The sequence below is a fragment of the Thunnus albacares genome, chromosome 7, assembly GCF_914725855.1.
Source record: "Thunnus albacares chromosome 7, fThuAlb1.1, whole genome shotgun sequence".
NCBI lineage: Eukaryota > Metazoa > Chordata > Actinopteri > Scombriformes > Scombridae > Thunnus > Thunnus albacares.
This window is the reverse complement of record NC_058112.1, coordinates 34,141,807-34,196,081: the sequence shown is the minus strand read 5'-3', so window position 1 is coordinate 34,196,081 and position 54,275 is coordinate 34,141,807. Positions and strand designations below refer to the sequence as shown.

The window sequence follows — 54,275 nt, the reverse complement described above, 5'->3', positions numbered from 1 at the left end:
TGTAGAGTCAAGTTACAACATCTTCTTCTTTCATGGTGAAATTTTCTGCATCTCCATGGCAACAGCGTTCCACAAAAACCCAAAAGCTTTGCAGTTCTGCATCGTGAAGGTCTTGAGATTTCGCTGACCAAATTTGAGGTGGACCTGTTAAATCCTCTGGGAGAAGTTTCGAAAAAGTTCCATAACTAACCTGTAAAGTGCCTAAAAATGGTGTGTTGTCACATGACCTATGACGTAATCATTCAAGATATTGACTATTACTTCACAGTTTAGCGTCACATCAGTCTGAGGGTTACATCAATCAAATTTTAAATGAATCAGATAAACCCTCTAGAAGGAGTCCAAAAAAATGTGCAAAAAATACAAGAAAAAAGCACAAAATTCAAAATGGCTGACTTCCAGTTTGGCGGAGCTAATGGAAGCCAATGTGAAATACGTCTGAAATGATGAGAACAACTTTCGTACCAAATTTTGTGAATATCAGAGCAACTTTATGCTGACTACGACCTGCCAACCATCAGGGGACGCTACGGGCTGTTCGTTGGTTTTCAAGCATCCTGAGCTCCTCAAAAACGTGATGTTGTAGGAGAATAATAATCTCTACAAAAACAAAAGGTTCCTCCTGTTGGCACTTTCATACTCGGGCCCTAAAAATACTGTAAAGCATCTCCTTCCCTCAACAGATGGAAAGAAAATGGACTCAAATAAAAAGGCTGTTTGAAGGAGGCAGAACTGGATATTTTGTCTTTTTTTTCTCTGTTAGCGTGCTGTGTTTTGTCCTGTTACTGAAGATATCGACGTCTTTAGAGGCAGAAACTGATGGAGTCATGAATAAAACATGTGTTTGGTTTTGTGAGGACAACACATCATCACATTCACATCAGCAGCTCAGAGAAACACAAAGAAACCAGCCACACTTATTATATCTTTAAAGGAAATATGTGTTTTTATTCCAGCAGTGATGAGTTTTAAAGTATTTCCAGAAACCTCAAAGACTCTTTGAACCATCTTCATCAAAAATATTTTTTGTGTATGTAACCATAAAATAATATGTTGGCTTCTTCCCAAGAACAGAAGGAACATACAGTGGCAAGAAAAAGTGAGCGAACCCTTTGGAATCACCTGTTTATGTCTGAATTTGACATAAAACATGGTCAGAACATCTAAGTTACAATTATGAACAAACACAATGTATTTTAACCAGTAACACTCAAATCATCAACAAAAGCTAATTGGAGTCAGGAATTAGCAAACCTGGAGCTACTTCGACCTGTAAAAAACACTCAAACATTTAGAGTTTGAGTTTACTTTTTTGAAGCGTCTGCTGATGTCAACCATGTCTCGCAACAAAGAGATCTCAGAAGACCTACCATCAAGAATTGTTGATTTGCATAAAGCTGGAGATTCAAAGAGTTTAGATATTCGTCAGTCCACAGTTAGACAAACTGTCTAGAAATGGAGACGATTTAGTGCTGTGACTATTCTCCCTAGAAGTGAGCACAATGTGTTCAATAAAGACACAAAATATTATAATTGTTTGTGTGTTATTAGCTTTAACACGTTGTGTTTGTCTATACTTGTGACTTATATTAAGATCAGATCATATTTTATGACCATTTAATCCAGTTAAAACCAGTTAATTCCAAAGGGTTCACATACTTTTTCGTGCCACTGTGCAGTATGTTGTACAGAAGTTTACTGAGCCACAGTGTTTTAATCTTTACACGACCGACTCTGTCATCATTAACGCGGGAATGTTTCCATCACCACCATCCATCACATATGATGGAATCAGCTGATAACTGATGATGTCGTTTCAGTTTTTTTCCTGTTCTGTTCCAGTTATAATTCTGTCAGAGTTCTGTAATAAAACAGCTGCAACATTTGTGAAGGAAAACATTTAATGTTAAAAATGTAACATCTGAAATTTAAACATTTTATGATTTCTATGATAAATGACTGATTATTCTAACTGTGCTGTTGATCGATACTTGTAAAAATTGGGCTACTTTACTTGTCAGTCCTGTAAGTGTTGATGCCGTCTGTAAAGCATCGGATCACAAAATAAACTCTGCTGAACTTTGAGAAAACACTCGTATCTGTGGAGCCTTTAACTGAAGGCTGACGGCAGCTTAACAAAGGAGATGTAATATCTAACCTCTGCATGTCGCCTCTGTCTGCTCTCTCTCTCCCGCCGTCAGATGGCGTCCACCTAAGAGTCCGGTTCTGCTTGAGGTTTTTCCTTGCTGCTGCTCATGGAGGAATGTTGGGTCTCTGTAAAATAAAGAGACCTGCTCTATGTGGAAAGTGTCCTGAGATAACTTCTGTTATGATTTGGTGCTATATAAATAAAATTGACTTGACTCTTCTTCTTGTAGTCCATCTAACACAGACAGACAAGGTCAAAGTTCACCGCGGCTGCAGTGCTTTTAAAAGGATTACATACATGTATCCAGTACCAGGATGTCACTTCTGACCTCCAACAGAGATGAACACGCAGCTCTTTCTTTTTTTTCTCTCTGACCTAAAAACTGTCTCGGAGCTCTTCACCACCACCTGACCTTGAAGACAAAAAGCCTCCACCGCCGCCTGGAGAAAAGGCCGCCGCTCACCCACAGAGAGCTCTCAGCGCTGGTGGTAATTGGATCCTGGTCTTCCTCTGCCCTCCTCTCGCTCCTCTCTGTTTTCCCTGCTGGAGGTGTCATCATCGACGCTCTAATAAGGCGAAGGCCACGAGCGCCTTGAGCAAGTCATTATTCACAGTAATGACTTCTCGCTCTGAACACACTCGGCTCCTCGCTCACAGGACGGCGTGTATCTGCAACACACACACACACACACACACAGCTGGACTGGACTCTGCTTTAAAGACCGTCAGATACTGAAAACAGTCTAGTCCTGCTACACAGGCACAGTTTAACATTTCACAAGTCTTTAAAAGTGTGTTTCAGCTGCACTATATGTAGCAGCTTCAGTGTCTCTCAGTCCATCACTTTGGTCCAGACTAAAATATCTTGGCAACTTTTGGATGGATTGAAATTAAATTTAGTAATAATTTTGCACCAATTGAAGGAGAGTTGGTCTCTGTGTGTTCAGTGGACGGACTGGTCCGCTGCATGCTAGCTTGGTGCAGGGACACGGTTAGCTGCTGCCGGAGGAGGAGAAATGTATTGTGGAAATTGTCTGAAAACACTAAACACACATATGAAATAATACTCAAAACACTGCTGGGTTGAAGATTAAAAGATATTATTGAACAATAAGGAGACAGAACACACAAAGATTTGCATCGGCTTGTGTAAACGAACAAAGAGCAAACCTAATCTGTTACAGCTTGTCAGGTAGGAGCAGGTGGACCCAAATGCAGAGACGGTAGGGAGGGAAAATCTGATGCAGATTTATTTAATGAAAATGCAAAAAGTCACAGGAACAAACCAGAACACAGGAGACACAGGAACACTAACCAGGAACATCGAACAAAAGCAGACGACTCGACAAAGACCGAACTGAAAACTGGACTATAAATACACAGGGAGTGATTGCAAATGAAACACAGGTGAGACACGTGAGATAATCAAACACAGGAAGTAGAGTGACCAGACAAATGGAGGAAATATTTCAAAATACAACATGAACTAAAGTAAACAAACAGGTGACACAAAAAACACAGGAGGAACACACAAGGGAAACAGAGAAAACCAAAACCAGGAAACAAATGCAACACAAATGAAAGAGTCCCTCAAAAAGTCCAACTAAAAACAGAAAAAGTCTGAGAGCATCAGAAGCATAACAACAAAACCCAAGGAAGTCAAAAGAACAAAAACACAAAGAGTCCAAAAAACAGAAAAAGTCCCGGTAGGATGTGACACAGTTTCAGAAGGGAACAGAGAAATGATCTGTGATTGGTCAATGTATCCGCTTATAAGATCACAGCCACGAGATATACATGCACATGTATGTTAGACAAGAGTCACATCTCCCCAAGACTCAGGAAACCAAGAGCCCCAAGCCAAATGCGACCCCTTAACATGTTCTGCTTACACCAAGACCCAGAACATCAGCTTATGTGGTCCTAAACCAGGATGGAAGGACCGCAGTGGAGTACTCCTCCTGGAGCACAAAGCAAAGGAGCGATGATCTTACTTCCACAATTCTGTACATTAAAATGATAAGTCAATCCGTTGGTCTTTCATTACTTTTACATGACTCCAGGTAACACTGATGTTGTCTAATTTATAACGAGGATCATAAATCTTTCAGTTGTACTTTCTAAACTCCTTCACACTTCTCTCCCTGAGATGTGATACACTCATCCGAGAGCTTCTCCCAACTGCAAACATATCGCCGTGTTCAGCTCCTGAGTTTCTTCCTGGATTTCTTCCACGGATGTGAATCTTTTTACTTTCATTCCCAAAAGGTTTGTTCAAGCTCAGTCACTGCTTCAGCAGCAGTTTCACTGAGCAAAAAACTCTTTAAAGTCTGCCATGGGGGGGAACTGAAGAGAAGTTTTGTTCATAATGGTAGAAAAAAAAAGGTCTGAGCATGACGCTCGGCTGACTGACTCACCGAGCTGAAGGCTTCTGATCCGATAACTACTCCTGTACTATCGATCGCTGCTGGGAATTTTTGGGTCCCCCCCTGAGCTAGCTGTTGATGGCCAGTAAAAAACCTCCGAACGTCTCCTTTTCTTCTTCTACACACGTTAAACATACGAGATGGAACATGTGGCTCCAGAGGCTTTCAAGTTTAAAAGGCGTCTTTGATAGAGGACAGAGCTGAGTAACGAAAGTAAAGTAACTTTTGCTGTTGAGTAATATGTAAAATAATGTGATTACTTTAGGTCATTCACAGTGCAGGTTTGCAGGACGTTTGAGTACATAAATCTCATTTACATAAATACATAATACTATAGAAATAACTAAAAAAAAACCCAAAACAAACATGAACAAACTGCATTAACCTTATCTAAATAAAACTTGTCTTCCTTCTGCTGCAGATGATTATAATTGTACAAATAATGTCACACATTCATAAATCCCAGCAGTAGTCCATTAGAGATGGCAGTTTCCATTAAAGCAGGTCAGGTCTCCGTGAGCTGATGTACTTAATCCATTTTGACCACATTTCCCCTAAATTTTTTCCATTTGCATTTTTATAGAAAATGTTATTCTTTCCATTGTGTAGATTTCATAAATAATTTTTAACCAATCCTCTAATGATGGAGCATCTGGTTGCAACCGTCCGAGTCCAGGCTTTTTCCAATAAGTAATATTCTAATTAGGTATCAGAGCATCACATGGTATTTCCAAGCATTTATGAGTTTCCCGCCAGTAGGATGTAATTTTTGGGATATTCCCAAAATAGGTGATAAAGGTTTCCTGCATTTTGCTCCACAAAGCTTCCAGCAGTTGATCCCAACACTTTAATATCTCTTCTGAGCTGGATGATGAAAAATCTCATGACATTTTTCCAACCAAATTCCCTCCAACAGTGTGAGGATGTATTCATCCGCTGTGATTTGCATATATTTCCCTACTCATCTTCAGATATTACCATCCCTCCCTCTCTTTCCCATTTATTTTCAACATGTTGGGCGTTTGCCTTTAAAGAGTCCTGAAGACTTTTGTATAATCTGGATATTATTTTACATCCACTCAGTGCTCAGTTTGTAAATTGACACAAAGATATTTAGTGTACCGTCGTCTGCAGGATCATCCAGCGGCTGCAGCGCTCCACTTCTCAACACAAACTCTTTGATTATTTCAAGGAAAAACTGAGAATGAAAACCTCAGATGGGATCAGAGGAGGGACGTTCAGCTCCTTTAAAGGGACAGTTCACCCAACAAAAGGTTAGTTTAGTTTAATTTACTTGTCTGCACAACCAACAAATGAAAAAAAAAAGAGACATAATTCATTAAAACAGTAAGAAAGGATTGTGCTGATGAGGTTAAAAAAAAAACTTTAAAAGCCTTGTAAACAATAACATCTAAAATAAAGTTTGTCACAGCATATCATCCTATACAACTGCTGCAAGATTTAAAGGGGAAAGAAAAAGGTAAATATTATGTAAAACATTAAACTAGCAGCTTAAAAGTATATTGAGACATAAAATAAGCACAAATAACAATATAAATAAGTGGCAAAATCAAGAATTTACAATAATTCAATATGAGATATGAGATATGACCACAGCCATGTGTGCTTCAGGTTCAACTGGGAAAAACAATTATTCTCATTATTTGATTTCCTGCTTTTATTTGGGAGTTGATGCTACTTCATGTACAGACAGGAAGTATTTGGACAGTTACATGTTTGGTTCTTCAGGCTCTGAGCTTCAGCACATTTCATTTGAAATACAATAACGGAAACTACATTGAAGTCTCAGCTTCAATCTGAGCAGGTTTACATCAACATAGAAAGAACTGTGTGGGAGATATAATCCTGCTAACACATAATGCCCAGAGTTTAGGGGTTCAAATATAACCGGACACTTATAACTAAGTAGTAAATAAGTGATCATGCAAGTTAAGAAGATACTAATGAGGCTGAAAGAGAGATATCAGAGGTTGGTTTGCCAAAATCAACAGCTGGGTTCATTCTGAAAAAGCAGGTGTGCACAGTTTTCCTTCCTGCAGCAGTGAGACAGCAGATTGTCAGGTTGGTGTTTCTCAGTAGTTATAAATGAAATGATTTGCTGCTGTTTTTGGGTGAAATGTCTCTTTAGGACGGAGGAGAAGGAGGAGGAGGAGGAGGAATGAAGCAGAAATATGAAACCACATCTAACAACTCGTGCTACGAGGCTTCAGGCCTGATGGAGAACGTGGTGTTCATGTGTGTGAGACAGAGGTGAGCGGCCGCCATCTTCATCTCAGTTTATGATGAGCAGAGTGAAGCAGAGCTGAGAGGAAGGATGCAGGAATATTCCTCATCCTCCCTCAGATAGAGTCTCAGCTCTCTGAGACGCTGTGATCTCCTGCAGGAAGAAGAAGAAGACGACGACTGCGTTGGTGAGATCACCACACTGAGGTCAATGTGTGTGCGTGTGCGTACATGCGTGCGTGTTTATATGTGTGTGTGTGTGTGTATGTGTGTATGTGTGTGTGTGCTCAGAGCTGGAAACAGTCTCTGAAAGTATAAATTATAAAAGACGGCAGCACACACACACTTTTAATTTGACAAGTTTACATTATTAATTTCTAGTAGACATTGTGGGTGTATGTGATGTGCTGTTGTGTGCAGCTTTGTATTTTGTATTTTGTATAATGTATAATGTGTTCTGTGTGTTTTTTGCTTTGTACTGTTTGTTGTTGTGCTGTTATATGTTTTATTTGTAAGGGACTGCAGATGAAAATTAGCTTGAAGCTAAATCTGGTGCAGTACATCAAATGTCAACATTTATGTTTCATATACTACATGGCCCCATTAAATACAGTACAATACAATATATTGATCTCACAAAACTAAGGTTACCGGTACAAATCTCTGTTTTCAATCTCACCTTTTTGAATGATATAATATTCCATAGAAAACATGATCGCTGTGATGAAGGAACATGTGACCCAGTGCAGCGGATATGTCAGGCTTTGATACACACACAATACTTATTAGTAGATCAGTTCATTGATGGTTTGGATCCAAACATGAAGATTTGTTGATTATAATTTAAAGAATGGCAATTTTTCTTCTTGGCACTTGCCCAGGTCCTCATCGCCACTAGGGAGCCCAGACAGAGGAGTAACATCAACATTAAATAATGTTTAACATATTTTAAAATATTTAAAAAAAAATATAAAAATCCAACGACAACTTTATTTCAATGTTCATTTATTTATTTATTCTTTTTTTTTTAAATACACACAATGTTAGTGCCAGTGTGCAGGAAAAAGTATCTCCGGTTCAGTGGAGATGTACAGAATAAGTGTTTTGGATTTGAATCTGCTGGTCTGGTGGACAGAAACACCTTCCTCAGACTCTCTGCAGGTAAAAACCTTCACTTTTCACTGTTTTGCGGCGTATCAGGGGAGACGAGTTTCACACGTCTTCACGGTAGAGTTCTCTGAATCGTTCAAAGGTCAGAAACCTGCTGCCATCTGTGTCGTCGTTGCTTATCTTCACCTCCTGAATCTCCTCATCTTTGACATTTTTATAAACCTCTCTGGAGGATTTTTCTCCTCACCTGCACACAGAGTCTCTGTTCTGTGTTTGTTCTCTTTTCTCCAGTTTTTCAGCATTTATGCAACTAAACTGAACCTGCAGGATGACAAAACACTCCACAGACTGGTGGCAGCTATGAAAGCCCGTTAATTGATAATTAATTAATGCAAAGACAAGGAAATAACTGACGAAAAAGTGAGATAATGATAAAAATAAAAATACTGACTGTGAGTTACAATTATGAGACATTATGAAACATGTGATCTATCTACTGTATCAAAATGTTGACCTAAGTAATCATTCTGACTGGATCTTATAATCTGGACTTACAGTTGTTTCTGATTGGTTCCCTGCAGGGATCATTTCTACACTATCAACCATTAAAACTACATAAACACAATAAAACACTGATGTAATAAAGATCATCATGTGCTGACTGTTGTTGTGTTTTTATCTCAGTGTGTCTTTTATGTGTAAAATGTTAACTTAGTACACTTCCATGTAGTACAGTGTGTACACTATGTACTTACTCATGTAGTGTGCGAATTTTGACAGGGTAGTTTTCAATCAAACACGGCCGTTGTGCACTTACTGGAAATGACGACTGCATTAGCATTAGCTAGCGTTAGCATTAACTAGCGTTAGCGTTAGCTAGCGTTAGCATTCACGTTATCGTTTGTGCTACTAAATCATTACAGACTGCTAAATTAAGCCAAAAAACATACTGATGGCTTATATCCTACAACATTATAGTGGTGCTTAGTGCTAAAAAACACATGTATAACTTATATTTGTATAATGTGACGATGTTCACCGTAGTTACAACGTACTCGGCCGCCATTTCCAGTTTGAAAAGTGGTCCCTCCCCTTCCGCGCCGTAGCCAAGATGGCGACCATTGAGAGCGAGAAGCGTCCATAGTTCCACACTCAACTTTTTGACCGTTTTGAGTGCACCATCCGGGTTCTCACAGTGCATTTCTCCATACTTCTCAGTGTGAACGCACTTATGCACTCAAAATGTTAAGTGTAAGGACAGAAGTGCATAGATTTGAGACACGGCATCAGTGTTGAACCGTGCAGGAAACCAGTCAGATAAAACTGTAACGGCTAATAGCTGAAGACCACTGAGCGTCACATCAAACCTCCGGCTGAATAACTGTAACATCAAACATTTCAACAATGAATACAGTGAAAAACTCACTAATGAACACTTACAGTCTCATTGGCTTCACATCTTTTGTATCCAAGTTTAAGGTTACACAACAAAAGTGTCACCTGAGTGTGTTTTAATCATTTTCATCTTCCTCTCCGTCCTGAAACAGACGAGTTTTGACTCTCTGCTTTAATTTAAAGTCAGACTGATGGTTTGTTTGTGGTAAGAGAGCTCCACTTCTTCTCTCCCGCTGAGGTTCCATTTTTCACCGAACTGTCGGTGGAGGTGGGAGGATGGAGGATGGAGGAGGTGGCGGTGCGAGCGACAGCGGCGGGGGGAGATTAGAGCTGATATCCTGCCTCCTCATCCCTCCCTGATAACACGCAGCAGGATAATGGCTCCGCTATTTCTGCCACCGCTGCTGAGACGATGGCGGGTTGTTATCTGACTGCTGGAAGCTGCTGTTTGGAGCTGCAGGAGCCGACATGGCGCACTAATCAGTCAGTATCAGTGATGGATTCACGGTGCTCCTGCTGGTGAACATGAGTGTCGGTGCAGCTGCAGTCAGACCGACAGCATTTAGAGCAAATGTGTTCATGTAAAAACAGATGAAATTACAGTTATTGTCACTTTTTATACCAACATGTTAATTTCAATAATTTTAACAAATTTAAATGCAAACAGACACGTCGTGTCTCATCAGTGTTTGGAGCATCATCACTCCTGTGGCTCCAGTTCCTGTGTAAGTATTTTGTTTTTTCTCTGTTGGACACAACGAAGGATCAGAGAGCGTTTTGGCTCATGTAGCTGCTCGGTGTGGAAGCAAGAAGCTTAAATCCAAAATCTCAAAGGATAAAAGATGGATGACATACACGCCAGGGTTACGAAGAAGAATGTTTCATCCTCAAACTTGCATTCATGCAAGATGTTTCTGATGCTTCAACCTGCTTTGAACGCTTCATTTGCAAAGTTACCTTTCCTTCCTCCTCGTGATGACATCATACTGTTTGCACATGTCCACAAACAGCCGTCTGTTCTGTATCATTAGTTGCTGAGGTTGTTCACGTCGCTCACTCTCATATTTCAGATGTGCTTCAGCTCCAACATGTACGGATGGATTTGAGAAGTTCACATTTGGAGTAAAGAAAGAGAAAAAGAAGTGAAATCCTGCTGCTATAGTTTGTTTACGTAGCCTCCGAATCAGAACAGAGTGGGCTCATCAGGAGGCGGGGCCTTAAAGAGCAGCCTGGTCGTCAGAATAAAATGTTGGCATTGTACGTTTCTGCAAACCACAGAAACATTGAATATCTACGTTTCAACAGGTGAAATACGTAGCACATTAACATTTCTAAAGTGACGTAGTCCACATGTGATCTACATGAGTTGAGGAGGAGGAGGAGGAGGAGGAGGGGCAGGTGGACAGTTAGTAAGTTTGTTGGCAGCAAGTTGGAAATCAGCAGAGAACACGGTTCGAGACCACCTTGAAACCAAAACCAATGTCCGCTTCCTGCTTCAACCGACAAAAGTGGGTGATTTTAGCGAGACATCAGAACATTTGCAGCCGTTTTTCTGGTGAGAAAATCAGCTTTTTTTTAGTGAGACATCGGCCGTTTTTATTTTATTTTTTATTTTTATTTTAACCCAAACCATGATCTTTCCCCTAACCCTAACCAGACCTTAACCACAGCATTGTCACACCATAAAACATCATTATTCAACAGGTAGAAATCTTAATATGCTACGTTTGTAGAAATGTTGATATGATACGTAATTCACATATTGAAACGTACATATTCAACGTTTCTGTGCAGAAATGTTCAATGCCAACGTTTTCTTCTGGCAATTGGAAAGAGACAGGAGCTAAAACGGCCTGTTTCAGACAGAGGCTGAACTGAGGGGCTGCATAAAGGACCAGTAGAAGATAAATAAGCAGTTTTTACCTGGAAATCATGCAAAGATTTTCCAGTAGAACCCCAGAATATAAACATAGAGCTGGAAATATGCAGAGCATTTGGTTAAAATTGATGACAGACATTGATTCTTTTGAATCTCTAATCGAAGGACCAACCAGAGGACGTTTTATGAAGTTTGGTCTAATTTTCTGATGTATATGAAGGGATAAAACTAACAGGAAGTAAATATTCCTACAATTTGTTTTTTAAAGAAAATGTTTCACCCCATTTATATATATTTATTGATATATGGTGCCTCCTTATCTTTTTTGGTCTCTTACTGTACTTGTAGCTAATTCTATTATTCTGTCTATGAGAACAAAATAAATCATGTTCTTTTGTTTCACAAGGTTCATTTAAGTTTAAATGAAAAAAAACCCAAATGTTTTGATCCAACAGAGATCTTCATCAGGCTGTCAAACAGCCTGATGAAGATCTCTGTTGGATCAGTCTGAAGTTACTCTTCATCCATCTGATGTCAGCTGACTTCTGCTGTACTTTCTTGGCTCTGCAGACACAAACCGTTCATGAACAGTTAAAGCTGCAGCTTGATGTAAGAGTGGTTGTTGGAGTTATTAAAGACTGGAGCTATTTAAGTCTTATGCAGCAGATGTGCACTGATCCTAATATCTGCTCATTACAGCCATCCCACTCTATTTCTGAAACACAACATTTTTCACTCTTAATATTTCGTCTATAATCTGATTCAGTCAGAAAATAATGGATGAAAAATGTGCCAGTTCAAACACTTCTTCTTCTTCTTCTTCTTCTTCTTCCTCCTCCTCCTCTTCCTCTTTTTGTTCATCATCTTTCTTTTTCGTTCTCTTCAGTTATTTTTCCTTCATGCTTTTATGTCAAAACACTTTTGGTCGTGACTTCACTGGTTTGATTCAGTGAAAGACTCATTCATAAATAATGTCTTTCAAAGCTCAATCAAGACAAACAGTTATGTGATTGGTAACATTCAGGCCGAAGAAACAGCCAATCACATCGAAGGCTCCGTTTGTCTTGATTTGACTTTGTGATGAAATGATTTTTTGGGGAAAAAAAGAGTTGTGAAATGAAAACAGACTTTCTGTTATTGCGAAGCACAAATAGCACATATATATATATATATCTATATATAGATATATCTATATATCTATATATATATATATCTATATAGATATATATATACACATATATATACACACACACATATATATATATTCAGATAGTCTTATTTGTTTTCATATTGATCATGTCGACATGTTTACAGTGATGAAATCTAAACTTTAACTTGTGATGACAGAATGACCCTCAGAGCTTCCACACTGACGCCCGTCACAATTAGACCAAACTGGCAAGTCTGAAGTTATTTTCTTATTTTGTCCAAAATCCAAATAAATTCAATTTACAATCACAGAAGACAAAGAAAACCAGCAAATATTCACATGTGAGGAGCTGGAACCAACTGTTTTTTGGATATTTTTCCCTAAAAATCGACTTAAAGAATGAATAAATAATCAAAATAGTACATTTCTGTTAACACAGTAATTTACTAATTGACTAATCTTTTCAGCTGTTCTCACTACTTTGAAAATCAGCTTAGGAAAATAAATATATATCAAAAATCTAAATATAACTTCATCTCAATCAATACTGCGTCTGCCAACTGTATTTAAAAAGGCCAAAATAATGTGAACCATACTTATTTCTAACCATTGCGTTGTAATATCTGGAAAATCACGTTTTACAGCTTATAAAATCACCAGAATGATCCTTTAAATTGAAGCTGACCGAGACTAAACACCTCGACAAGCAGAGGACGAGGATAACCTGAAAACTTTGCCTCCGGTTTTGAGCGGAGGTGAGTTAATCCCAGCTGACAGTTATCCTGATATCTTATTACTGCAGAAATCTGAGCGGTTTGAGTTCAGGGTGAAAAGTTTAGAGGAAACTTCATGTTCAGTTAATCCACTTCTTTCCTCAGCTCTCTGAGTCAGATTCACACAGACTCACCGTCATGAAACAACAGGAAACAACAGGAAATAACAGGAAATATTATGAAACTACATGAAACACAAAACAACACAAAACTACACGAAACACGAAATAACACGAAATTACACGAAACTACATGAAACAACACGAAATTACCTGAAATAACACGACATTACATGAAATAACACGACATTACATGAAACACGACATTACATGAAACATGAAATTACACAACTACACGAAACAACACAAAACAACACGAAACTACACAAAACAACACGAAACAAAACGAAATTACACGAAACAACACGAAATTACACGAAATTACACAAAACAACACGAAACTACACAAAACAACACGAAACTACACAAAATTACACGAAACAACACGAAATTACACGAAACAACACAAAACAACACGAAACTACACAAAACAACACGAAACTACACAAAATTACACGAAACAACATGAAACAACATGAAACTACACAAAATTACACGAAACAACATGAAACAACATGAAACTACACAAAATTACACGAAACAACATGAAACTACACAAAATTACACAAAACAACACGAAACTACACAAAACAACACGAAACTACACAAAACAACACAAAACTACACAAAATTACATGAAACAACACGAAACTACACAAAACAACATGAAACTACACAAAATTACACGAAACAACATGAAACTACATGTTAAGCAGCCTGAACTCACACTTTCATACTGGAGGTGAATATGAGTGAGGAGGCTGAAATGTAAATGTAGATACAGTAGATATATATAGTTAATACAGTGAAGAGGAAGAGGTTCAGCTTCTCGGTAGTGAAGCAGGAATTATTCAGTGACAACAGGCGACCAGTTTGAACTTTATCAATCAAAATCAGAACTTTATTTCAGAACCTTTCATAAAGGTTAATGCAATTTAAAGTGCTTTACAGAGGACTAATAAACTGATAATAAGAAAACAAATGTAAACAGTATATTTGAGACTAATGCACTCAAATTACATAAAAATGTAATAAAACCAAGAAAATTAATGAAAATAAAATAAAAACTAGATGAAACATAAAGGACAATGACGAATAAAATAGATAAATAAAAGAGAATAAAAATTAAACAAAAACAATAAAATAAATGAGTAAATAAAATAAATAATGCTCATAAAATATTCAAATCAAAAGCGAGGATGAAGATGATTTTAAGTTTTTGTTCTCAGATCTTCAGCAGATTATTCAGCAGCTGCAGCACCGATGGTTTGTTTCTTTAAGAGAATCTCAACAGGCTCAACAAGAGCTCAGTTTAGATCATCATCATCATCATCATCATCATCATCATGTTCAGCCATCCAAACCTTGACTAAATCAGGTGATAGGTGTTACACAGCTGTACCTGTCAGACTCAGCGCAGGGCAAACATGGCAGGTGTTTGGTTTATTTGGAATCTAAAATGAAGCAGCTTCCTATATTTAACATGTTTTTACTTCATTCACAGGTTTCTGGCACATGTGTCACCCAGACATGATCTATATTTTTGTTTTAAGACAAGTTGGGCTATTCAGAGTGTGAGTCGTACTGTAGGAAGGCAGAATGTAAGAAAATGTTTCCAGTTATCAGTACTGAAGGCTTATCAATAGTTAATCTGATGTCTATTCATCAAGTAACTGAAACTCTACGCTTGTCTTTTCTATACACCAAAGACGACTGGAGAATTCAATATAGGTCATATTGCTCATCACATGTAGGAATAAACAAGCAATACATCAGAATATTATTAGCTGTACAGGTTTCATCTTCATGCTGTTATACTTTCAGAAATGTCCGACTGTCTTCAGTTTGGACTTTTACTGAATCCGCAGCTCAGCTGTATGAAAGATCACATCATTATGTGGTGTTTTTCACAATGTGAATAATTAAATGTTCATAATTATGCAACACTCAGAGGTATTCTTTTATACTATTAACTATATTATCTTATTATCTTCACTTATTATTCTATTTGCCAACACATAACTCCATTAGACCTGGAAGAATAACCAGAGCCGTTACAAATGAACTGAAGCACAAACCTTCTTTTAACAGTAATTATAGTTTAAGATCATGTTTCTGAACGTTCACTAAAATTTGGAATTAAATCCCACATTAGAAATTATAATTTAAACATTTACACATTTATTTCCTTCTTCTGAATCAAAATTGTAACAACTAACATCTAAATAATCAATCTTATTGTCCCTTTGAATTCAGTGTATCTTAACATTAAAATGTGTTTACTCGCTATTTTTAGCTAAATTCTGCACGTTTTTTGCTTTTATTGCTTATTACTTCATCACTGGGACAGCAGCTGCTGATGTTGCTCTGCTGTTTTTCCTGCTAAGAAATAAATAAATGAAAATGAAAAGACGATGGTGAATCAGAGTTAAACGCTGTGTTTTCTTCTCAACACTTCTGTTTTACACACAGGTATCGATGGACTGGACTGCTGTTTCTAAGTGATTTACTGCTGCTGATCCTGAACACATCTCCATCTTTGTAAAGGTTAATTTTCAGTGTTTGTATGATGATCTGTGTGAGCTGTGACTTCGAGATTAAGGATGAGAAAATGAACTACAGAACACTACATAAATCAACACTTTCCAGAAGATTTCAGGAGCTCCGCAAACTGTTTTCTATGTTGAATTGTTGTATTTATGTTGGATAAATAGTTCAACGTTCTTTCTGAGAAAGACGTCAGTTTGTTTGTTCTTTTAGAAACTCATCGTAAGTTCTCAGCAAGTTTAGAAAAAGGAAAACCTGGTTTGTGACTTTGCTCCCTTCAGCTGTTGCACTTTGAAACAGACAATAAATTTTAAAGTGAAAAAGAAACTTTGATCCAATAAATCACCGCGTGGACGAACCTGAAGTGAGATTTCGGCGGCGGACGCAGCGCTGCAATCACAACTGAGGCCTTGAAGGAACGTTTGGAGGGCGGCGGTGTTTTATTGCAGGTGGAGGACGCGGCGTCTCCGGGCAGCTCAGACGTCACCGGGAACAGACTTCTCATGGAAATGTCAACGTTTGTCTCCACCTTCAATCTGTGTCCAGACCTCACCGCCTTCACCGCCTCGCCTCGGCTGTCCATCACACCTGGCAGGGATATTATAGTTCTGACGCAGGTGGAGAGCGCTCGTTCTGATGACAGATGAGGCGCCCGGGCTCAGAGAGGACCGTGGGAGGGAAAAACGGACCCAGGAGAAATGAAAAACGGGAGCATGTGGTTGTCAGAGAGGAAACCGCCGTCTGCTGTCAGACAGAGGAAGGTTTGAAACATCAGCGGATCAGCTGCCTTTTCTCCTCAGAAACACAAACAGCGAAGGGAAACATCGTTTACACATCTTCACTTACAATGCAAGTGATCCACAGTCGTCCTTCTTTGCAAAAATATATTTAAAAGTCCGGACGTGGCTGTAATAACCCTAACCCTAACCCCCGTGCAAGATCACGTTCAAAATGTTTCAAAATGGAGGAACGTTTTTCTTGCAGGTGATACATCAGTCCTTCCCATGGTTGGGTTAACATGTAAGGTTTAGGCACAAAAACACTTGATTATGATAAAGGAAAGATCATCGATTGGGTTAAAACAGTAAAATGCAGTAAAAATGTCCCGTTCAACAGCACTGAAATGCCCGATGTAAGTGATCTACAAGAGGCTCGGCAATAAATTCCAGACAGGTGTTGTGTTAAACTGTGTTCCCCTGTCGATATGTTTCCCCTTAGCTTAACCTGCACCCAACCAGCCCAACCACTTATCTCTGCTACAGTTAACCATAACCATAACCTAAGTCCTAACCACAACTGTAGAGGTGGTGCTATGAAAAACAGAATTCTAACAGGAGGGGAACAGACTTCAACACAACACCAAAAACTAATTCTAAACCAATAGAACCAAACCAGTCCAGACCAACAGCCCAAATCATTGCACTGGTTCAGGAGCCGTAGCCAGCGCCTAAAAGTTTATCTGAAGCTAATATAAAGCTGAGTGTGAGTGACTGATAGATCAACTACACAAATGTGGGATTTATGTTTACAAGGTTTGAAGGATCGAGACGCCGGTGTGAAAGTGTGTTATATCTTTAAAGAGTCTTTTTCCAAAAACACATGTTGGAAATATGGATGGATACCGGACTAAAAATGACACCCATTCTGTCCTATAGGAATTGCTCGGCTTGTGCCAGAAAAAGTTTCTAGCTTCCGTGTTGTGCGGCCCACCGAATATGCACAGTCGTGTTTTTCCTCATTGGCCCCGCCCACTAGTTCCCGCTCGGCCTATAGACTTTACATTGTGATGACGTCACAGATTTTTAAATCACTTTTCTTGGCTTGAAGAAAGTTTTACAAATACAAAACCTTCCTGGATCAAAAATTCATAATAGAAAGAGTCATAACTGTCCTTGTTTAGCAGTTGGAGGCGTCCTGTCACCAGTTTTACAGACGTCACTCATACAGTGGTTTATGGGGAAAATCCTTTTTGGGCCGCAGGAGGATTTTTCACTGCAATACCGTGAGTGACCACTGGGAAAAACTGGCCGCAAGGCTGAGTGGCAGCGTTGTATCAGCTCTTATTATACATCCATGGATGGAAACAACAAGTCCTCCAAATTAACTTTGATCATGTGACTCCAGAACGACACATAGCAGAGTTTTCTTATCAGGTAATCAGCAGGACGACATCATCTGTCTGTCACACATCACTGTTAAAACAATAATGATGTTTCATGATGTGACGACGCTGTGGTTCAGGTCTGGTTAGGTTTAGGTTTTGTTAAGGTTAGAGAAACGTGGTGGGTTAAAGTTATTACTTCCTTAAAGCTTGGCAACCTTCATCGTCATGGCAACGATAATAACAACAGTGTTAAGGTTAGGAGACGATCGTAGTTACACTAAATAATATGTCCCGTCTCGCGGTTAGAAACAGGAAATGAACAGCGTCTCCTGACTGGTCTCCGGAGCAACTAAACTCAATATAATCTCACTTTTGGATACGTTAATTAGAATAATGAAAAAAGTCATTATATGTATCTCAGTAATGTTGCAATTATTACTAAATGTGAGCGACAGTAAATAAAGCTACAGATGGATTAAAAGTTCATTATAATATAATTTTTATATGACTCCCTCCAGACAATCCTGGAAACAAGCTGCACATTCATTCCTGGTAAATAACAGTAACTATCCTTAATAGTGACTAACAGCTTCACAACCACACAGAAACATTCTGACTGATGATGCGGGTTCAAGTTCTTCAATGAGAGGCAGATTTCTAATCAATTAGTGCTAATAGCTCACTATTTATATCAGATGAATGTGGTATAATGAGCTACACCCTCCATTACAGCATGTTTCATTGTGTAATTGAGTGTTCATCCTGGTTTCATTTCATTCAGAGACGGAGAGCAGAGCTCAGCCTGCAGGGAGAAAAAAATGTGGAAAAGTTTAAAGAATCGCCAGAAGAAATCAAAGTTTCACACGGATGAACTCAGTCAGCTCAGGTTACTGAAACACAAACACGGATCCTTTTAACAGTTTGTCTGTGTGCAAGAATTTAAAGAGTTAAATACAAGATCATGTAAAAATGTTTGTGCTTTTTTTTGGATTATTATTCAAACATGATCACATGTAGACGTGAACTGTGTTGATTTTGTACTTCTGGACATGCAGCAGCATTAGTGAAGAACATCTTATCATCTGAGCTTTATTACATCCCAGTTAGATTAAAGATCATATTATTCTCCTCTTAATGTCTTTACATTAGATACTAATATTTTAACATTTTTTATCAAGGCTGTTATGTGTGAAAATTGCAGATCAGCAGGATCAGAAATAGCCCGTCTGCAATGCTGCGACATGGATAATTGCATGAATAAACAGGTGTACAGGTGTTCCTAATAAAGTGCACGGTGAGTGTATTTTAGTGTTGCAATCTCTTAATTAAAAAAAAAAAATTGTGTTACATTTTTGTTCTTTGTTTAAGTCCAAACAACATTTTTTATTTTATTTTGAAACTTATATTAACATATTTTATGTTGATCAGCTGTTTTATGTTTTATGTCATTATGTTATTATTATTATTATCATTATTATTATTATTATTATTATTATTATTATAATTATTATTATTATTATTATTATTACAATTATCAGAGTACAGTTTAAAGTTTAGTTTTGAACATGATTGATTGATGGTGATTGTCCACGGCATCTACACTACTTTCTGCTAACAATCCCACAATGCAATGCTCCACATTTTAAAGATATGATGAAGACTATTGTCACGTGACTCTACAGCTGATGAAGAGTTAGTGTCTGATATCTTGATTCGCTGCTCACTACTGAGTAAACTACTTACTGTCTATCATACAGTAGTGAAGGAGTGAATGAGGGAGTGAGTCAGACGCGGCCTTTGTTTCTGAACAGTGGACGGTTTGTGGAAGGCGCAGACTGATGATGTCATCATGACAGTAAACTATCATTAGAGGCGTCAGAAGAGAAAAAAAGCTTCTGTTTGTTCTGCAGTTCAGGAACAAACAGCCTGTTGTGTTGTGTCATCTGGAAAACGTGTTGATAGAAAGGATCCTATTACACTGAGATACTGTGTGTGTGTGTGTGTGTGTGTGTGTGTGTGTGTGTGTGTGTAAAAAAGCCGCAACACGTTATTAATACTGTAGCACTTTGAGTTTCACTCTGAATGAAAACTGTGGTACAAATAAAATGTATTATTATTATTATTATTATTATTATTATTATCACCATTATTATTTAATCCTTGTGTCCAGTCTCATTCATGGTCACCGTAGTTCTTGTTCATGTTTAGTTTGTGTAAAAACTCTTCGCTGCTTCATCAAGGTCATTCCAAAAACTCGCTGCCATCATCATCATTAACAAACTGCTTCGTTTTCGAAAAAACAAAACAAAACAAAAAAAAAAAAAACAGCCGCGTCTGCGTAAAAATAACTCGACATTAAACTAAAACGACTGAACCCTTCACACACACACACACACACACACACACACCTACATCCTCTGGCTGTTAGCAGTTAATAAATAAAGGAAATGAGCAGAGAGAGCTCATTAATATCAGTAAAGGTGAGCAGCAAACAGCCCCAGGAGGCTGTTTATACAGGAAATGAATGGAGAGAGATGACCAGAGCTAACGCTAACACACACACACACACACACACACACACACATATGTATACATATATGTTTTTATGTCTTTATTAGGAACACTTTTATGAAGCTTCTACATTTTCAGTTTTTGTTGAGGTTGTCAGAAAGGTGATGATTCTACTTTGTGTTTATTATTGAGCTCGTAGTGGTTGATGGTGGTTTTCTGCGGTCCATCATACTGAAAGTGTTCCTAATATTGTGTCCATTCATGTCAACAAAAACTAAAAATGTAGAAGCTTCATAGAAGTAGAATTTACATCAGAGATTGACAGATAGAAATAGATTAGACAGGTGTTCCTAATAAATATATATACAGTATAGATATATAGACATAGACAGTACATACATACATACTTTACAGGCTCTTGTGCTTCTTGTGGTTTTGTCGTAATCACGGAGTCTCTGAATGTCCTTTCTTATGAAATCCACAGTAAAGTTGTCAGACTGTTATTGTCTTTAAATGTGAGGCAGGTGTTCACTGATGTTTAGGTGACAGTCCCATACTGAGCTTTACATAAAGCCACCGGCAGTTATTTAGACTGAAAACACATTTTTACTTCAAAGCCTCACCGCTCTGTTTCTGTATCACCTCGAGTGTTTCTGACACTTTCACAGTAACTTTTTTGAAGGATTCCCTCCTGGAACGACCTTATTAATCACTGCGGTTCAGGAGCTGCAGACGTTTCATTTTGGTTGTGTCGCTTTAGTTTTTGGAGTTGAAGTGCAGGAGGTTAAAACAGCAGCAGCAGTTCTCCTCAGTGTTTCAGCTGCTCGGCAGGTCGGTTGTTCCTGCGTCTTGGAGAAGTTGCCGCAGTTCTTCTTCTGCTGCTTCTGCTGCTTCATGTTAATCCCAGACTGACTCCGTGATGTTGAGATCAGGAACTGAAGATGCTTCTTTATGACTCTGGCTGCAGATGATCAGACGCCTCCTGATGCTGCTGCATTATGGAGAAGAATCTAAATATCTACAGTATCTAAAGGTTTCCCACAGTACTGAATATATCATATGTTTTAGACTTTTATCATCTTCTTCTGCAGAGTTTAGACCATTGATTGTTGATCTGTTAATGTTTGATCATTTTGTCTTTAAACACACAGTAAATTAAACAACTGGCTATATATGTTTACATGTATGGAAACATCTCTATACATGACCTATAAGTATGTAGAATATGAATTACATCAACGTGTCTTTTGTTGTTCAAAGTGTTAAATATATGTAATAAATATATGTAATATATTTACATATGAAGCCTATATTTTATAATGTAATAAGCAATATATTCATTCTTCATATATGAGAGATTATTTAATAAAATGACATATGTGTAATTGTAAAACATATATTGGGACATATTATTTGCTGTGCTTTGAAATATATGTTAATATACTGAATGTGACTCTGTGAAATACAAACACTGAACTACGCTGGGCTTTATTATTATATATCTGAGTTTTGTATGTATGTACCTGGAAACCAGTGTGTGTGTGTGTGTGTGTGTGTGTGTGTGTGTGTGTGTGTGTGTGTGTGTGTTTGCATTAGTGTTAGTGTGACCTTGGCTGGACTAATTGTTTATATGGAGGACACAGAGGGAGAGCACGTTTCTCTGCCTCTAATGATTCATAAACAATTTTAACAGGATGAACTCCATCAGGACCTTAATTAGTCACACACACACACACACACACACACACACACACACACACACACACTTCCTGCTGGTTGTGAAGCTGCTGAGCTGTTTCTCTCTCTGGGTTTAACCTCTGATGAGCAGCTTCAGTCTGCTGAGATGCGTTCACATGGACGTTTTATATACATTTCAGAACCTTCAGAACGAGTCAGCCTGTTTATTTAAAGGGTTCATGTTCTGCTTTTGTTTTATTTATATCCTGTTCTGATGTCGGATATTAAAGATCCCCTCCAGTCATGTTTAAGACTGCCGTCTGCTTAGAATAATAAATTATATCTGACGAATTTTCTTTCCCACAAAAGATGTTCAGTTAACTTGTTAACATTTCTTAAAATTACATCGCCTCTTTCTCTCTCATTTAAATTTTACAGAATCTATGAATCTGTAAATATATTTAATTTCTACAGTTTTCCAGCTGGACACCAGATGTCTCCTCCTTCACTGTAAACTTCATCCTCAGTGTTTGTGCTCTGGAGGCTCCAAGTTTACACATCACATTGTGTCAGTTGAATACTGGACCACTCTCAACCTGCTCTGAGTTTGCTAAGTTACTTCCACTTCCTCCTCATGATGACATCAGATATCTCACACATGGCCGACAACAGCCGTCTGCTCCATAGCCTTGGTTGCTAAGGTGGTTGCTAAGGTGTTTCCATGTGTTGTCCACTCTCATATTTCAGATTTGATTCAGCTCCAACATGTATGCATGGATTTGAGAAGTTGACATTAGGAGTAAAGAAGGAGAAGAAGAAGTGAAATCCTGCTACTATAGTTTGTTTACGTAGCCGGAGGAAGCTTCCTGAAGCTGACCAATCAGAACAGAGTGGGCTCATCAGGAGGCGGGGCCTTAAAGAGACAGGAATAAAAAATACATTTTCCCAGTCCTGATCCTGTTTCGCAGCGTAAATGGTTCAGTTATCTCTTGTTATATGTGTAATATATGTCCATTTTCTTTTTTTTTTGTTCAAAACAATTAACATATAAAAACTATTCTTCTACTTCAAAATTATTATATACAAAACATTCATCTTATTGTTTGCAGAAGAAAAGAAAAGATTTCAAACAAAAAACAGGTATTAATAGTTTTTACAGCCTTTGACTGATGATTAAATGTGACTCCAGTTAAAATAAAGTTGTGTGTGTTTGAATGAAGCTCAGGTGAATCTCAGCAGGTTGCAGCAGGTGAACGAGGCGCACCTGGAGAGCCATAAGGTCAATCAGACAGTGGGCGGAGCCAAACTTCAACTCTACAAAACCACCTGCTGCACAGGTGAGTCTGTTTCAAACAGTGTAAACAGTCAACATGACGCCGGCCGTCAGAATCGTCTTCTGTCTGTTCTGCGCAGCGTTCGCAGCAGCAGCTCAGGAGTTTAACTGGAACGTGTTTGGAGACCAGAAACCAGACCGGCCTGCAGTCCAGGAACCAGCAGGTAGACATGATCCGCATCCACAGGAACAAACACAACACTGGCCTTCTTCACATCAAATGAAAACTGCAGACAAGTCTTTAATGTGACTTATTTTAAACTTAAATATGATAAAAAATGTTTTGGTTCAATAGACATCGACACTGATTCAGTGATAAATGCTGTGTGATGTTAATCAGCTTCAGTATTTGAGCATTAGATGAAACGAATGTTTCAGCATCAAACATTAAAAAGCAGATCAGTGCTGCAGGCCCGCCGTGTGTCTCGCTGTGCCCCCCCCCGCCACGGTCTCATCTGCAGACTCAACCGTTTCTGTCAGAGGAGGCTTTAATACAAGATAATAACTGGATGTTACAGTTAAAGCTAGGTGGAAGCTATTAGTTTGCCAGAGGTTTAAGCTAGCTAAACGGGTGTCTCACCTTGCTCTCCGTTAATACCCTCCACCCCCATTGAAGGTGGGGCTGTACTTGTTGCAGCTGCATAAAGTCCGTTGCACCTCTGCTATCATTTTCTCTTTTATGTTTCTTCTTTTCTTCGGGGGGGGGGGGGCAGCTAGATGTTAAACTTTTGACATTAGTGTGACAGACCAAACATTTTTTTTTTTGTTTGTTTTTTTCATTATAGGGAGGGAAAGTCATGTTTTCAACCACTATGTGACTCTCAAATACCATCACTATTCATACAATAAAATGTAACACAAAGTGCTTAACACAATAAAAACAATACAGTCCCCCAATCCATGCACAAACAATAAATGACTTTGTTGTAAATAAAGAATTCAATAAAAAAAACAGGAACTGAGGAAAGGTTAAAGGTCAGTCCCTTGACCCAGGGCCCGGGACAGGTGTCCCGGTGTCAGCGGCCCTCAGTGATGATTCAACAGTGGGGACATGCAGGTGTAGAGAGAAGTTACTCTGTAAAGTTACTCTTCTAGCTTTCTGTCCTTTTTTGATCATCGTTCATAGAAAAGAAATACTAAAAGGCAAAAGAACTTAATACTGAACAAGTATAATAAATACAAAACTGTACAGTAACACAAAATAATAAAGTGTGGATTTTGGCCTCCATCACTTACATTGAAAGCACATTTGAAGGATCTTTTAATATCCAGCATGAACAGGAGGAATGATTACATTACTGTTACCATGGACACCTGACTGCTGGTTTAACACACTGGGAACACTGGGAACCATCCTTTTAATCTTTGGGAAGCGTAGAGTCCTGAACAGAGCTAATGTTGGTAATGATTCAATCAGCAGTCACTATTTCCAAGGTGAATCAACCTTCAAGCTTCACATATAACTGATGCTGAAGAACAGATGGTACTGATGGATGCTATCGCCTCTCTGTCCCAGCTGTTCTCCAGGAGAAGCAGTCTCTCCATGAACCGTTGTCTTGGAGGTATCCGGACCCACCGGCCGAGGAGGAGCCTCAGTTCCCTCCGGACTTTGAGCTGAAGGCTCCGACAGCAGCCGACAGCGTGAGCGCCGTCTGCGGGGAAAACTCGGTCAGGGTGGAGGCCAAGAAAGACCTGCTGGGGATCGGCAAACCCGTCCGGGCTGAGGACATCACGCTGGGAGGATGTCCTGCCTCAGGGGAAGATCAGGAGGCTCAGGTCCTGGTGTTTGAGTCGGAGCTGCACGGATGTGGCAGCGAGCTGCTGGTGAGTTAAATATGACGGGAACAGCTCGGTGACTCCAGAAGGTCTGTCATGTTTTGTACATCAGATGAAAATAAGACATTAAGTATAAATGAGCATTTCCAGTAAGATCTGGGTTATTTGAGAATTGAATTGAGGTTTCATATCAAGGTGTCCAAAGCTTTAGATGACTGCTGTTGATGTCCAGCTGACTTCACTATGTCCCATCCTTTATTTTACTTTAAAATGGAACAAATGCAGGTTACACAAGTTGCAGCAAACCATCATACTCATATTCATGAAATGATGGGTTTCGTATTTCAGGCAGAAATGGACAAACAGCATCTCATCTCCAGCATCAGTTTCAATGAAATCACAACTGTCTTAAGACTCTGTCTGCTTCAACATGTGGAGACGTTCTTCCATCTTACTAATGGTTGTTAAGCTGTGATTGGACAGCTGCTGTTCGTGGGAGGGGTTTATTGATTGGTCAATAAAGTGAGTGTTTTGTTTTTTGTTTTTTTTTTCTTTAAATCAATAGGTGCAAAAAAACATTGACATATTATGTGCATGGCTGTATTAAGAGATCTGCTCAGCCTTGCTGCCAGTTTTTCTTAGTGTTCACTTGCTGTATTTCAACAAAAAATCTGCACAGAAGGAGGACTGTGGATTTTGTCCCCCATCACTTCCATTGTAAGGTCATTATGAAGGGATCTTCTAATGGTCAGTATGAACAGGAGGAATGATTACAGCAAGAAAAACAGCTTTAATGTTCATTTGGGCTCCTGACTGTTGGTTTAAGACACATTTTGAAAAATTATGAACCCGTCCTGTAAAACAAATCAGATAGTGGGAATGTCTTCCAGCTTGACATTTAAGGTGTCCAGTAAACTGTTTCAGATGTCTGAGGACTCGTTTGTCTACGTCTTCACGCTGCTCTACACGCCCAGTCCTCTAGGAGACAGTCCCATCGTCCGAACCAGAGACGTCACCGTCAACATCCAATGTCACTACCAGAGGTCAGATAACTGAGCTCAACCAGAAAAAAACTTGTCTCTTTAAGTTTCAGTCATCTCAGTGTTTTTGTTTTATTTATTTATAAAAAACGAAAGCCAAATGTTAGTGGGACGTGTTTTTAGGTTTTTGCTCTTAAAGGATCAGTCTGGAAACCAAAACCTAATAACAGTAATCACGTTTTCAATCTCTGGAGAGTAGATCTGTAGTTCTAAGGAAGAGACCACTGTGCATGTGTGAAAACATGTTTCTGTTTACAGCTTCACTAACTTGTACTTCAGATATTTTACAGTAAACAATCTGTTTTTTTCCCCATACATTGTACAATTCTCAAAGAAATTTAGTACAGAGTCAAGACTTTGTGATACGTAGCACAGAACTACTCTCCAGAGACTGAAAACATGATGCTGTTATTAGTCTTTCTGAACAAACTAACGTGACCAAAACTCTTAATGATGAAGGAACATGTCACCCAGTGCAGCGATGTGACTCACTGACGTGTTTTTAATAGTTTCTGGACAACAACGGAGGAATAAGATATATCAGGCTTTGATAAACACACAATACTAGTTAGTAGATCAGTTCATTGTTGGTTTGGATCCAAACAGATTTAATCACAAGAAGAAAATATAGAAAAGCACCAGAATGATCCTTTAAGTTTCCGTCATTTCAGTGTTTGTTTTCTAAAAGTCAAATATCAGGAGGCCTTTGAGTGGAGCATGTTTTCAGATTTTTGCTGTTGTGTTTTTTAGGAAGCATGACGTGAGCTCCGGGCTGCTGAAGCCGACCTGGACTCCGTTCAGTGACGTCAAAGCTACAGAGGAAAATCTCTACTTCTCCCTCAGACTCATGACTGGTAGGTGAGATAAATTTAGTTTTTAGAACAAGACTCTTGTGGATCTTGTAATGTTTGATCAAATCACTTTTGTCTCTTCATTTGGCAGCAGAATAATGGGAGAAATCCTGTTGATTACCTTTTTTGTTTAATTAAATAAAAGTGTATTCTTGTCCTGAGACATCCCAAACAGTCCTTGTCTTTTTGTCCTGCCTCTCTCTCAGATGATTGGCAGTTCCCTCGTCCATCCACTCAGTTCCTGCTGGGAGACATGATGAAGTTTGAAGTGTCGGTCAAACAGTTTCACCACACTCCTCTCAGAGTGACGGTGGACAGCTGCGTGGCCACCATAGTCCCAAACATTGACACAGTCCCACGATACTCCTTCCTGGGCAACAATGGGTCAGTTTACTTCATTTTTTTTGTTTTTGTTTGTTGTTTTTGTAATTTTATCTTGAACCCTCTGACAGTCCTGTGTTGTGTTCAGGTGTCTGTTTGACAGCCAGCTGACAGGCTCCAGCTCTAAGTTCCTGTCTCGGTCTCAGGACGACAGACTGCAGTTTGAGTTGGAGGCGTTCAGGTTCCAGCAAGATGACAGCGGCTTGGTGAGACTCAAACATGTTACTGTTTTACCGTTCCCTTCCTTTAAAGACAGCTGCTGGTTTCTATACAGATCAAACTCTGAAAACCCTCCGTGTGTCTGTTCAGATCTACATCACCTGCAGTCTGAGAGCGACTGCAGCTACTGCAGCTGTCGATTCCGCCAACAAAGCCTGCTCCTTCTCTAACGGGTGAGATGCCACCAACACTACAACTCCCATCATCCTCTCTGCTACAAGCACTACTACATTATACATTTCTCAAAGGACTTGAGTAGAAGGTTCAGAGGTTGTGATATGAAGCACAACAAGCTGGTGAAGCTTTAAACAGAAGCGTGTTTCCTGCACATGCTCAGTAGCGTCTGCATTACACAGAACTGCTCTCCAGAGACTGAAAACATGATGCTGTTATTAGTCTTTGGATCCATTTCTAAACAAACTAACATGACCAAACTCTTCATGATGAAGGAACATGTCACCCAGTGCAGCAGTGTGACTGACTGACATGTTTTTTAGTAGTTTCCAGACAACAACGGAGGAATAAGATATATCAGGCTTTGATACACATAATACATGTTTGTAGATTATGGAACTTTTTCCCTGACAGGTGGAGCGAGGCCAGTGGCAGCCATCACGCCTGTTCCTGCTGCGATACAGACTGTGGGACAGGAAGTCAGCTGACAGGTATGCATCAGAAAGAGCTGAGTCACAGCATTTATACACCATGAAACTGAATCCCTATTTTTAAAGGGATTTTGAGTGGATATTATATTACTGTCCACTAATTTACCCCATCACACATTATTTTAAGGTTTTTTTTAGAAGGTAAAACTCGTCTTAAACTTGACCACATAACATGACACCTGTCCCTAAGTGTATACTTATTTTTTTTAAGGCCTTAGTTTTTCAATAGAAGTGAAATTTAGGGGATGGTTATTTTTGATCAAATTTAAGGGTTTTCATCCCCCTGAAAATAAAAACCTCAAACTGTGTAGATAATACATTTAAAATATGTAACCTATTCAAATCCATTGCTGCTAATTAACCCAGTGAGTCCTTTTAGGGTGTAAACATGATTGACTTGATTACAGAGTAGGAGGTATGAACGCATGCCAACCATCTTCAATGTAGACATTATGAAGGTCTCATCTCTTATGTCTTTCAACAGTAGACCTTTACAGCTGTGCAAGCTATTATAAAATATATTATGAAAAGAAAACCTTTTATTTAATGTGAAATTAATTATAAACTTCTCAGGAAAAGGTATTTTTGTGAGAGTCTAAAAGTATTTGAACTTGTGTAAAGGACATGAGGATATTATCATCAAACAAGCCTCTCATCACTTTAACTCCTTCATACTAAGAACAAAATACAGCAATTTAACACGAGGAGGGAAGCTGCTGTTGTTCATGAGTGGTGCTGAAGGTTTAAAAGCACGCTCTCTGCCTGTGACGTCAGTCCTGTCTGACCATATAGTTTAGTTTTGGATTGTTTGCTGATTTGAGATGGGATTTTTTGCTAGTGATCTCCTCCAGTAATCTAAAGACTCAAGTGGAACCCAGTCTGGGATGAGTCTACTGTGACAGGCCCAGTTATAACATAATGTATTATTAGGAAATGCTGTAAGGTTTTCATACTTAATCTGGATCTTGTTTGTGTTGCAGGTTCTCAGTGGGAACAAGAAACAGCAGTTGGACCAATCATAGTGAAGGAGAGACCTTTACGCTGAAGAAAGACCAAATAAAAAGAAATGAACTGAACATGATGAGTCGGTGTGGTTTGTTCATGTGATTAAATCACAACAACTAGAACAGAGGTCCAGCTGATAGTATTGTTATTATTTAACCAGGAAGTCTTTTGAGGTGTTTGTATTCTGTCTGTGATTGATAACTAGCTGCTAATGGAGCAGAAACCAGCCTAACAGGCTCATTCATCGTTATCTTTACAACCAGTTTCCATCATGTAAATATCCTTCATGTCCACCTCCAAGCTGACCTGAAACTCAAAGAAACTGAAACAAGTACTGTACTTCAGTATGATTTTGTACTTGTACTTTACTTGAGTATTTCCATGTGATGCTACTTTCTACATCTCAGAGTGAAATGTTGTACTTTCTACTCCACTACATTTATTTGACAGCTTTAGTTACTTTTCAGATGAAGACTTGACATGGAAAACAGATGTATTCTATATTTATATTTGTAATTTATATCATTTTGCAGAGATTTGTTTTCATCTCGACATTAAAGGGTCTTTTTGTGTTCAGTGTCAACATTAAATCCTCTTTGATTCAATATTTTAAGACTGATTGTCAACAGGTCAGTAGAGAAGGTCAGAGGTGGGCGCTGATGAGTTGTGAGTGCACCAATACAATGTGGAATATTTTCATTTTGCTAATCTGAAGTTAACGTCCTTCTGTTCATAAGAGATTAGCAGCAGATCAGCAGGCGCAGGGCTCCCACTGATCCCACCTCTGGGTAATATTAATGCTGGCAGGTATTGATTAGTTGTTTTTAAAGCATTATTTAAACTGTTTGTTCAAAATGTAAGGAAGAGTTTGAGAAACACGATGTAAACATTCATCTTTTCTGTCACCACCTTCCATCCAATCAGCTGCTCTGTTGGACTCTTCAGGCTGCTGCAGAGACTCTCAGCCGATTTCACTTCTTCTCCAATTATCCCCCAAAAACCTCTCTGGTCTGAGACGATGCTAATTAGTTTATAGACTTCTGTGTGCGATCAATGGGAAGCTCCACCATCACACTCATCTGTTTTAATTACACAGATTCTTCTGGATGAAAGCGAACACACACACAGATAAAAGAAAGTTGGTGTCTGTCGTCTGGAGGCTTTGTGCAGAAAGGGAACGAAATGAAACCAGAATAAAACAGACGGTTGAAACCGCTGCAGTTTGATTCTGTTGATGTACCACATGAATCAAGAACTAATCCTTAATTTACTAAAAAACATGCCAGAGATCCTTTTATTTGTCCATGAATGTGAAACGGTGGAAACAAACCCACTTAAAAAACCTTGATTTGAGAAGATAAGGTTGCATCATCATCCTCAACATATTTGACAGATGAACTAATGCTCCAATCTGCTTCATCAGTTCCACCTTCTCATGCTGTCAGAATCCCCACATTCACCAAATCTGACCAATGATCTCTCTGTCCTTAGATGAACTTCTTTAAAAATTTTTTAAGTTTGTGGAGGAGACAGCTGTGAGAATAACTTCTAATCATACAACAGTGAACTTTCTACGTGGAGACTAGGGGTGTGCCCGAATATCAATATGTTATTCGGCAAAGCACAAATAGTGGGTTTTGTACAAATATTTAAATTATTTGTATTCGAGAAGAAAAAAAACATGTCAAATACCAGCGTGCAGGTTGGTTACATCACTATCTCAGTGTGTCTCCTCTGCTCCGCTGTGACGTCTATCAGCAGGTCTCAGTGAGGGGAGTCACATCCACCTGCTACATGACGCACATTTCCTAATTTGGACATCAGTCCTGGAGTTGGGGGTGTTCCCCAGAGATAAAGCTGAACTACTGACACATGTGAAGTGCTCTCAAGAGACTCTCCATAACCTGTTGTTCCCCTTCTTTCCACAAAGTTAGGTTGTAAAAAATAGACAATAAATGAAAAATGCAAAGCAATAATCGAAATTCTTCCCTACATGTTACACGCTGTGCTGTCTCTGTGTTATGGGTGTATAAATAGGAAGAGGTCTGTCTGCGATGAGGTGATGAGTAAAGTTTTATCTCAGTAATCAGCGCAGTCGTCTACCATGTGGGGACCTCCTTCATAAGGTAGTTTATTCATGAACATTTATAATAACACTTTAATTTTCTAAAATTAAAAGTGTAATAAAAACAAAAACAGAATTTTTCAGCCTCTTTCCACTTTTATTCAAATACAAATACAGATACAAATACAAATACTGGGCTCTCTGCACATCCCTAGTGGAGACCTTGTTGTTACTGTGGATGATTCGTCTCCCAGAAACTCTGCGACTCTGCCAGGAAGTAAAGGACTAGTCCGCAGCATCGTGTTGTAGAGAGATGCATCATCAGACTCTGTCCTCTACTGCCTGAAGCTGCAGAGTAAAAATGAAAATGGGCTTTGAAACAAAAATTGTGATTTGGAATAAAAACTTAAAGATGAAATGTATCTGTGGACTCTGAAGTTTCTATGTTGAAAAAAAAGGAAAATCTGATTATATGTGTTTGAATATTGGCTAATATTTATTAGTAAAGGATATGAATACTTCTTTAGGTTAAGTTCAGCTGATTGGAGAAGTTAACATTAGAGCTGCAGCGAACGATTAATCAATTAATCGTCCATTAAATGTCAGAAAATAGTTGTTTAAATGCCAGTTAAAGTTTCATAGTCGACATCTTCAAATGTTTTACACCCAAAAATGTTCAGTTTATTATCATGTATGACAAAGAAAAGATTACTTAAACAATTGTTTGATTATCAAAACAGTTACTGATTAATTTTCTGTCGGTTGACTAATTGATTAATTGACTAATCGTTGCGGCTTAACATTATCACAGCAATAAAGCCAGAAAAGAACAGAGAACATAAAAGTCTTGTGTTTTTCTTCATGTGGTTCATACAACAACCTTCAAAACTACAAATGCAAAACATATTTCTCCTTCTGTCAGGATGAGACGTTAACGGCAAACATGTCACTGAATACGAGAAGTTAAAGTTCCTCCGATCAGATGGATGTTTGTTCTCCTCTGTGCAGACTTTGTTTTCAACAGTATTCAATTTACACAAGTGTGATGTCACAAACACTGAGAATGAACTTCACAGTGAAGGAGGAGACATCTGGTGTCCAACAGGAAACTTAAGAAATTAAATATATTTACATATTTATAGATTCTGAGGAATGTTTTTTTCTTTTTAAATCTTTTTTTGTGGAAAAACCAGATCAGGCACACATTGTTGTTCCAAGCAGAGTATGTTTAATGTCACATTAGCTCACAAATGCAATGTTGGCATTAAATGGACTTAAGTCACTAAAACATTAGTTACAAACATCTATAAAAAACTGAAGTCAGTTTTGTGATACTTGAACACTGAGTTGATTTTGTTCGACATTTATGACATTAGCGGAGTAGAGATGTGAAGACTTTCTTTTCCTTCCATCAGTGTGAGTCCTGCTGAGCTGGAATGGAGTCTGTCTCTGTGACCTTTGACCTTCAGTCTGACCTGTCGTGCCGTGGTGGGCGGAGTTTACCTCAGGTGGATCGGTGCTGTGCGGGGACAGCTGCTCTGACGCTTCGCCATCGTCCATTTTAAATGACATCACCTGAGTGGACGCAGCTGGAGGGACGGTGTCATCATGCATCACAGAGACGGACAAAGGGCTCCATCATCTGGTTTCTATATATAACCCCCCGCCACCTAACCTCCTCGCTGCAGCCTGAGCGTCCATCCATCAGAGCTTCCTGTTGGCCTCATCTGTCTCTGCTCGCCATCTCCCAGGAGACGAGAGGACGACTCAAGCTGAGAGGTCACGGGGTCAAACTCAACAACAAAGACGACACAGTGAAAGTCTTAAACATTTCATTCATGTCCAGCACTGATTCACCTCTGCACTTCTACATTTTGTGGTTTAATTAAAGGACTTGTTGAAGAGTTAAATGGACACAACTGTGTGTTTGCCTCCTTTACACTTTCTCAACCGCACAATTACGCTTGTGCCACCCAAGTATGTAGTCTACCAGGCCCACCATCACACTGTGTATCTGCTGTCCCCCATCATTCCTCCTGTTCATACTGACCATTAGAAGATCCCCTCATAATGACCTTATAATGGAAGTGATGGAGGACAAAAATGTATTTCAAAGTTTATCTGAAGCTAATATGAAGCTTCAGCGTCCAAATGAGTCAAATCAAGTAGATATCTTTCAACGTTACAGTCTTTTTAGTGCCAAAGTTCCTCTTTTTGTTACTATACTTCCACCTGCAGCTCAACAGGGAAACACTGTCCGAGGAAACACAAAGAGGGAATTTGATGCTAAAAAGACTGTAAATGTGTCAGATATCCACTTGATATGACTAACTCAGACTGATGAAGCTGAATAGAAGCTTCACACAGACTTTTAAATGACTGTGTGGACACACTGTGGATTTTTGGCCTCCATCACTTCCATTGAAAGCACATTTGAAGGATCTTTGAATATCCAGTATGAACAGGAGGAATGATTACAGCGAGGAAAACCTCTTTCACTGTTCATACGGACACCTGACCGCTGGTTATAGACACTGTAGACATTTGTACTGAAAATGGAGGTTTTAGGTTATTGTAGTCAGTTTTTGGTGGAAATATTTATTTATTTAAATGTGTATTTGATATTTATTCCATTTTGGTTGGTAATTTGCTGGTCATTGCTAGTCAGTAAGCTGATTTTCTTATTGTTTTCACCTATATTTGTTTCTGTAGAACCACACACACATCAATAAAGAAGACAATCAGTCTTATCCGAGTCTCCAGTATTATGTCCTGACTGTCGCTCAGTAGTCACACATCCACCAGCCTGTAACATCTACATCCAGAGAGCAGCAGCTCCCCCTGCTGTCTCTGAACGAAGCTTCCTTCTTTGAAATGAAGAGCTGGGAAATATCCTACATCCTCCGTTTGTTTGACCAGTGTTTTTACATTTCCAGTGATCATCACACTCCACTCATGTCACACAAGTAAGAAAAGTAAATGTATGTCTAGAGCAGTGGATCCCAATAGTGGTGGAAGACGTATTTAGATCCTTTACTAAAGAAAAAGTACCAATACTACAAACTATAATACTTCATTACAAGTAAAAATCCTGCATTTAAAGTCCTACTTAGGTAAAAGTACATATAAGTATATATAATAAGTATTATCAGCTAAACTTACTTACAGTATTATAAGTAAAAGTAATGGTTTTCCACAAAATTGGCCCCTGTGTCTGATAGATATACTATATAATTACATTATTATATCATTAATATAACATAATATTATTTATTATATAAATTGGGCCCTTCCAAAGGGTCACCAGATTAGATTATTAATAGTGAAGCATCAGTGTTAGAGCAGCATGTTACTGTTGTAGCTGCTGGAGGTGGAGCTAGTTTACACTACTTTATATACAGTTAGCTAGTTTAGTCCAGTGGTTCCCAACCTAGGGGTCGGGGCCCCTCCAAAGGGTCAGCAGATAAATCTGAGGGGTGGTGAGATGATTAATGGGAGAGGAAAGAAGAAAAAACAAAGTTCTGATACACAAATCTGTTTTCAGTTTTTGGACTTTTTCTCTAATCTTTGATTTTTGCTGAAATATTGGATCATTTGAACATTTATTGAAATGAAAGCATGTGAGAAGTTTAGAGGGAAAAATCACTATTTGGTGGAGCTGTTAACAACTCATAGACATGTGAAATGTGACCCCGACTACACACTGCTTTTTGTAAGACGTCAAAAGCCAAAAAGGTTGGAAACCACTGGTTTCATCTTTAACAATGTGTTGTATTTTAAAAGCTTGTTATATTATCCATTGTGTCAAATCTTCATCTGAAAAGTAACTAAAGCTGTCAAATAAATGTAGTGGAGTAGAAAGTACAATATTTCCCTCTGAAATATAGAAAGTAGCATCACATGGAAATACTCAAGTACAGTACCTCTAACTGTATTTAAGTACAGTACTTGAGTGAATACACTTAGATACTTTCCATCACTGTTAATATCACACTAGAATAAAAGGTTTGAATCCAAAAATTGGTGAATTACGACACTTTGAACAGGTTGAGGTTTCTGGCAGCACCTGAACGCAGCACTAAGCCCCTCCTACTTCCGGTGAGAAACCGCTATCTGTCAGAAAAAACATCCCGAGTTAAAATCCGCTGCTCGGACTCACATTTACCGACACCGCGTCTGTAATCCTCCACTCCGGACAAACTGAGAAAACATGCCCGGACAAAGGTAACCGTCCGTCCCCCCGGGCTGCTGCCGCCGCCTCCTCCGCCGGCTGAAGGACGCAGCGGAGCGGACAGATGGAGAGGCCGAGCAGGCTGCTGCTGCTGTCCGAGCTCCGCGTCAGAAACGCCGCGTACGAAGTGAGCCTGAGCCGGTCCCTGCTCACCTGGAAGAGACGGGTCTCCAGCCCGGTGTACCACCCGTTCAGACCCAGTAAGTCGGTGTGTGTGTTTGTGTGTTTGTGTTTGTGTGTGTGTGTGTGGAGGAGACATCCTGTGTGATAAACAAAGGACATGCGCAGGACTCAGAGAGGACATGTTGGACATATTGGACATGTAGGACAGACAGTCAGTGTTTGGTGACATCAGGTTCATGTAGAAAATAAATCACACTGTTTTCCGGACTGTAAGGAGAAGTGAGACGCGAGATATCCGGTTACGTAAGAGTCTGACAGAAGATATGGAGGTCACAGTGTGTCTGCAGGCAGGAGGAGGAACAATACAACCAAACCTCAGACATTCTCTACACCGTTATAAATACAGGAGCATGTAGGAGATAACCTGCACATCACTTAGAGGGAAACTTTTTCAACCTGGACTCTATTTTCCCATCTTTTTGTGTCTAAGTGACTAATGGGAACAACAGTTTAGTAAACTGGTCCAGTATGGAGGAGAGCGCTTCAGCCGGCAGCAGAGGAACAGGCTGGGATATAATCCTTTAGGTCAATAGAGACTCGTCAGTGTACATAACGTCCACTAAAAGTGCTAAAAGTGCTCGTTTTTACCACTGACAGACTCAGACTGTTATATTATAAGTTATATAAGTGTCTGATATCATCATGGAAAGAAACACACAAAGAAATAAAACCTTCTTCTTCACCTTTAGCTTGATCCAGTCTGTTAGTTATTGTGTTTAAATCATTGACTGTTAAAAAAACATGGAGGTAGTCACTGTGACGTCACCCATTGCTTTGTGGACTGCTGTTTGAAAGCCTAAAGTTTGGAGATTTGACAGTGGCCATCTTGGATTCGACTGCGGCTATCTTGGATTTGACTGCCGCCATCTTGGATTTGACTGCCGCCATCTTGGATTTGACTGCCGCCACCACCTTGGATTTTTGGAGCCAGTAGTGACCATAGCTGTGTCTCAGGCTCCTCCAAATGTGGCCTTCTTTTCCCGAATTTGATCCAACGGATGGATCCTTTGCTATCCAACGTATCCCAGAATGCATCTCGCACCAACTGACAGCAGCGATGGCGAAGCTGTTGTAATTTTTGCTGTAGGACTGTTAATATGTCACTTAAGTTTTAAGATTTTTTTATCAGGCGAGAAAGTAACAATTTAGATTCCCAGTATGTGATCAGTTTTATCCAAATAAAGCTTGTTAGTAAATCTGACATGTGAGGAGCCGCTGGCCTGGTGAGACCAGCAGGTCATCTCAGATGTTAGCAGCTGGACTCCTGAGATGATCAGCTGGCTCTAATGTCTCCGCAGCATTTTGATATATGATATAATTCCTTTTGAAGGATAAACGTTGGTCTCACAGATGAAATCTAATCAGTTTAGTTAGTTTGTCTAAAGTGAAGCTTCATGGTTTTACTGGGCAGAACAACAGCGCTGCCTCTGCAGTTCCATATGTACAGATACAGCGTATTTACATACATATTAATGGTAAATGGACTGTACTTGTATAGCGCCTTTCTAGTCTTCCGACCACTCAAAGCGCCTTTTACACTACGAATCACATTCATACGCTGGATGGGTACAGGTGGCTGCCATACAAGGTCCCAAACTGCCCATCAGAGGAAATCTAACCATTCACACACTGGTGGAACAGCCATCAGGAGCAACTTGGGTTCAGTATCTTGCCCAAAGACACTTGGACATGTGGACCCGAGGAGCCGAGTCACTTCAGCATTGGCTTCACTTGACCTGGAGCTTCCTGCTTGGGTTAGACAATAACAAACAGACCAGATCAAGCAAAAAATAAAGAACATTATATTTCTCTGTGTGTTTCTTTCCATGATGACACTTATAATATAACTTATAATATAACTTATAATATAACAGTCTGAGTCTGTCAGTGGTAAAAACAAGCACTTTTAGCACTTTTAGTGGACGTTATGTACACTGACGAGTCACTATTGACCTAAAGGATTATATTCCAGCCTGTTCCTCTGCTGCCGGCTGAAGCGCTCTCCTCTATACTGGACCAGTTTACTAAACTGTTGTTCCCATTAGTCACTTAGACTGTCGATCAACAGAAAAATAATTGCCAACTATTCTGATAATTGATTAATTGTTTTCAGTCATTTTTTTAAGAAAAAAAGTCTTAAATTCTAAAACGTGAATATTTTCTGTTGTCTTTAGTCTCTGACAGTCCATCTTTGTGGACAAAACAAGACTTCTGATGACGTCATTTTGGGCTTCGGATTATTATATATTGATTATTTTCTAAATCAATCGATTCGTTGTTTGGTCTATAAAATGTCTGAAAATGGTGAAAAATGTCGATCAGTGTTTCTTAACTAGAATTTTGACATTTTTTTCCTTCTTAAAGACACTAAATGATTCATCGATTATTCAAAATAGTTGACGGTTAATTTGTTAGTCGACAACTAATCAATTGTAATTTATAGAGAGTCATCACAACAGCGTTAGATATTGTATGTGTGTGTGCGTGTGATAGAAGTACTTTGAGGGTATTGAGTCAGATATTGACGAGCGTCTCTGACTGATCATCGGTCACTCAGGTGAGCGGCGTTCAGGATGTGCAGACGGACTCTTTTGAATATTCAAAGCTTGACAGCAGGAAGCTGTCGGCTCAGACTGAGGCTGCCTGCGGGTTCACTGTGACCTGCTCTTTGACTGCAGGTGAACTCATCCGTAACTGATTTATACTGAAAACCTGATCAGCTAGAAATAGGATGTGAAACTCTGTGATTTGACGTTTCTTACTGAAATGCATCCTGGGAGTTGTTGTTGTTAACGTCTCCTTCAGTTTTTATGTCCACATACCTGCAGCTCTGAGATATTTTCTGACACAGTAGTTGATCTTTAGTACTGATGATTCGACCGGGAGAGTTTCATGTTGATCTGAGCCTTGAAGAGCTTCGACCGGTCACCTGACATCGTCTGTGAGAACCAGACGGTTTAAATAATAAAAACACGTTCTGCTCACAGATCAGCTGTTTGTCATCCACATAGGTTTGTGTTACTGTCGTCATGGTGACAGCAGAAAGGCCTCCCGGGTGTGTGAACCTGAGACGGGCAGCAGTGTGTTTGTGAATCTTTAATGTCTGACCTGCTGTCTGTGTGCTGCTACTGACGGTTATTAAACCACACACACACACACACACTGAGCACTTTATTAGGAACACCTGTGAAACACAACAGTTCTGCCGTTAATTCTACGTTTATGAAGCTCAGCGTCGTTGTTTGGCCCGATCATTCAGGGCTTTGGTCCTGAATATTTTGAGCTGAATATATTTGGTGGTGGTATCATGTAACTGGGCTGAACTGGGGAGTAATTTAATGCTGCCAATGACAAGACACATGCAGGCAGGAGGAAGGACTCAGTGAGCTGCTGCTCTTTTACTTCTTTCTACTATTCTGCATCTAATCTGTTATCATGTTGGTCAAAATACAACCATCAGTGTGCTTCAGGCAGGTCTGTAAAGGCTTAATGTTAATGTTGGTCACGTGTCACTGAATATAATCCATAAGGTTGCAGAATAATCTATAATGACGTTCTGTTTGACTTAATTAAATACCTGCAGCGTCACACAGCAGCTGAAACATCAGTGTGTCTTTAAGTTAAAAGACACAACAGCGTTCTTTTAATGATTTAAATCATCTGACCTGTGACCAGATCAGTCAGGATCTGATGTTCTTCACCCGACGCGTCTGTTCCACACAGACTTTATGAAGACTGGATGAATCTTAATCTATTTTCTTGATTAAATGATTAGTTGTTTGTTAGGGACCGAGCCCAAAAGGCAGAGGACTACTGTAAAACAGTAAGGGCGAGGACCCTATTGTTTTTCATGTGTTTGTATGTTTGTTTGTTTGTTTCTTTCTTTATTATTACACCATTTAAACCCTAAATTTGACCCCTTAAACATGCTCAAAAAATCACCAAATTTGGCACGCACATCAGGTCTGGTGAAAAATTTGATAAAATGTAAAAATTAACCCCAAAGTGCCAAAATGTGCTCACTAGCGCCACCTATGTAACTAAAATGGCCGCCACGGCCCGTAGGAATGTCGTAGAGAGATCAAACCAAAACTCAATTATTCGTCTCATCAAGACCTACAAATCATACACTGACACCCCTGACCTAAATCCAACAGGAAGTCCGCAATTTCACTTTCAATATAAGACTTTGCCCCAATTTTGGACTCCGAACAAACGCTATCTTCTCCGAGGGCGTTAATGGTATCGGCTTCAAACTTTGGTACATGACTTATGACACTGTTCTGAACAAAAATTGTTAAAAACTTTGTAATAACTCGAATGGTTTAGATTTAATAAGAAAAGTTGCAGTGCCACATTGCACCTTACAATGTAAACCAATGGCGAGGCAATCTCTGGGCATGGACTTTGTGTCAAACAGAGGCTTCTGACGCCTAAACTATGAGTCTGACCACTTTCAAACCTGTATCAATGGATTTGCAACAAAATTTCCTACAAAAATGTGATTTTTAATGTTAGATTTGGCCAAAGTCATGGGATTTATGAGGATATTTCACAAGAAGCGTACTCTAAAATCCTCCTCTCCAACTGCTCCTGGTGATGTCACTCCCTCAGTGCTGTGAAACATTCCGCAATACACACTCATTATAAAATCACAGGAGGAGCAAGAAAAGACTTTAAAACTCACACTCTAATATCTCAAAAACAGTAAAGGATAGAAAAAACATGTAAATTCAAGATTTGTAGGACAAAGTCTCGTGACTCATTTAAAGTTCAAATGAAGTTTATATCTAAAACTATGTGGAAGCAGTAAATGTTCAAAAAGGTGTGGGTTCGCTCACACTCTCCATTCAAATATGAGTATTTTTCTGTGTCCAGCTGCAGTTACTTATTGTCTCTACACACCTGACAGCACACATTTCAATCAAACTTTCAAAATAAAAGCACACCACACTTGTAAGAAATATCTCTCATTTTTAAAAAGCAAAATGATCCCAACGGGCCAGAATGCGAGGTCCCGACCAACGCTGCTCGCAGCTTTAATTCTATAAAAGAATGAACTAACTTCATAAAGCTCATGGTGACGTCTTCACATGTCTCGTTATGTCTGATCAACAAATAGATTCAGTTTATTAATCGTCACATTTGAGAAACTGCAACCAGCAAATGTTTTTGGATTTCAACTTAAAAAAATGATTATTCTATTATCAAAATGGTTGCAGATTCATATCTATCGATTGACTAATCTGCTAATTGACTAATTGATTTATTGTTGCAGCTGTAAACATGCAGTATATTTGAGTTATGTACTGTTGGTTGGACTAACCCAACTAAAGACATTTTATAGACTAAAACAATGAAATGACAAGGTGATCAGCTAATGAATCAACAATGAAAATAATCTTTAGTTTCAACCTTAAATGTTCACAGAGATATGAAAATAGGAAATGTCAAATACATTAAGCATTTATTTATATATTTAAGTATTATTATCAACTTTATGACGTCTCCATTTTAGCATAAAGCTGTTTTAAAAATGTCTTTATTACACTGTATTTTAATTATTTAACTAACTGTGTTCAGTTATGTCAGATAGCACCGGACAGTTCATCGATATCATATCAATATCGTGATATGAGACGAGGTATCATCTTAGATTTTGGATCTGATAATATGTTCTGTCCTCTCCCGGCTGTGTGCAGCGTTTGTAACTGTGTGGTTCTCCTGCAGGGTTTTGTGTTCCTTCGTTCTCTCGCCGACCAGACTCAGGTAGGAGAATAAGTTCCCATAATGCTGCGGGGCGCCGCCACGTGCAGACTGTAGTGCTGCTGTTTGAACATGTTTCTGTGTTTTGATGTGTGAACCTGCAGTTCTGTTCCAAAATGATTTATTCCTTAGAATTATTCACCTCTTGGTTTTCATCATGAAACTGTCAAACTAGTTCAATGTTTTATTAACGGTTTGCATTTTGGAATAAAACTCATAGAATCAGTCGTAGTAACAGTAGATAGATTCAGTTTGGTTCCGCTTCCATCAAATCCAGCAGAAACATGCTGCCGTCACCAGCGGTGGAAAGTTACTCAGTTTACTCTCAAGTACTGTACCGAAGTACAGTTTTGAGGTACTTGTACTTTACTTGAGTATTTCCATGTGATGCTACTTTCTACATTTCAGAGGGAAATACTAACATAATACAAGCTTTTAAAATACAACACATTGTTAAAGATGAAACCAGTGGTTTCCAACCTTTTTGTCTTTTGACGTCTTACAAAAAGCAGTGTGTAGTCGGGGTCACATTTCACATGTCTATGAGTTGTTAACAGCTCCACCAAATAGTGATTTTTCCCTCTAAACTTCTCACATGCTTTCATTTCAATAAATGTTCAAATGATCCAATATTTCAGCAAAAATCAAAGATTAGAGAAAAAGTCCAAAAACTGAAAACAGATTTGTGTATCAGAACTTTGTTTTTTCTTCTTTCCTCTCCCATTAATCATCTCACCACCCCTCAGATTTATCTGCTGACCCTTTGGAGGGGCCCCACCCCTAGGTTGGGAACCACTGGACTAAACTAGCTAACTGTATATAAAGTAGTGTAAACTAGCTCCACCTCCAGCAGCTACAACAGTAACATGCTGCTCTAACACTGATGCTTCACTATTAATAATCTAATGATGTCATATATAATAATATATCAGTCAGAGGGACCAAACCACTACTTTTACTGCAATACTTTAACTACATCAAGCTCATAATACTTTTACTGTAGTAGGATTTTTCATGCAGGACTTTTAACTCGTAATGGAGTATTTTTATATTGCTGTATTGGTACTTTTACTGCAGTAAAGTATCTGAGTACTTCCACCGCTGGTCGTCGCTGCTCCTGGTTCAGTGTTTGATGTAACTGCTGATCTGTAGATTGTAGATAAACATGCAGCTGCTGTTAATAAAATCTTTTTCAACCAAATCTTCTTTGGGGGGAAACGTTCAACATTTTGTGAAATACTCGTCTTTCTTTCAGAGACTCTCGTGTTGGAGACATGGTTAGCCTAGCCTAGCTTAGCATAGTGGTTGTTATAGTTTGTCCTCTTCTACTGTCTCCAGGTGCAGCTACAGGTAATAGACCCCTACACAGCAGCATCAGAAGTCAGGTGGCCAGAATCCTCCTGCTCTGATTGGCCCTCCTGCTGTGACTCTAACCCTGTTTACACAGTTTAATAACACCTGTTAAACAGTACGAGGCTCCACCTGGTGGAGCAGCTCAGTACTGCAGCAAACCTACACAACATTTTCTGACAGTTAAACAACAAATTCCTCGTCTTCTGCAGTAGCGGTTCATGTGTTTATAATTGATTAATCATTGACATCCTCAACCAGGTGTGGATGCAAAGACCTGACGATGACATCACTGACAGGAAACTGTGTTTTTTTTATAGAAAGTCAGTGACAGTTGAGCACTATTTAAGCCACACATGCATCTGGACCCCCCAACTCTGACACAGATATCAGGTGTCTTCAGGTGGAAAACTGATGACATCAGTTCAGGTGTCCACGTTACATCTTGGTTTTCTTCAGGTCGTTTCCATGGAAACAGCAGCAGGATTTCACTCCTGACAGTCAAGAGTTTCCTTCCTGTTCTCAGGGTTAATATGTTGACTCAAACATCTGTGACACAGAAATGAGGTCATGTGACTGAGTCAGTTAGTTACACCTGGATTTAAATGGCAGGTAGAGACAAACAGATATGTAAATGTTTCAGTTGTAAGAGTGTAAAGAAACCTCAACCTTTAATAATCATTTCTTATTCATCCAGCACATAGATGGAGAATATGAAAGGTTGCTGTGAATTTCACAGTATTACTGTATTTCCAATCATAGTATTATTACTGTTTTTTAATGAAGTACATTAAGTTACTAACAGCCTTTTCCTGTGAAATATTAATTGTATTAACATTTCTGCAAAAGTAATTACAGATTACTTGTGTGATAGTTGTCTTTCACTTACATTTGTAAATTTTCCAGCGATTACGTCCAGTATGTTGTAGGTGGGAAAACAAGCAAAAACCAGCAAATGTGCCACAAAGCAGCAGAAATCGATCCCACACAGTCAGTCTTATACAAAATCCCCATAAATAAATAGAATAATTAACATATATACATGTACTGTGTCTAATAAATCTAACAGTGACTTATAGACTAATAAACAGACTCAAACTGCACAAAATAGAACAAGGCATTACAGAAAAATAAAAAGATATATAGAAACATTCAGTTAAAATCATCAGTTTGTGGTAATAAAGTTCACAAGATGTCACATGGTGATTTAGGCAACTGACTTTTCTTTGTCACGTATTATTGAAAATCATTAAACAGCTGAAAACTGACAAATAAATTCTGTTGTCACAAACAAAATGGCTCTTTGTAATGTCATCATGATGCTCTTTGGGCTTGTGGGTAATGGAGTTCGTTAAAGGCTGTTTAAAACATGTATTTGATGAACGTGTGTTAAAGGTTATTAAAGGTTATTACATACAGTAGTTTGTCTCTGACATGAAATATTCAGTAAAGTTATATTATGAGGCAGTTCATCAGTGTCGTGATTCAAACGTTGATGTACTGACTGAATCCTCTTTGGTCTCTCTGGTTTTGTATCCGTTCAGCTGTGGTTCCACTTCATCTCTTTATCATGTGAGACCTGCTGCATCACAGTGAATGTTTGATTTTGTCTCGTTAATGGTGTCAGATGGTGCATTCATGTGCTGCACAGAGGCTCCGAAATCTGATGTATAAGAGATGACTGCTGGATTGGAAAGCTAACAAACTGTGTGTGTGTGTGTGTGTGTGTGTGTGTGTGTGTGCTGGTCAGGTGTGTGTCAGAGTGTGTTGGTGTCAGAGATCATCTCTGTCAAGGAGGAAGAGGAGGAGAACAGCAGCAAACAAAAAGACGATGGCAGCTGGAGGAAGATCAAAGAGAGAGAAGGAAAGGACTGCAGGCGGGCCTTCACAGGTAAACACACCTGGAAACACAGTAAACACATCAGTACACAACACCCGTAATCACATTTAATACACCTGGAAACACACGTGTTCACACAGTAAACACGCTTGAAAAAAACACCTGTAAGCACACTGCTAAACACATCTGGACACACAGTGAACACAGCTGTAAACACACCTGACTGCTGCACTCATTAAACAGGATAACATGAACATCTGCACTTCCTGTATAGTTCCTACAGGAAAGCGTTTTATCGGCTCACAGACGAGATGTTTTTATGTGAAGCAGCTTAATAAACAATTAAAGCTGCAAGCAGCGTTGAACGGGCCCTCACGCCTCCGCACACGTCAGGCTGCGGTGCAGTCGAAGGGGTTCTGTGACGGGCATGTAGATGTCTTTGTAGATGTTTTCAGACAGTGTAAGAAGGAGATAAACATCACTTCCTTTGTCCACTGTTTTGCCTGCTGCTGAGGCTGCTTTGCTGAAATTTCGTAGGGGGCGCTAATCAGCCAGTTTTCATCACTGATGGAATATTGTAATATAGACGTCTTCAGGCCGGGAGAAGTTTGGTGCAGACTGGAGCATTTACAATAAAGTTATAGCAACTTCCTCTGTCATGGCAAAACATCAAACCTCAACGGTGTGAGGATGAGAGTTTTCTGAAGGGTGAGACATGTCTGTCTTGTTCACACCTGTGTCATCAAAATCATGCAAGTTTTGGGCCCATTCACTTGAATTTCAATTAGTCAATTGAAAACTCTTGATGAGTTTGTGTGTAAAAGAAATTAATTTCCTAATTTTCATCAAGTCTAATTTTAAAAAAGGAAAGACTTTTAACCCACATGACCTGGTCAAAGTGTGATTGACGTGTGTACTGTCAGGTGTGTAGAGACAATAAGTAACTGCAGCTGGACACAGAAAAATACTCATATATTTGAATTGTTTTTGAGATATTAGAGTGTGAGTTTTAAAGTCTTTTCTTGCTCCTCCTGTGATTTTATAATGAGTGTGTATTGCGGAATGTTTCACAGCACTGAGGGAGTGACATCACCAGGAGCAGTTGGAGAGGAGGATTTTAGAGTACACTTCTTGTGAAATATCTTCATAAATCCCATGACTTTGGCCAAATCTAACATTAAAAATCATATTTTAGTAGGAAATTTCGTTGAGAATCCATTGATACAGGTTTGAAAGTGGTCAGACTTATAGTTTAGACGTCAGAAGCTTCTGTTTGACACAAAGTTCATGCCCAGAGATTGCCTGCAACTTTCGGGGCTCATAAAATCCAAACCGTTCGAGTTGTTACAAAGTTTTTAACAACTTTTTTTCAGCACAGTGTCATAAGTCATCTATTAAAGTTTGAAGTCGATACCATTAACGCTCTCGGAGGAGATAGCGTTTGTTCGGGGGCCAAAATTGAGGCAAAGTCTTATATTGACAGGCTAATTGCGGACTTCCTGTTGGATTTAGGTCAGGGGTGTCAGTGTGTGATTTGTAGGTCTTATTGAGACGAATTATTGAGTTTTGGTTTGATCTCTCTACGACATTCCTACGGGCCATGGCGGCCGTTTTAGATACATAGGTGGAGCACATTTTGGCACTTTGGGGCATAATTTTTACATTTTATCAAATTTTTCACCAGATCTGGTGTGTTTGCCAATTTTGGTGAGTTTTTGAGCATGTTTAGGGGGTCAAATTGAGGTCTGATGTCCCGTAATAATAAGGAAAGAAAGAAGAAAGAAACAAACACACGAAATACAAGAGGGCCTTTGCCCTTATTGCCCTCGGGCCCTAATTAATTATCTGAAATGTGTTCAATCATTAGATGGTTGTGTGTGTGTGTTTCAGTGTTGTATGTGCAGAGGTCTCGGCAGTACCGCTGGCGGTGTGCTGAGGTCACCTTCACATGTCCAGAGGAGGCGTTGTGTCATCACTGGGTCAGCAGCATCAGAGAGCAGCTCACCACGATCGGTATGACTCTACACCAACACGCCGTCTAACACACACCCACACACACACACAGAGGTTGTTTCCAGAAACTGTTGCTAACGCTGTTGTTTGTGTAACAGCCAGCAGACCCAAACACCTGCTGGTCTACATCAACCCGTACGGCGGTAAGCGACGAGGCAAACACATCTACGAGCAGAAGGTCGCCCCGCTGTTTGCCCAGGCCGGCGTCTCCACACACGTCATCGGTACGAATCACATCAATCACATCACTCACTTCCTGTCGTGTGGCCTTCTGCGTCAGGGATTATACGTCTAAAACACCTTGTGTCTGTGCGTTTGTTACCATAGTGACAGAGTACGCCAATCATGCGAGGGATCACCTGAGGGCGGAAGTAGAGCTGAAGAAGTTTGACGGGTGAGTTTAGTTCGTTCTCTAAATACATTTTGATAAAACAGTTCTGATTAATGACATCACAGCTAATGAAAGCAAAACACTGCTGTCTCTGTTTTTACACTCTGACAGTCTTTGTTATTATAAAGTGTCATCGTGCACTATAATGGAGTTCCAGTTTACACAGACAGAGAAGTCCATGCTAACATTTTCCTCTGACCTTTGACCCGGTTCAGCGTGGTGTGTGTCGGAGGGGACGGCATGTTCAGTGAGATCATTCACGGGCTGATCTGGAGGACACAGATGGATGGCGGCATCGATCCAAACTGTCTGGATGAAACACTACTGCCCTGCTCGCTCCGCATCGGGATCATTCCTGCAGGTCGGAAATAAAACTGCTGCTTTCATTTTCTGGTTGATTTGATCCTTGAGAAGCTTCGATAGACGCAGGTCTTTAAAGAGGTTGTAGTCGTCCATAAGGAGGCTCAAATGGACCCTAAAGTTCATGTTTTTCTTGCTGTAATCATTCCTCCTGTTCATACTGACCATTAGAAGATCCCTTCATAATGACCTTACAATGGAAGTGATGGAGGACAAAATCCACAGTCCTCCTTCTGTGCAAAAAATGTATTTCAAAGTTTATCTGAAGCTAATATGAAGCTTCAGCATCCAAATGAGTCAAATCAAGTAGATATCTTTCAACGTTACAGTCTTTTTAGTGCCAAAGTTCCTCTTTTTGTTACTATACTTCCACCTGCAGCTCAACAGGGAAACACTGTCCGAGGAAACACAAAGAGGGAATTTGATGCTAAAAAGACTGTAAATGTGTCAGATATCCACTTGATATGACTAACTCAGACTGATGAAGCTGAATAGAAGCTTCACACAGACTTTTAAATGACTGTGTGGACACACTGTGGATTTTGGCCTCCATCACTTCCATTGAAAGCACATTTGGAGGATCTTTTAATATCCAGTATGAACAAGAGGAATGATTACATTACTGTTACTATGGAAACCTGACTGCTGGTTTAACACACTGGAAACACTGTGAACTCGACCTTTAACTTCCATCGTTTCCTCTTACGGAGAATCTGCTTGTTTGTTTCAGGTTCAACAGACTGTATTTGCTTCGCCACTGTGGGCACCAATGACCCCGTGACCTCTGCACTGCACATCATAGTGGGTCAGTAGTCACATGGTCTCATTACACATCAACTATTATGAATCGTTTCAGCACTGGACAAGTTATTTAACATGTTATATGCAGGACACATGTCAATAAAATCTGAAATGATCAAAACTCAAAGGATTCGTCAGACTCATGAGGGTCAAAGGTCAGCTGTCAAGTTATCTCTGTTCAGGCTGTGAACATGTAATCGATACACAGGCGGAGGGCAAACTAAGCAGTGTGTCCTTCTCACCTCAGCGTTTTGTATTTCTGAGTTCTGTGGGGTGCTTTGACCCTGATAGACCTGCTGGGATTTGAGTCTAAAATGAAATTATTCCGGGTTAGTATGTTTAATTGAGTGTGTGCGTGTGTGTGTGTGTGTGCGCGCGCAGGAGACTCTCAGCCGATGGACGTGTGCTCGGTTCACCACAACAACACATTACTGCGATACTCCGTCTCCCTGCTAGGATACGGTTTCTACGGCGACGTGCTGACGGACAGTGAGAGGAAGAGATGGATGGGACCGGCCAGATACGACCTTTCAGGTAGAAACACAACATGTGATGAGGGAACTGGGAATTGAAGCAGACTGAACGGAGTACAAACATCTCAACAACACATCAGACTGAAGCAGATAGAACAGAAAAATAAATCATTTAATAACTAAATACATATAATAAAGAATAAAGACATATAAATCTGATACATTGGTAAAAACCTGATCCTTATAGTGTTAGGTGTGGGTGGAGGTGTGGAAACTGTCATTTACTGATGTTTAATCTTTGACCCCTGCAGGTCTGAAGATGTTCCTGACTCATCATTACTATGAAGGAACAGTGTCCTACCTGCCAGCCAGAGACATCATGGGAACGCCACGGGACGCCGCCAGGTGTCGATCCGGGTGAGAGAGAGATGCTCTACAGACAAAAACATCCTTTGACAGTTTACTTACAGTTTACTTTAACCTTTTTTGATTTGAACTTTACTAACTCATGAGTGACCTCAGAGCTGATTCAAAGGTTCGCTGTGGAGTTTCTGACCTCTAGTGGTGCTATGGAGCATTCATTTATGAGCCAACCAACACAGGTTTTAAAATACTGCAAAAATCAGCTTTGCAAATGATTTATGAGGAAGAAAATGCACACAACATGTTTGTTAGACCTCAAGCTCTGAAACAGCTGAACCAATCACAGTTAAGCATGATAAGAACTCAACAGATGGAAAGATTTTCTTCAGGAAATGTCCTGATGATTCAGATCACCACGACATGAAAACTCATCACCTCAAATCTGCAGCCAGAGACAGATGATGCAGGTGTTTTTCATCAGTTAGTTATTATAATAATGATAGAAATAAAGAAACATATTGGCTGTTTATATGATTGCATCATAATAATGATATTTCAGCCATAGTTCTAATATAGCTGCCCTTGTAAATGGTAACATAATTTCACTGTTACACAACAGCGTTTGCACTTCAGTGTGCATCAAAAATAAAACATCAGATGCTAAAAAGAAAGTTGGAAAACAGGCTGATGAGGTGCTAACCCAACGTGTCATTCATAAAAACACAGAATATGAAGCTATAACCAACCAGGCTGATGTGTGTGGTTATACTGTATCAGCCTGGTGACGTCATGGTTTAATGAAGGTAAACACAGTGATCGTCTGTGCGTAACGGCGCTGCGCTCTGATGTAGAAGCTGCAGACTTATCAGCATATCAGTCCTGCTGCCTTCAGATTTTTATACAGAATAAAGTGGACAACAGATACTGTAAGAATCTCCCACAGTCATTTATAGATGAATGCAGATTTACTGACTTGCCTGCTTTAACCACATTAAACGTTATTTTCTGTGCTGATTTTGGTTGGAGAATTTCTTTATATTTCAAACATTAATCTGTTATTGCAGCAAGTATCTAGTTAATAATTCAGTTGCAAGTATTTCTCTTTGCACTGCTTCATTTGAATGAACCTCCCACCTGTTGAGCCTCTCCTCCCACCACCTGAGCACCAAAACATCACACAGACGCACCAGGCGGGTCTCAAGGTCAGGAAAATAACAGTCGGAGCGCTGCTTGCACTGGTCGTTCCGCCTCCGTTAAAATACAGACCTAAATGTAAACAGAACTTTTGTTTGCTTACAAGAAAACTCCACAGGAGCCTTTAAAGACTAAACAGTCATGTTGGTTCATGTTAGCTTATGTTCAGGTTACAGTGTTTGGCTCAGATTAAGTCACAGTTTTATTTAGTTCAGCTCGACTTAAGCCACAAACATTTGATTATTTTCAGGTTATGTATCAGTTCAGTGTCGTAGCAAAAACTGTTTTTGCCTTTTTGAAAATAACATCAGCGTGTCTGTAAATTTCCAGCTGCGTGGTCTGTCAGCACAGCGGGCAGCTACTGTCAGAGCGAGCTGAGAGGTACGAGACGGATGAAGTGTCAGAGAGCGGTGAGTCAAACAAATCCTCATCCAGAACTCATAAAACAGTTAATGAGAAAATGATTGAACTGTCTTTGAACTAGATTTCCTGTGAAACCTCTGTGGATTTTAATCAATCAGTCACAAAGACCGGACGCAGCCTGGCTTCTTCAAAGAAATACACCCTCAAACAAGTCCAAAGCTCATTGATTTACATGTTGAATGAGAATATACAGTATTTACACTGTGTTTGAAAACTGAAGAGGTCCATGAATGGAGCCCTGAGGCACACCACAGAACAGTCCTGCACACGAGGAACTAAAACCACCAGTGATAACTTGAAAAGACTTTCTGCCGTCATGTTCCATGATCTTCATCAGCAGATGGAGCTTGTCCTCTTGTCAGGATATTGTAGATATATTGACTTAAAAGTGGAGATTCAATCTTTTTTAACCTTTTTAAACTTTTCTTATTTTTTTCTTTAAAGTTATTCAGTATGTTGTGTGATTACATAAAGATGGATTTCCTCTCCACGCTGGTATCTGACTGGTCTATGGGCTCCTGTAGCCATTTTAGATGATACTAAACATATTTGACTGAAAGCCTATTAAACAACATTAATTGTTGTTTAAATATCAACATTTCCCTCGATAAAAGCCAAGGAGAAAGGTCAAATCTCTATTTTGGGTTTTTTTTTTTGTTCCAGAGAGTGACGGAGAGTGGAGGACGGTCCGAGGGAAGTTCCTGGCTATAAACGCTGCCAGTATGAGCTGTGCTTGTCCTCGCAGCCCCAAAGGCCTCTCACCTGCCGCTCACCTGGCCGACGGCACCACTGACCTCATCCTGGTTCGAAAATGTTCCCGGTTTGATTTCCTCAGACACCTCCTCCGACACACCAGCAAAGATGACCAGGTTCGTCACAGAGCTGGATGATAAATCAGTCTTCTGGTTTATGGCCTCTCACCGTGCGTCTCCTTCTTCCCTCGTTTGTGTCCCAAAACAGTTCGACCTGACGTTTGTTGAGGTCCACCGCGTGCGGCGTTTCCGCTTCACACCGCGCCACTGCCAGAGCGACTCGGACCTGGAGCTGGACCTGCACGAGAACGGCAAACGCCAGATCTTCAGCCAGATCTGCCGAGACCACCCGGCCTGCAGCTGCACTCCCGCCTACAGCAGCTGGAACTGCGACGGCGAGATCCTGACCCACACGGCCATCGACGTCAGGTACCATAAACCCTCTGAGAGTTTCTTATTTTGTTATTGTCGGAGATTTGAGCTCAGTGTAAATTCATCTTAAACACCTTCTGCTCTTTTTCTTAGAGCGCACTGCCAGTTGATCAAGCTGTTTGCACGAGGGATTGAAGAACCAACAGTGTTTGAGGATCTCACCAACCCCTGTGCAATATAGACCCCCATAATTCCCTGTCAGACACTGGAGTCACGTCTCATGTCTGTTTGCAGCCGCCATCATGTGACGCTCATTACATCTTTCACCAGACTTGACAGCATCTGCCAAGTCGGCAACGAGTTGCTCTCATCTACTCAACAATCTTCAGCAGTACTTTCTGGGTCTGAAGGTCCACAATGATTTCCTCACAGACAGGAAGTGATGTGTTGTTTCCTTTAAGGCTGCTACCAATGATTGTTTTCATTATCGATGAATCTGTCGAATGTTTTCTGGATTAATCAATGAGTTGTTTGGTCCATAAAATGTCAGAAAACTGAGAAAAATGTGGATCACTGTTACAAAGTCAAAGATGACGTCATCAAATGTCTTTATTTTGTTCAAAACCCAAAAATATTCAGTTTACTGTCATAGAGACTAAAGAAACCAGAAATTCACATTTAAGAAGCTGCAATCAGAGAATTTGGACATTTTTATATTAAAAAATGATTCAAAATGATTAACCAATGATTGAAATAGTTAGTGATTCATCTAATAGTTGACAACTGATCAATTAGTTGACCAATCATTGCAGCTCTACTAGATTCATTTGTATTTGTTATTTTTCCACATTCTTCATCAGTGCTCCAGTCTGGTAAACGTCTCAAGACGTTTTCTGTCTGTTATCTCAGACTTTTGTTTTGTCTTGGAGTAGATGAGAAATAATTACAGAAATATATTTGCACTTTCTAAATGGTTTTAATTATTTTTGCTAATCAGAAAATGCATCCTTTAGGAATGATCTGTTACATGTTTTAAAGATGCCAGACATTGTCGGGGTCATGTGATCATAAGAGATCAGCGGTTCATTCACTTTCATGAAAAGTAGGACGTAAATCTGCGGCATGTGGTCAGTACTTGTAGGGAAAACGATGCTGACAGGAGACGTATTTTCTACTGTTGATGAACTCGCCGCCTTTGTTCTGCAGCTACGTGAAGGTTCTGCTTCTCAAACTGGTCCATCACGATCGTCTCCCGTCCTCCCATCTTTCTGTGTTGTTTCTCAGGAAGACCTGAGCTTAATCGTAGCTTTGAAATTGTATTTTTACATATTTTAATTCCCAGCAATTTAAAAAAAAAAAAAAAGGACAATGAAAAATCTTTTAATTTTAGTAAAGGACAGTTTGTGTCAGTCAAGCTGGTCGTGGCTGCGTAAGCTGAACAGCAAACACACGATGAATGTTTTTAATCTTCCATTTCTGCTCGATATGCAAATCATCTGAAGATTTACTGCTTTAACATTAATGTTTCACACAGACTGTGATGACATCCAGTCTTTGAAATGAGTTGTAGCTGTAACTTACTCTGAGTGTGACGTTTAGTTTCATTTTGTTTTGTAAAAGCCTCAAAATAATCATCTGAACCTTCAACCAATCAAAGACCATTCAGACAACATGAATACATTTATGCAAAAAAAAAAAAATGCCTTCTTTCCTCCACCTTTCACATTTCAAAAATGTCTTTGAATGTTTGTGATGTTCTATATGTCCAAAGGTATGTGGACAGCTGAAAATTGCTGTAACGTCCTTCCCCAAACTGTCATCAAGGTTTATTGTGTAAAATATCACTGTATGCTGTAGCTTTAAGATTTTCCTTCATTGAGACTAAGTGGCTTCAACCAAACCAGGAAACAAAAGGACACTAAAGTATGAGGCTCCCAACCAGGGAGTCAGGACCCCCACAAAGAGTCACAAGATCAATCCATAGAAAATCATCAAAAACATATTTCTGCTGCACAAACACAAAAGGTTGACTTTTCTCCATGCTGGCAGACGTGGCTTAGAGGATGAACCCTAATAACTTTAGTGATCCTCTGACTGTCCATCATGTATCATCAGCTCAACATTTCATTTGTCAATACTTTGCTTTATGAGCAAATACCTTCAGAAGGAATGACGTTCCCATCAGCCTCAGAACATGTTAACATGCTGCACTAAGATGGTGAAGACGCTAAACATTATACCTGCTGTATATCAGCATGTTAGCATTGTCATTACACGTATATTTCTTAGCATGCTGACATCATTTTATGTCTCCAGGACTCAGAAAACAATATAATCTGATCTG

General features: G+C 39.5%; 2 protein-coding genes across 3 annotated transcripts; both read left to right on the top strand.

Moving 5' to 3' along the window:
* The first annotated feature begins 23,398 nt into the window (after positions 1–23,398).
* On the top strand, positions 23,399–29,425 carry LOC122985186 (zona pellucida sperm-binding protein 3-like). Its single transcript, XM_044355660.1, has 9 exons — positions 23,399–23,581; positions 24,934–25,241; positions 26,118–26,236; positions 26,984–27,087; positions 27,291–27,468; positions 27,554–27,671; positions 27,775–27,857; positions 28,273–28,349; positions 29,330–29,425. The coding sequence occupies exons 1-9, from the start codon at positions 23,455–23,457 to the stop codon at positions 29,392–29,394; spliced, it is 1,179 nt and encodes a 392-aa protein (XP_044211595.1). The 5' UTR covers positions 23,399–23,454; the 3' UTR covers positions 29,395–29,425.
* Positions 29,426–35,505: 6,080 nt separating this feature from the next.
* LOC122985165 (ceramide kinase-like) lies at positions 35,506–53,617 on the top strand. 2 transcript variants are annotated; one of them, XM_044355628.1, is made up of 14 exons: positions 35,506–35,850; positions 41,564–41,602; positions 44,700–44,840; positions 46,680–46,802; positions 46,901–47,026; positions 47,130–47,196; positions 47,409–47,554; positions 48,284–48,358; positions 48,736–48,888; positions 49,139–49,244; positions 50,715–50,794; positions 51,471–51,676; positions 51,768–51,988; positions 52,085–53,617. In XM_044355628.1, exons 1-14 carry the CDS (start codon positions 35,715–35,717, stop codon positions 52,170–52,172), a joined length of 1,707 nt encoding a protein of 568 aa, XP_044211563.1. In that variant the 5' UTR covers positions 35,506–35,714; the 3' UTR covers positions 52,173–53,617. The 2 variants fall into 2 exon arrangements, with proteins under 2 accessions (XP_044211563.1, XP_044211564.1); XM_044355629.1 differs by lacking the exon at positions 41,564–41,602.
* The last annotated feature ends 658 nt before the right edge of the window (positions 53,618–54,275 follow it).

What these genes read in the sequence shown, in the direction of transcription:
- LOC122985165 (XM_044355628.1), top strand. Translation starts at nt 35,715, where the DNA reads ATGGAGAGGCCGAGCAGGCTGCTGCTGCTGTCCGAGCTCCGCGTCAGA. An exon ending in AGAGCAGCTCACCACGATCG is followed by an intron (nt 46,803 to 46,900) that starts GTATGACTCTAC and finishes TTTGTGTAACAG; the next exon opens with CCAGCAGACCCAAACACCTG. An exon ending in CGTCTCCACACACGTCATCG is followed by an intron (nt 47,027 to 47,129) that starts GTACGAATCACA and finishes TTGTTACCATAG; the next exon opens with TGACAGAGTACGCCAATCAT.
- LOC122985186 (XM_044355660.1), top strand. Translation starts at nt 23,455, where the DNA reads ATGACGCCGGCCGTCAGAATCGTCTTCTGTCTGTTCTGCGCAGCGTTC. An exon ending in TGCAGTCCAGGAACCAGCAG is followed by an intron (nt 23,582 to 24,933) that starts GTAGACATGATC and finishes TCTCTGTCCCAG; the next exon opens with CTGTTCTCCAGGAGAAGCAG. An exon ending in GATGTGGCAGCGAGCTGCTG is followed by an intron (nt 25,242 to 26,117) that starts GTGAGTTAAATA and finishes AAACTGTTTCAG; the next exon opens with ATGTCTGAGGACTCGTTTGT.